Here is a 70,211-nt window from a genome sequence, read left to right as displayed (position 1 = left end):
AAACTGAAGAATTGTTAAGTATTCGACTTAATAACACATATAAATCAAAAGAAAAAAAAACAACTTGAAAATGAAAAAAATACATGGACAAAAGTATTAAGCGTATTGTCAATTTCATGACGTCTTAAGTGCCAGCCAAACACGCCATGCACCGATTCATACCCGGTGGGACAAAACGTCGACAAGTTCATTACATACAAATACTTATAAGTTTGTCGTGAACAACTACAGGTGCGTCATAATCCTTTTATATAGCATTTTTAGAGGTATTTCACCACGATTAATATAACAAAACTGTCTATCATTGGTTGCTCAGTATCCATCTAACTCAGGAAAACTTTTTTAAGCATAATTAATTAGTATAAGTCCGGCAAATTTCCCTCCAATTTAAAAAAAGTGCCTAAGAAACTACAGATATATTTTCTTTGCCTTTTAAAACAGTTTCATATTTGGTCGTGCATCACACGTAATCCATATTGTATCGAGAAAATCGTGATTTAACAATTTGTATAGACACTTCTAATAATAATATACAACGTATATATGTGAAATGGAGCAACGAAAAAGCGAACGCCGATTTGTTGGACTGAGCGCTGAACAAATGAGTGAAATCGTTCTTTATTGCACACATTAACCTCGTAAGATTGTCTTCTTGCATGCATTATAGTAAAAAACATTTACCTGTCTTCGTGTTTCTTATTTCAGTGACCAGTTCTTGCAGCCCAAACAAAGGCAGGGCTAATTGCAGCACACTTTGTCTCCCAAGCTCTATTGGATATACGTGCGCATGCGCAGATGGCGTGTCCTTATTACCAGATGGGAAGACGTGCTCGAATGGTAAGATGAACTGTATTCAGAATCATATTCAGTATAAACGAAATTGTATGCACTTCCTGTTTTGAAAATGAATTGCGGTGTAAGTAATCGTTTAACTACATCATTATAGTCGCCACTTCAACGACAACAACGACGTTAACTACACCGACAACAACTACGACACAAACAACATCAAAAACTACAACAACTGTCCTAACAACGACAACGACAGCTTCTACCTACACATCAAGAACAACAACTAGTTCTCTGCCACGGTCCGACTCCACATCAAGAACAACAACTAGTTCTCTGCCACGGTCCGACTCCACATCAAGAACAACAACTAGTTCTCTGCCACGGTCCGACTCCACATCGAGAACAACAACTAGATTTCCGCCACGGTCCGACTCCACATCAAGGACAACAACTAGTTTACCGCCAAGGTCCGACTCCACATCAAGAACAACAACTAGTTCATTGCCACGGTCCGACTCAACATCAAGAACAACAACTAGTTCATTGCCACGGTCCAACTCCACATCAAGAATAACAACTAGTTTACCACCACGGTCCAGTACGAGCTTGCAGGGATCGCCTACTGCCATTGTGAATGTTGCCTCCATGATTCCATATATTGGCGTTGGTGCTGGGGGTGCCCTTGTACTCATCGTTGCCGTCGTCATCGTCTGTGCTATCATTCCTGTGTACGGAAGCCTTATCATAAATCGATGATGTATTTGATGCAGTTTATTCTTTATCAATATATTGTATTCTTTTGAACTTGAATACATTGTTTGAAGTTATTATTTACGAGTTTGACATGAAGTAATATTTGAAAGCATATTATGATCTCGATGCCCTCTTTAAAGTCCGTCTCTTCAGGCGAAAAATGAGGCGAGCTGATGGCGGTCCCCGATACCTGCAAGACAATGAAAGAGTCGATCACAGCCCCGTCTGTCATGGTGATAGTATTGACATTCTCGGTCTTGAGATGCACGAGTACGAATCTGCATTATCTTTAGCGCAAATTCGGGCAATCGAAAACCAGGAATGCAGTGCGGTGGGTATTTCCTAATTATTTACAAGAATCATCAATGGATTATCTTTCGAAATGAAAACAATGCGTTCTCCGTTGTAAAAGTTGAACCAAATTGTGCGGTATTTAAGCATAAACATAAAAACTTGTCAAAACTATTATTCTTAATTGTCTGTTTCAACTTTACAGATACAAAATTACGATTACCTCAACTTCACCAAAGAAGACACCATGTACGATGTAATACCTGCCGATATTGCCCCACCCCCTCAGTATAAGGCTAACAGAATATATCCCCGGCCCAAGCTGCCCATACCCCACGTCAACAACATGCAGAGCACTGCGGATGTAAGAGTCCTGCCATGCATTTCCGAAGTCGGTGAAAGGGATATCGGCTCAGTTAGAAGCGAGGTAATGGGCGTCAGACAATACATACCGAGCCGGGAACCTCACAAAGCTACAGAACGACTACAAGTACGTCTTCCTAAGCCGTAAATAGCCACACAAACTGTTTCCTCGGATTCACTTCAAATTATATCGTGGTCGACACTTTATACTTAAAGAGACACTTAATACAGTAGCACAATGCAAAGCACAGCACTCGTTGACATGTTACACAAGAGATGCTTAAGATAAACCTGGCATTTGTTAAAAGATATCATACAGGTAAAATGTTCTATAGATTATGTACAATAAGAACTCAAGAAGTACAATAGATAATATACATTTAAAAGTAATGCAGAAATAGTTTCCCCGGAAAAAATATATAATTAACAAATTATCCGACTTTTTAAATTTTGATTGAAAACAAAAGATTTATTCTGATATGAAATTCACTAAGTATTTAAATATTTTTAGTTAAATGTTTATAAAACTTGCTTGCTTTTAAATTATGACGTCACACTGCTTTTAAATTGCGTCATTCTTCTATATTATTTCCATGACGTCATCAGTATAAACTTTGTCAGACACCAAATAGCTTTATTGTTTTTTTATAGAATAATGACTGAATATGAAATTTTCTTCTTATGTTTATGATAGCCTTCTTAAATATTCTACATTTGCAGACTATATGTCATAAATTTACTTTTTGATTTATTTAGGAAGAAAACCGTAAACAATTTAAATATATGATATCTAATCCTAATACTTAATATTAATGTCGTTTGCATTTTCCTTATATTACGCATATGTAATACAAAAACACTTGATTTTGATGATATTAAAATAGAAGCAAGGTGTAGTATGTAATAATATATGTTGTATTTTGACTGCATGCTAAATAAATTTTGATTTTGTTGAAGAAGCGTCTGTGTTGTATCAATTATGCACATTTGGTTAAATAATATCCACATAAACGATGGGTATCTATTTTATTTCCGTTATCATAACGCCAAACAACGTTGCATTAGATATTTTCGTTTGCAGTAAAGCACGATTATACAAAACTTTGCAATGTAGACAGACACTTGGTTTGTTGTATTTCTATTTTCTTTAATCCTGGTATGTTTGCTGATAGCAATCAACGTGTCTGGTAACTCAAACTTATCATTCATTTTAGTTTAAAATGTTAAATTTCCCTTAGGAAAACAATGCTTATCATTGGAACTTAATGATTGGCAAAATATGTGTAAAAGGTTTAAAATAGTCATTATCATACATATGTTTAATTTGTAACAGATTGACTATAGCCCTTAATGTCCAAAAGAAAGAAACAAAAACGGAAAGGACAAAAAAAAAATGCGCAATCTTGCAAAAAAGAACAAAACGCGTACAATTGACCCCCATAAAAAGTAACAATTACGTTTAAATTTTAACTTATGTTAACTAGTTTACAAATGGTGTACATTTCATACTTAATATTAATGTTTGGATTGACTTTATTTTTAAAATACAAATATTAAAACAAGTATATCATTACTATGTAGCAGTAAGTTAGATATGGTTAAAAACTTTTCGTAATGTTTTTAACGTGAAAAATGGAGCGATTGCTTTTGGATGTGATAGTAGTATCAACATGTTGGCAAAACATTGTGGGTGAGACTTGCTTTTTTCTGTAATAATAATTCTTCAAATTCGTTATGATCTTATCTTGCATAGTAACAGGAGTTAGTACCAAAAATGTTTGTTATAATTAAAGTACCTAAAGTTCAAGTCAAAATCAATACATGTACCAGCGGCTTCATGATCTTCTTGAACGATCTCTGAATAACTTGGGTAGTACTTAAAATGATGGTCGTCGGACAGGAAAATAGCCGCATTGTTGTGGCTCCGAGCCTCTTTCTGGAACGACTCATTGCAACCGCGCCACTGTGCTTCTCTTCTCTCTGTATTTTGTCTTTCGCCGTTGCTATGTAACTATCTTTCAATTACAATGTTAAATTCATATTATTTTTAAATGGATAACTTCTTGAATTAAAATATTGCTGTGTTTATTGTTACTTTTTAGACACTTTAGTGATATTAACGTTTCAATTATTGTGAATTTTGGTACTTAAAATACATAAATAAATGATGAGGTTAAATCTTTAAAACTTTTTACCTTTACAGATGTATAAAGTATACACCGGTGTGTTTTAAAAATCAATATCAAAAAGTGTTTGTGGTTGCAGGAAATATAAAGAGACGAAATAGTAGCATCTTAAAGTTAAATACCAAATATTCAATACGGTTTCAATAATTTCGTTTTCATCACATATATGTTTGATAAAGTATATGGAAGTGATGCATGTTTTAATTTCAAATACAGCTTGTTTTGAAACGTTATTTGTTTGGGTGTGACAAGGGAAGAGGTCCCTAAGTAAAATATTTGTTATGAAAGGAAATTCATAGGTGTCTAAAGAATATTTTATACTAAGCTACCTTGGTACCGCTGTATACATCATAGACGCGACTTCTTTCATAGAAGCGATTTTTTTCAACAAAAGTATAAGTCTGGTGAGAATTACCAATTGATGAAAGTATACCACTAAAATATCTTTTACGTTCATCAAACTATTTCGGAAGGTCAAAGTTTAGACCATCAAGCAATTAGCACCGTAATGGAAGGTTATCCGTTGCCATAACATTCTTCCAAACTTTCCATAGACAGAAAACATGTCTCAATAACTTACCAGGATTGTCGTCGACCTACATCCATTTAATCTTGGAATGGACTTCGACATCAACAGAAAAAGCTAGTTTTTATCTTTATCTTTATTTACATCTCATCATTGCACATACCATAAAACACATACAATGTAAAATAACATTAAAAATCAGTGCAATGCCATTCCATTCGGAATTATATGAGATGGTCCATGACCTTTTACAGTATTTTTTTACATATCTACACATATAACTTCAATATCAATAAATGAAGGAACAGTGCTGGGCATCAACTTGAACATACTGACGAATGAAACTCACACATAAACTGAAGAGGTTATCGCAGTTACTCAACGACCGACTATACAGACGTTATGTGCAAACAAAAGAAGCCGTAGCAATAGTTTTTGGCTACTAAAGGGTACAATGCAGTCATTAAAGGACAACAAATCCTGCCTTATTATCAGGGACTTCAAAACGCGTTACACGGTACGGATACATACAGAGTGCTCTTCATATTCCAGTATGTGTTGTATATATATATATATTGTAATGTAATTGGCTATGCATAATTGACAAACTCTTCTTACATTTTATAATATTCAACATGATTTATCCAGTTAGTATATTAAAACACTGCCTGCGTTTGTTGTCAACAGTAACATTCATTGGCCGCGAAAATACATTACTTTTCCCCCTACCTGCAATAATAGTTGTGTTGCATACACCGGTCAGTGGCTTTGCAATAGCTCATGGTTATAGTTTAATGTACTTACGTTAAACTCTCTTAATTATGTCATTCCATTTAGTAATTTCACGTTGTAATTGAAACACGGAAGTAAAAACAGTTTGTTTTGGGGCGGCCTCTTTTACTGGAATAATCTCTATTCGTAAAACATGCTTTATAGGTAAAATGCTATACCTCTGTAATACAAGGTTACGTTAAACCATTACTTTAAGTTGTTAACGTCACGGTGGATCACGCTTACGTGACCGGAGTACGTATCATAGGGATTTCGTCCGGATTCCGTACGTGGCACTAGATTTGATGTGGCGGAGGACTACAATCTACGGATTTTCCGCACGGCTGCTGATTGGATGAGATTGGCAATTTTGGATTTTCCGGGTTTCTGATTGGTTTTGGGGCAAATGATTGCCATGTCCTCCTCACCAAGTATCAAGGCGCGGGAAAGTATAAATACAAGACCGCGCAGCAGACGCCAGCTTTCACAACTTTTCGGCCATATTGGAAACTTTAAAAACTTAATTTCAAATCTTTTCATACAAGTTTATTTAACAAGAAAGAGAGCCACCCTGCAGCAATGAAATATTATATTATATCATTATAGATAATAGATAAAAGGAACGTTATCATTAAAAGAACATTTACTCTTTAATCAAAGTAATATTATTACAGTATCATATTTGTTTGCAAGGATTGATATTTATTTATGAGTAAATAAAAGTTAATACACATGTCACGCTCGTTGGTCCTGTATCTAGTAAATTTAATTGTCAACTGGAGCATCTGCTGTCCGTTTCGCATGAAATAAGGTAAACAACAAATCGAACGTATAAATTGAGTCGTCTACGTAAGGGTTCACGTTACAATATATATATATATATATATATATATATATATATATATATATATATATATATATATATATATATATATATATATACGCATATATGCAATTGCATATTATTTTTCCAAAATGGTATTCAAAAATTGTAACAACAAATAAATTATCATTTCTAAATACATTAAATATTGCAATTGTTCAATTTAGTTAACTTAATTTCACTCATTTTCCTTAGAACTCAATCTTATGTTATCAATGTGCAGCCATTGCAGGTGATCGCTTTAAATCTAAAGAAATCCTTGTTTACCAGTGCGTTTATATGCTTGAATGAATTTTTTTTGTCTCATTGCAGCACTATTTAAAGAAGAAACGATGCAAAATTAATATTATGGGCTTTAATTATCGTATTATTTATAATACCTGTCATATGTTTTCGTTCCGGATCGAAAAATCCGACCCGATGGAACCTGCGTTGCCAGGTAACGAGGCTTGCCGAGTTACCGGCTACGCAGCGTGCCCGAGGGTCGGATTTTTCGATCCGGAACGGACACACATGATAGATATTTTTTCTAGCATACCTTGAATTACATTTTTTTGTGAAAAATGCAAAGAAAAGCGCATTTTTGTAAATTTCACCAAAAATAACGTGCGTTGATGTTAGCTGACGTCATGACGCGCATTAATATTTATTCACTGCATACGTCAAGAAGTTCCTTCAGTATCACGTCTTTTAAGGGTTATTTTGATTTGTCTTGAAGGTGTGTTTTTCATCTATTGAAATCTCATATTGGACACTTGATAATGAGGACTCAGATGACTGGTCATCATGGACGTCTTTCTTTCCTTGATTGTGTTATTATGCACTAGTCATTTGTAACCAAGAAAATGTAGATGGAAACACTCCAAGGGGAGTAATAATTTATTTTCAACTTTATGGTTACATTAAATGTGAAATAAAAGAAATGAAAAGTATTACGTCACAGCGCGTGACTCATCTGGCATGGGGGGATGCCGGAAATGCCTATCCGATGTTCTAGAAATATTAATACAAAATGTGAACGTGTTTCTTTATGTTTTAATTTGTTCTCGGAGTGACATTTGGTGCATTTTCTATTTAAAGATGCACTATTACTCCAAAATAAAACTTAACACATTTAATACAAGTGTTTTAATATACCAAAAAGGATAAACAAATGTCGAAAACAATGATGCTTATGAAGGATGCCGAGTTTAATTTAAAAGAAATGTGCAGAAAACACGCTAATGCTAGCTTAAGAGACCATAGTAGATCGCAGTTAAGCTTTTAGAATTCACCGATCATTTAATATTTTTGCGTTTACAGCTAATAAATACACGGTTATAATATTGTTAATAGCAATAAATATTTTCCATAAATGCATTATTTAAGTAAGTGGTTGAGGTTGTATCACTCAAAATTTATATTTGTTGTACATGTGTATGTACTGATTTTGAATAAGAGTGTCACTTTAAGTTGACTGAACATGGTATCCAAATAACAAGAAAATTGTGTGTAACTATCGATCCATCTTGAAATATTCTTGCAACCTTTCCTTAATAGGTTTATCCGATGTAGCAAATGGTGATTTTGAACACCTTTGTATTCCAATCGGGAAAAATCGCGTATGTCAATGAGAATACAGTTATACAGCTTTACCTTGGAGGCAATCAAGGAAACCTGCTCCTCGCGTGGATTTTTTGGATAACACATCGAATTTACAGAACAATGTCATAAAATAGGATTGTTACTATTACATACAAACACATATTTACCAATTGCGAAAAGGTATACAAGATAAAAAAAAAATACGAAAAGTTTGAAAGTTTCGCAAACCTTGACAGTTATGAGTGAGGTTGCAAACCAGTTCTTGTACATGTAGTTGTTCCCTAGTACAAGTGAGTGTTGCAGTTATTTTAAGTTATATACTGATCTCTCCTTGTACGTGCAGTGGTATGAATGGCGCTAACAAACAGGTTAGTTTCCTTGTTTGTTGTGTGTATTACGTCATATAGTACATTGAGCCTCGCTAAACAGTATAGCTTACAGCAATCTTTGCAGAAGAACATACGATGCTCGATATTGGCTTGACGCATTACACTTGTACTTTGTACACACACCTGGATGACGTATCAATAACAAACAAATGACTAGAACACCTACACATGCAGACACGTTTCGAACCTCGTTATTTTCATTTTTTTTATTCCTTTCCTTCCGTAAAAGAGCCTCTACTAAACGACTATATACTCGTTGTTGGTTGGACAAACATCAATACATACCAAGTTTCCTTGGTGTGGTCCAAGGAATAAAATCGAAAATGATTCAGAAACCTACTAGACAAGAGTACAACTGTCTGACCAGGAAGGTAATCTGGGAAGAAATAGGAAACTTTCTGTTGCAACAAGCCAGCCTCGATGGTACCGGTAATGTGGTTTTGGTCCATGTCGGTATGAAGCTAGTATAAGGCATCGGTACGGTTTTATTTTGTAATTTGTTTTACTGTTTAACTGTCACAACCAACCAAGATATTAATGGTACTTCGACTTTTTTTACGAACTCTATGAATAGCTTGAAAAATTGTTTAGATTATAATGAAGCTTATACAATTCTGATATATTATTTTATAATATCAGTGACGTGTGAACGTAATACAAAGACACATACACATTTCATAATACATATCAAACGAATGAATACATGCAATTAACATTTTAACGACAACCTACGCCAAAACAGGACCATGGTAAAAGCCTAATCAATACAGGCGAATACAATAATTCAAAAATTAAGCTCATTTAGTCTCTGCAAATACCGGAAACTTGGCTTTGAGAGAATAACTGACTAAATAGTACCTCATACAAAAGCCTCATTAAAACGGCAAAACCGCTGAGTCCCAGTGCCTTACCCCAAAATATTGAACAGTGTAATATAATAACAAGCTTGTAAAATTACATCTTGAATGTATCTCGTATGTTTAGTAAAGAATTTAGTCTGTATAAAAAAGAATGTCGTCTTTGGCAGGGCCAACCCGGTGCCCCCCCCCCCACCATTACATCATTTATATAAAATATAAATATATTATTGCTTAAATTACACCATCTAAGATTAAAATTAGCCAAACCCTTTTTGGGCTACAAGACTTAGTTTAAACATATTTTTACAACGTGTTATATGTAACCACTTGACAGTACGTGATAATCAGGAGACCAATCCTTAACAATGTCATAATACATGCCATCGATAACATACTTGTAAATATGTAAAATTGTTTCATTTAAATCAATTTTGAACGCTTTTCATTCATCCCACTGTACGTTTCAAGTTGACTTTCACTCTACCGATATGGTCAAAGTAATGATAATGATAAAGGATACTTGAAATTTTCGCTCTTCGAAAGTTTGATTTGTCTTTTTGTGTTTTATTCTAAATATAGATATAGACTTCTAATGTGCACCTTTTTTAAATGTATTTGATTAGCTTTGACACTTTAGAAGATAAACCTATATCACTAAAAAAGTGCATTACTTTTTGAGTATTATATTACTTTATATGACCCCGAGTTTCGGATTCACCAGAGAAAGGTGCACTTTTGTACTGCTGATATGCCGATCACAAAAATCACAAATCGTTACTTGCGCTGCCCACATCAGTCCTTAAATGAACATATCACGTGCAGAGGATTTTCAATAGCAATACTGAAACATAAATATGACAAAATAGTTTTTAAAATTACTAGCTATGAACAAATAAAATTCAATACTTTGTTTTGCACACGATAAATGCGTTTGATTTTGTTTCATGTACTAAAATATTAACTTGGCTTCGTGTGTCTTATTTAAGTGACCAGTTCGTGCAACCCGAACAACGGCAGGGCTAACTGCAGCACACTTTGTCTCCCAAATGTCGGTGGATATACGTGCACATGCACAGATGGTGTGTCCTTATTACCTGATAGGAAGACGTGTTCGGATGGTAAGATCGTGAAATCTATACAAGTAGTATTTTCTAAACAAAGACTAGTATTTTCGAAATTGTATGCACTTTCTTCTTTGATTTGCTTGTGGCGTGAATTATAGTGTTACTACGTCATTAAAGTTACCATCACAACTGAAAAGAAAACGTTAACCACAACAACAACAACATCAAACACAACACAGAATACTGCAACAAGCACAACAACTGTCCCTACAACAACAACAACTGCTTCTACCTCTACATTAAGAACAACAACAAGTTCAACGCCACTTTCCAGTACGAGCGTACAGGGAACGACAACTGCTGCTACAAAGGGCGCTTTCATGATCCCGCAAATTGGCGGTGGTGTTGGAAGCGCTCTTGTAATCATCATTGCCATCTTGTGCGCTGTCAACTATACGTAAGAATATTATTTCATTCATTTTGGTGCATTTAGTTGAATGAATATTGTAAATTGTCTTCATTTGTAAATGGACTATTTTAAGGTTTCTTTTCGGTTTTTGAGCAAACAACACATGGCAACGAACAATAAGTTTCAACTCGTTCATTTATTCTATATTGTTCTTAACGATGTTCAGTTAATAAAGCATTTCTGTCGTCAATTACGTATCTAAACTTTTGATGATGATTTGAAATGTTTTGAAGGAAAAAAAGCAGGCAATTGACGGTCCCCGGGACCTGCAGGACAATGAAAGGTTGGATCACAGCGTAGCCTTTCAAGGTGGCGGTGTCAACATTCACGGGCAACCTGTAGCAGACGTTCGGGCAGACGAAAACCAAGAAGAAGGAGTGGTTCGTATTTCCTTAATATTTTTCTGTGTAGTAAGGATCGAACCAAATTACGCAGAAATAAGTTTCACATATGAACATCAAACCAAAAGAAAGCTTATATCCAATAATGCTTATTCTTTATTTCGTACAGTCACAGTGACTACTACCTTCACTTCTCCGAACAAGATATCACGTACGAATCAATACCTGACTACATTGCACCTTCTCCTCCGTATAAGGAAAACAGGACCAAACCACCGACCATGCTTCCCAAACCCCACTTCCGCACTTTGCAGAGCACCGCGGAGTTCAGCGCCATGCCGTACATTTCTGGCCCGCCGGCGGTGACGACCCTGCAAACCACATCTGTGACGCCGGAAATCAGATAAAACCTTCAGAAAACTTACAAATTTGTCTTTTGAGACCGAGGACAGTCAGATAAACAATATCCTGTGAATCACTGTTTAGTCTTATGCTGACGACCTTTGGGAATACAAGATGAACTGTCCAGAGTTAATAGAATCTATGCAAACCATAATTCTCTTTGACATTGTACAAAGGCATGCTTAGAACAAACATGACATTGATTAAAATAGAAACGTACTAGAAATCGATCTGTAACTTATGTTAGGAATTTCTGTCAAGCATTGAGTGTAGATATTTACTATTTGTTCAACATTTAGACAAAAGAAAATCGTGTACAAAGTTAGTAAGTACTAAATATGTGTGCACCTTTTAATTAACTGATTACGAACCCAAAGCTATGTAAAAAAGCGTTGCGATCTCCCGCGCTACATGCGTTTCTGAAATGTAGAACTAACAATAAAACCGACTTGATAAATTCCGATTAAAAATAATAAATATTTTCTTGTTTGAAATTGTGGGGTCACACTGTTGCTGAGAACGTCATTATATTAAATACGTCACATGACTTCATCAGTAAAACACTTCATCATGGACTCCAATTATTTCCTTTAGAAAATCAAGAGCAAATATAACAACAAATTCAGCGTTTTAAATACTTTTTTTTTAAATATTCTTTATGAATTGCAGCCTCATTGATCATGTGTCTGACTTTTTTTAGAAGAAACTGTAAACAATAAAAATATGTTGAAACTATGTTGTGTGCATTTGTTTTATGCGCTCGAAGTTGTTAAGTCTATATAGTGTTATGTGTGCCTAAGTATGTTTTTTGGTATCAGACAGACAGACATTTTTATTTAGACTTGTACAATGTACATCATCTACATAAACATATATATTTTCATAAAACATGTCAACGTGTATATACAACATGTAATGGTAACGTTTTTGTTTTATATAACACAACATACTATGTGTAACAAAGCAACATACTATCATTTACTATGTGTAACAAAAAATGGAGGCTGAACTTAATATTTATCTTTCAATATTCAACAAATTATTTCGAATAACAAGAGCATATTTAATATACAAAGCTAGTTTAATTAATTCATTTCTATCATTTGATTTCAATAATCGTAGAAATTTGTATACAGAAGGGTGCATATAGTAACAACGTTTTAAATATTTCTTCCATAACATGGACATATGCATATAAAATGAAATTCATCTTCAATATCGTTAGTATTGCAAGTTAAACAGTACCGTTCCTCTCGAGGTATTCGGTTTCTGGCATATCTACCAGTCTGAATTCTCAGAGGAAATACAGATAACCTTAGTCTGGAGAAGTACAAGCGTAAATTTGTTGGTAAAATATCGAGGTATTTTTCGTATTCTAATGAAGGTTTAATCTCTTTATATATAGTTAAAACTGTACTATTGTTAAGTGTTCCGAGCCAATTTTGCTGAAAAATATCCAGTAATTTACGTTTAAATTCATACAAAAAAACTTTACAGTCTATATTGGCAACATTGTCAAATATATAAGAAAAACCATGCGCGTCTAACAAATTCTTAACATTTGATACCCAATTTCTTTTACCATTATTACAATCTGACAAAGGTTGCTCATATACAGTTTTTAAAATAATATTATCAGTTTTAACTACTTTAAACAAATAGTTCATTATTCTCATATATCTATGTATATAAAGCGGATATCTTCCTAGTTCACCATAGATACAGGCTTTACATGTATTTGGCCTAACCTTCAGTATCATGGTTCTTCTGCTCTTCATGCATTTGAGGAAATTAAAAGCATTTCTATAAAATGCAGAAATGTTTAAATTAAGCCTCTATTATTTTCAAAAAATGTGTCTACAGATATGCGGAGCGATATAGTTTCTATATTATTCGAACAAATATAGAGTAATGCTATAGTACACATGAGTAATACAAAAATACGTGATGGACATATTTAACAAGAAACAATGTTTAGACTGTTATATTAAAGATGCGTTATTTAATTGACTGCTATATTAATTCAAACTTTGCTAAGTAAGCGTTTGTGTTATGTCCCTTATTTATAGTTGGTTGAATAAAACATATTTTCACCATGCTTTACCTTTTTCATTTGCGTTACAAAAGCTCTAAACAACCACTACCTGCGTACATTGCCAACTGAATCATGCTTAAAGATAGCAGCATACAACTCGATACTTTAAACTGATGCTGAAGCTTTCATAACCGCGCACAATTGACCAATCAAGTCCCGAAATAATATCAGGCTTCTACGCGATAAGTTTTGTAATGAATTTGGTTGGCATGCATACAATACATTTAAAATGTTATTTGAGACCAATACACGTTTCGCAATAGGTTTTCCCGTTGAGTAATAGCATGATTACGCATAGCAATGGAGACTGACAATGGGTATATTTTCTTTCTAGTTTTCCTGTGCCCTGGTATGTAAGCTGATTATACTCTGCGTGTCAGTCAACACAAACTGATCATTAATTAAGTTTGAATAACTGAAATTTCGTTTAGTACAACAATGTGTATTTTCTATTTTGTTACATATTAACAACAACCTTAAATGTCGAAAAGAATGAACACAAGAAGGCTTTCCGTTAGTCAGGTTATTGTGTCATGGCTTTTTCTAACATAAACAGACGTGACTCAGCCAGTGGACACCTGTTTCGCTGACATTTCCAAATAGTTAAACACAGCATGTATTAGTGAGCTTACTGTTTGTACAATGTTGTCAAGTAAAAATTCAATAAATTGCGATTGGTATAAGTAAATAGCTTGTAATTTATCATCGCGGTAGAAATAAAACGGTTACGCAAATTCTACATTTTACCTTTTTTCCCATTTTGAAGTTTATTTATAGATGAAATCAAATCAAACGCTCATAAATATGGTACAAAGAGGTCTCAAGGAATTCGTGAAATGTTCGGCTGCTGGGCTCATCCCCGTAGTTTCCGCCCCCTGAGATAAAATATTTAAACATCATTGAAAAAAAGAATGAATTTTATCATAGTTTACTTACTTGCTCTCTTACATAATCTTAAACACATTCAGATATACGCAATCCTGCAAACAAAAGTGAAACAAATTGCCAACAATCGACCCAAATGTTGTATTCTTTCTTAAAACAAAAACAACAACAACAACAACTACAAAAAGCAGCATTTGTTTTGTTTTTATTTTATTAGCATATTAACAAAATCATTAGCAAGCAAAATGAAAAACACTTTTATACCAACAAGGCCAAGCTGACCAGCATATATTCCACGTGTTCAAAAAAGTGAAACAAAAATAGAGCTTAAATAAATGACATTAATGTCTTAAAACAATTGGTCAATTTAAATACTCGTACAACGCCTAGTTTACCTAAAATTAGACGATGACAAGTGCCTCAGTCAATTAATTCAGGCAAATAACAATATCTATTTTAGATTTAAAATTAGCCAACTTTTTTCTGTAAGATGGATCCTCAAACACCCTAAAAAGTGTCCAGCCTATTGGGGGGGTTTCTGTGGAGACGGTTCATGCCCCCAAAGTGCGCCCCTTATATGCTCGTCCTATGACGTAAACTTTTATATCCGCCCTGAATACAACAATAATGATATTGACTTTGTATACATGGGTTTGATGAAATATACATGCTTGATTAATAAAGTGCAATCCTGTTTCGCTGACCGCGAAGGCGGTGACCCCAACATGTATTGATTTATGTATGCGTTTGCATGTGTGGTCTGTCTGAGTTGTAATAACAATGTGTGTTCAGTGTCTGTTCGGCTTAACTAGTACCTCTATATTTGGTTGCCCTTGACTGTTTGGCTACTGGGCTAATCGCCACAGTTTTCATTCTGTTTTTGCATATTCAGAAATTCGAATTGAAACATCCTTTGTTTGATAATCCACTTAATTATTATGTTCAATCGCATTCAATATTGCGCAATTCTGCCAAAACAATGATAAACAACCGCATTGTTGAGTTCTTTTTTCAACAAAAACGTCGCAATAATAATAACAACATCAACAACAACATCAGCGACACTATTTACAGCAACAAATAAAACTATTGTTGTGTTGTACTCAAGCTCTTATTATTGTTTTGGGTGACTAATCTTAATTCTTAATTGCAAATATGATGTCAAAACTATTATACAGTATTTTATTTTATAGTTACAGTTATGTAGTGATCGGATTCATGTTTATATAAAACATAAGATGCTTAAAACGGAAACTGAAAGTTGAAAAGTTTAAACATATGCGTTTACCATCTTTATTTATTGGTAAATTACACCGTCATCTTATTATTCAAAACGAATGCGGATATTCATATCTGGTCATATGACAAACTGAGAGGAGCTTGAAAACTTCCTGTTCAAAAACCATACACCAAAAGAGGTCCGTGCTGATGTTATACACCTGAAAACATGGAGCGGTTGCTTTTCAATATATTTGGTTTAATGATGCTATCAGAATACTGGCTAAACACTGTGGGTGAGTAAAATTAACCAATCATCATGTATTTTTTACCTTTCGAAATAAGCGTGTGTTTTTTTGCTACGATCATTGATTGATTGATATGTTAATTGATTGATTGATTGATTGATTGATTGATTGATTGATTGATTGATTGATTGATTGATTGATATATGTTAATTGATTGATTGTTCATCTGATCACGTGACTGAGTCAGACGAGCTGTTAACGGAGCGTACAGACCTCCTGTTCTGCCTTGCCAAATCCCCCAAAACACGTCAATCCCTTCCTAAACCAGCCGCCATGTTTGAAATTTCTAGGATAACTGTTTATACAAGGGAATAAAATGTTTTAAATACCACGTGTACGTCTGTTTTAACCCAAACAAAAACAGCTTTGACATTTGGTCTTTCTTTGAGACTCATTAGGTATCAAAATGAAGAGCAAAATTTCAAATTTATGTAAGCGCCACACACCTATTTAGCTGATACTTGACACAATATCAACTTTCACACTTTTTAAGTTTAAACATAAAACTGTACAGGTTTTCTGACGGTGTGATATTTTGATTTAAAAGACACCATACCATATTTAATTATTTCTGAATCTGAAAGAATGCAACATAATATCGCAAAGTGAATAAGAGTGATAACAAAGACAGATATTGATTTCAAACCTTAGTAATTTTAGCTTCATCGCTATGACTAATGTACCTTTCAACACATATTTTACGCATTTCATCAAAAATATCCAATGGCCATGTCAACGCGTCCATAGCAGACCATCGGGTCTGATTTTACAACATACGTATATTTGCCATTACGAGCACATTTGCCCTTAAGAAGTGGAAGCCGAAGGGCAGATAGTAATGGATCAGACCGAAAGATCTGTAAAGATACCGAGATTGTTTTAATTACATATATTACTAAAACTGTTTCAGAATGTCAAAGTTCGGGCCATTTAGCGATCAGTACAGTGATGCAAGGTCCTACCACAACCGGCAACAGACACATTGCCATAGCATCCTTTCAAACTGTCCATGACAGTACAAATGTCTCATTTACTCACCCAATCGGCTTCACCTCGTCCTACAGCCATTCAATCATGAGCCTTGACGTCGACGTCAACAGGAAGAAGCTGTATATTTATGACCGGTACACGGCTGCCATTTACATGATGAGTAATTTTACGGCTGATATGGCTATTGGTAATTTCTCATGGACCCTACTTCATGCCGGTGTTTCAAGGGGATTTGTGAAGTTGGCTGTTGACTGGATTTCCAACAACTTATACTGGACTGATCCCATGTATCGCTGGATTGCTGTACAATCTCTGGACAATTACGGAATGTTCAAAATATTATTCCATTCGGATGTTGAATATCCTATAGGAATCGCTGTAGACCCAATTCATAGGTGAGTTTTTTCTAATAATAAATAATACGATCAAAACTATGAGGGCATGTCAATGAGCTATAACAAGATTGTGTAAAGTCATAAAGATATCAAATGAAAGCCAAAAGAAGTGATACACAGTACACACACGTTTTACATATAGACTGTTTCATATGACGCTCACATAATTGTGTCAAATCGAGAGGTCGATAAAAGCTGACATATCTGTCCGTTGAAATGATATATTTTAATGAAGTCTTGAAGAATTCAGTCTTTAAAAAGTAGTTTTTCCTTTTCTTCTTAAATCTGTCGCACAATGAGAAAGGCGATTCAATACTATATATAACATCTCAATAAACTGTTCGTGCGTCAAATAAACATTTATGTTATATCCTTTCGAATACCGCTACCATACATCGACGCGCTACCGTAGCCGCCTAATGCAGACCAATTTTTCAAGGGTGCTGGTTACCGCTACTGTTTTACTGTAGGAATACTGTAGACGACTGAAACGTACCGAAAAAGTAGGTACGTCCAGTTCCACAGCCGCAAAATGCACATTTTCCACAAATTTGTGGTACGTTTTTCATTAAAATAAGAAGGATTGTGAATTTTAAAAACAGCATTAATACGCTATGGTACTTTTTCTTAAAAACAGTTACTACACTACGGAATTTCTTTCAAATATAATAACCATGCAAAAATAAGCAACGGTATTTCTTTAAAAATCGTCATTCAACATTATTCGCCTCTGGCTTTTGTAAATTTGCTTTAATAAAACAGCATGGTTATGCTTTTCCTCTTGTATCAGAAGTACGCTGTGGTATCACTGTTAAATTTAAGAAATGAGCACAACTGCGCAGTGGTATTACTGTGATATTTGTTTACGGACTGTGTGTTAACTTCGATAAGGTAGACATTTCATGTTTGAATTAAACTAAATCAGTCACTTAAGTGCATTTTGGTAGCGTTCTTGAATCTAGAAGTATGCAAAACTACGCAGCGGTATTTCCTGTATAAACATAATACGTAATCAACATAGCACAACCCATTTCAAAGGCGACGTTGCCTTTGAAGGTCATTAAACGCTAGTAAAGCTTCCTTTTAAAACTGTTGAAATATATGCTATAACTTTCATATAAATCCAACCGGACATCTATTACGTGATCGCTGTAAAGTTATCATGGAAACCATAGTGACTGCAAATATATCAACAGAACATCCATTACAAAATAGCTGTCACAGTTGCCATGAAAACCACTGCAATAGACAATAAACCAACCGGACAAATATCACAAGGTCGCATCAAGGTAACATTGGAACTACAGTAACCCCTGTTATGAAAGTTGTATAGGAAAGGAGCATGACTTAATACAACATGCATAAATACATATCTGTCGATGAAGCATTGATCAAATGTCACGGTCACCATTCAAGAATCGTTGGTGCTCCGTGTGTCATGGGGTATCTCAGGAAGTCGAAAGATAGAAGTAAGGTTGACTCGAACAGTTGTAGAGAACTGTAGAGAAAACATCACAGGATGATCATGTTGTATTTGCCGACAAGTTTAAAACATCAGTTCCTCTGGCGTTTGGAAAAAGATCTATACATTCGTGTCACGCATTAAACACCGGAAGGACATATTGGTCAATAGCAAAATCAGTCCACGAATAGAGATGGCAAAGTTAGGATGCTCAGCAGAGGGAAACACATGGCATGAAATATTTCCGACCGGAAGCTTATGTCCACTGCATGGGAATAATCAAAACATGTGTGCAACCCGATCACATGTTTCAATCCTATTATAAATAGCCGGCAGAACAAGATTTTGACGGAAGAAGTAAATACAAAAGGAAAGTGGGAAAAAAAACATGCATCAAAGTATTTTTTTATTAAAAAAGAGCATGGGTGTTGCAGACAGTCAACATTTACAGTGTACCAACACAAAGTGCTTATTTGTGGACCTAATTTGTGTGGTCTGCCGTGGACATCTAGCTTGTGATTCATCATGTATAAAGCGTCAACCTTCCGGCTACCGGCTTAGCTGTTTGAGAGAATGGTAATAGTTTTTTACAGTATATTACAAACATGCTGCAGAATGTTAAATAGTAACCATAATCAGGTTTAATAACACATTGATCGTTGCATGTACCACCAAAATGAAACATGAACAACATCTTAAAAAACAATCAGCTGTTTAATGTTTTATGTTTCTGTTTTTAGGTTGCAGAACAACTTATCGGCGGGAATAGCACACGTATAAGGAAATCCAAACAAACAAGCGACATTTTTTAACTTGACCTCTTTGGCAATGTGCAGTGCAGAGTCAGCTTGCACGAGTATAATTCTAATGTCTATAAACTAAAACTCAAATGAAATGTTATTTTATTTAAGGGAATCTTTTATTTAGTATCGTGGCATTACCTCTAGAAAAGGCCAAATGTGGAGGTCAAGTCCAACCAGACTATGGCTCCAGAAACACAGATGAACGGAAAACAACAACTCATGTATGTTAAACATTTTCAAAAATATATGTGTTTTTTTTATATAGTTGCATTTTGAAATGACCCTCCAATCGAAACAATGAACGGCCTCTGAAGTTCATGAAAATGCATACATTAAATTAGTTCTGCTGTTTAATGGCACATCTTGAATTTCATAGTCTAGTACAAGAAAGCGCCGTTTAGATCAATCATGTATTTAAATAAATTTTCAATATAGTATTGATGAAATAATCATAACAAAATGTTGTTCAGGTGTCAACCTTTTCTTCCTGAAGGGACAAATAATGTTTGTTTTAATGTTTTTTTTATAGAATTAAACATTTCATGCTTAAAATGAGAACATATTTTTCGAAATTACACATATACGATGCAATTGTCGCTAACAACATGTCTTTATAACAAATATTCATCAATATGTGATTTCTTTTTACAGACCGATGCTATTGCATTGCACCAGAAACTCCACTAGACTGTTGCCGTTTCATTAATCGCATGCTGTGATTATACTGGTGTTGTTTCCCGTGACAAATCTTGCGATATTTTTAGCAATATAATAGTTACAGTCAAAACTGATTTTATATTTTGGTCTATATTTTTCTATTATATAATTATGTACATGTGTTCTTTGTTGATATGAGAAAAGATATTATCATTAATGATTTTGGTCATGTTTGATTTTATCCCTATGTATTCCTCAAGTTCCTATGATGTAAATAAATGATCTATACATTTTATAACCGTGATATATGAATGAATTATGAATCCGTATTTGGATTTTATTCCTATAAGTATACATTTATATGGGAAATGAATGAACATGTGTGTAAAATATCATGATAGAGAATCGTTATTGTAATTCCTTTCTGATTTATTTGATAAAAAAACATATTGTTTTGTAATCGCTCTATGCATGTGTAAATACTAGAATAAACAAAATATGTATAATATAATGAAAACAACAGGGACAAGACCATTTGTTGAACAGTAAAAAATAGGCCCTGTTAAGGGTTACACGTCAAGGACCCAAATAACGATGAACTAGAGACACAAACATTGTTACACCACTTCTTAAATCATAAGTTTCACTTTTTGTTTTATTACTGAATTTTACATAGAATGAGACGTGCCTGAAAAACGGTGATAGTGTGATGTCTGCATTAAAATTAAGCAGGCTAAATTAGCGTATTCAAGCACACACATGCATAATATGATTGAAATAATAAAAAAAACCATTTTGCAACGTTGCCTTACAAACATTTTTTTAAGCATTGTACTTTTGAAATACACAATGTATTTTGGAAAACCTTTTTCTACTACTGTAGTACAAAATTGCTGTTTTAGAAATATCATATACTAGCCGTAGCGTATTTATGAGGAAAACGACAGACATAAATATCGAGTTACTACAAAAGTTAAAACTGCCATAGTGTATCTATGCATGCACATGTGGTATAATTCCAAGATTGATCATTACATTAAACGTCTCCAGCAATTTTGAAATACATTTACCTGAAAGGTTTGTACTAGAACTACCAGAGTGTATTAATGCATAATATTATCCTTTATGTTATTAACAAATTGTTCAAATAAGTAATTCCTATCTACAAAACTCGCCTATAGTAGTTTTATAAACATTAAAAAATAGCTTATACCGAAGATGAAAAATACCACAACCTACATATCACAGGATTACCATTGCGCTGTTTTGCATGTGCGTTTACCTACTGATGATTGTCTTCAGTCAAATTACTACAACACACGTCTACGGTTATTTCTACATTTGTTCAAAATTCATCATATCCGTAGTGTATTAATGAGAGTTTTGTATTTTTCCGAAGTCAACCAGAGCGTAGTTATGCCGATATGTCATATTTATTAATAAGTGAATATTTTAGTTGCCATTACATAATAAAACCAATAAAATGCATTTTATTGTATTATTGTGTCTATTAAAGGGTTTAAGTATAAGGAAAAATGTACATTTTCACTAGAACATTACCTAATTAGGGATAATGTATATGTCACTAATTCGTGAAATGCAAACTTGATTTATAAGGGTGTTATGTTATATAATTTTATGTACTATATAATGTTTGTAATTAATTTCTTTAATTGTGTTATAAACTTGTACTGTTTCAAAATTGATGAACATTTTACCTTATTGCTAACGCATTTTAATCAGGAGATTTAAGTCTCTGCTTTTAGCAAAACATGTACAAGATTATAAAAATAAGCGGTATTCCCACGCTGTACGATAGCGGTAATCAGAAGCCGAAAATTTGAGTACGGTTTACACTGCTGTGGTAGTTCGCCGGTGTATGATAGAGGTAATGGGGACACCCAAATTTAGGGTCTGCATTAGGCGGCTATGGTAGCGGAAAGGATATTAGAGGTGCTGTTAATTTATTCATGATTTGGCAATTTGAAGCGATACTGCATTGTGAAAATCAAAAGTTATGAAACATTTTTATAATAATTTTCACAACCCTACCAACATTGCCTTAAATCAATAGTTGTAGTATGCATATCACCGTGCTTTATTACGTTTTTCAGCTATTTGTTTCGTGAATATGGTTTCGAAACCGAAACAAGCTGAAACATTTCTTTACAGCTCTATGTTCTGGGGCGATGCAGGATCAACTCCAAAAATTGAGCGATCAACACTGACCGAAACTGAACGTAAAGTAATCGTTTCTACCGGAATCCTGTATCCAACAGCAATCGACGTCGTAATCGCTAACTCTAAAATGTATTGGATGGACGAAAGCCGGGATACAGTTAAGATGACAAGCTTCACCGGCTCGGCTTAACAGAAGTATAATAAAGTGTTTACCTTTTCCAGCTATTTGTTCTGGAGCGATGCAGGATCAACTCCTAAAATTGAGCGATCAACACTGACCGGAACTGATCGTAAAGTTATCGTATCTACCGGAATCCTGTACCCAACAGCAATTGACGTCGACATCGCTAATTCTAAACTTTATTGGACGGACGAGAGCCGGGATACAGTTGAAATGGCAAACTACGACGGGTCTGAAAGAAAAACCATCAGGAGACTATCACATTTCAATTTTTACGATATTGCCCTATTTCAGGTAATACAAACCTTTCTCATTTCATTTTAATGTGGGAGAAAATCTTTCAGCAATTTACTTTGCACGATAACAATAGAAAGTGTTTTCCGCTTTGAAAGTAAATTCCAAAATCGAGTTCAATTTTTTGACATTGATTATATCCATAATAAAACATAACAAACATCTGAGACATTTCTTCATCTAGTTTAATGCCACAAAACCAAACACCGAAAGCTAATAGACATTCAGACAAAAATCATGAGAAAACACGCACAGTATATTCAAAAACATTTCGTTCCATGTCGCATGTGAATGGTAAAGAAACAAGATAAGTCAACGAGTGGTAGGCAGGTGTGCGTGCGCTTAATATCAAGATGTGTTATAAGTTTTCCTTGTAGCACTGTGTCACTTCACGGTCTTAGTTGTGTAATTAGTGTGGTATCTTGCAGCGCCGTGTCACACTTCATGGTCTAAGATGTGCAATGTTTGTTATCATGTAGCGCCGTGTCACTCTTCACGGTCTAAGTTGTGTTATGATTGTTATCTTGTAGCGCTGTGGAATACTTCGTGGTCTTACTTGTGTAATGATTTTTATCTTGTAGCGCCGTATCATACTTCTAGATATTGTCGTTAAATGGTTGCTGTCTTGTAGCGCCTGCCTCTTGTATAAGTTCCATTTTAACTTTTCACACCATTCGTCAACGATACCTTATGTTTATCAATTTAACATTATTCCTTAATGAAGTTCAATAGTGTTTCCAGTCAAAATTGCGTGCTTTTGTTCGATTCTCATGTTCTGTCATTTGACGCAATGATACTAACTAATGGACGGATCTACTTTTTTGAATGCTATTGCAGTAAAATGATTGACAAACTGTCAAACACAGCAGACGACGAAAACTGCTTTAATTCAAACAAAAACAAAATGAGCAACGATGTTTTGATTTCATGATGGATGAAACATTTGAGGAACAAGTTAATTACAATAACAAGGCGACTTATTTCGAAATTGAAACTTGATGTAGGTAAAGCATCTGGCAACTGAACGAAACATAAAATCAAGCAAATTGGGCAGTCTGTCACATTAAAATGGTGATAAAATATTAGTTAATGTTTATCAAGCTAAATCATATCATTGATTTCAGGACACGATATTTGTTACGGCATTCCTAACGGATAATAAGAACCAGATAATAATTATGAACAAAACCACGGGTGAATTAGACAACAATCTTCCCTATTTTCACCTGACAAATCCCGACGTTAGCCTTGAAGTTATAGCGGTGACTGTGGTGTCGCAGACAACACAGCCTTTGATCACAGGTAGGTCAAATACGTATTGATGTTATAGATTTTGCTTGAACAGTTCGGACTGACTTCGTGAAATGCAAATAATAGTCGTTTGTAAGAACTGTTTCCGTTACGTCGCTCGATCACGTTTAAGTCGACTCCATATTGTAAAAATGTTTGAACAATCTTACTTTGGTGGAAAGACATCTGTAGGTTGTAACGCTGACTGTTGTACAATGAAAAAGCGTTTTTGTTGTCACTGGTCTGTCAAATTAATATAGTTTCTTAGAATAATGTTTTGACTCAATTTCTTAAATTAAAGATGGCGGTTGATACGGAGTCCGTTATGCCACGGTCAATGTAAAAATACACTATTTTGAGTGAAATATATCATGATGTCATTATATTCGTTAAATGCGCATACTTTGCTTGTCGTGGTGGTGTTCGTCGTGTCGCTTGCAAATTACCCTCAATCAATGTCGGATAATATACGTATTGCTGTTATAAACAGTAGCGTGAACGTCGTGAAATTCAAATTAATATGTTGGTTGTGTCGAGAGTCTCTATGTCGTTTTTATGAACTAGACATCAGCTGATAGAAACCCTATCTTTAATATTCGTACGCAAGCAAGCAAGATCGAGTAATTTAGTCAGATTAAAACTTTACCGTGTTTGGTTTTAGGTCTGCATGAGAGATCTGCCGTTTCAATTTCCTTATATGAAAACAAATATTTCAGGAAGTAGATATATCATCAATGTACCACTGTTGAATAATACATTCTATATACGTATATGCATTACATGACTAAGATACTAATTTGAATGGATACATACAGAGCAGGATGTTCACGTATTGCGCAAACAGACAAATGGTTTCATATTTACAGCCAATGCGTTTACAAGTGCCTTAATTTCCATATCATCTCCTTCGCTGAATGATAATAATCCTTAAAGATCTTTAAACGATAGCACATGATGTGGTTCGTGTTGCAAGGTTTAGGTATTCGACCCACAAAAAGTTGAATGTTGGATGCCTAGTGATACCGTACTAGTTTGGCTTTATTTGAAAGGGCTTTGTGTGTAGAAACAAAAGGAGGTACCAACCACAAATAATATAAGAAAAAATTTTTGCTTTGGGGTTCAACGACTGCAAAATATGTTATTAAGTCTGATTTTAGATAATAAAGCAAAAAAAACAATCTTTAATAATGTTGTGTATGATGTACTTTCGGTCGTTTATTGTACTTGGTAATCAGAAACCAAATAATAAAAACTCGTATGAGTTCACCGAGCGTACATGTGTAACATTAAGGTTATACAAATGATCAGATAACTGGCTAATGTGTGTCTGTGTTTGATTCCTCAACTGAACGTAAGAAAACGCCGCAACATATTTCATCAAAGAAAGACTGGCTACAGCGTCAAAGGTGCAAGGACGTCTTTTTGAATATATAAAATAGGAACACTATTGGATTAAAAGAGAAACCTTATTTTCACCATTTATAATTGAAAGCCAATTGATAAGAACATGCATAGTTTGCAAATTATATATGTATGAATTACAACATTATACACTCTATCACATCGACTGCATGGACAAGCGTAGTGTTGAACATTTCTAGAGATCAATTCAATATGCCCTTTAGAAAATATTATTGAGGAAAATACGTTGGAATCAAAGTATAAACATAAAATGTAGATGTAAATAATTGTTCAGTGTTTATTGTTCGTGATTTTTGTGTGTGTTGTATGTCTCTGGCGTTTACCCTGTGCCATTAAACGGGGTTTATGTTTGAACTTTTGGCTACTGAGCTTCTTCCTGTTTTTTCATATAAATATCCATAGACACCATTGGATTCTTTCATACGTATAATACCAATTAGACCACGGTTGTTGACCATGATCATTAGTGGGATATGGAACAAACCAGTTCAAGTGCGTGTAAAAACGATCAAGGATTTGCTCACGTAGAAATGATTCACTACCTTGTAAAAATGACTTCTGAATAGTACATGTAATTCAATACAAAACCCCCAATATTTTCAACATTGTCGAACGGTTTGGAGACCATTCGCAGTGTACACCTGAGTGTGTGTGCCGAAAATATTCTCGGGAAGGTGTTATTAAGTATAAATTTGTTTGTTTTGTAAATAGTGCTAGAAACCTCTTGTCTACTTTGCTTCATGTTTAATTATAAATCTTTGTGTTTTATTACTTACAAAACTGGGCCACCGAATAATTGCGCTCAGGTTTACAAATGCATAAATACGTCATGTTTATTTTTGTAAGAAGTAAATTCAAGATGTAAGTGAAGTTAGCGGCCTAGCGGCGTGAAGTTAGCGGCCTAGCGGCCTAGCGGCTTGAAGTTAGCGGCCTGGCGGCCTAGCGGCCTAGCGGCGTGAAGTTGGCGGCCTAGCGGCCTGGCGGCCTAATTTTTTTTTCTTTTTCCAAGCAATTGTTAATGCGTTGTTTTTTTTAAAAACAATGATAAATCAAGGTTTTTTATTCATATAGTTACGTAGCGGCCTTAAATTGTTATATATTCAGAATATTTTTCTTTACCTTTTATTCTAAAACAATTTTAAATTAACTGTTTTATGCACAAATTATCACTCTAAACCGTTTTTCAACTTTTTAAAAAAAAAGTCGATCAAGCACTTCCGCGGCCTTGCGGCCTGGCGGCGTGAAGTTAGCGGCCTAGCGGCCTAGCGGCCTGGCGGCCTAAAATGCTATCCTATTTCAAAGCATGTATACATGCATTTTCTTCTAAAAAAATGATATGTTTACTGTTTTTATGCACAGACTATCACTCTGAGGCGATTATCAACATATTTTTGAGAAGGATAGGCATGTTCACATGCTTTGAAAAGCTGACTGCTTGTTCGACTTTTTGAAAAAAAGGTTGATAATCGCCTCAGAGTGATAGTGTGTGCTTAAAACAGTTTATATATCATTGTTTTAGAAAACAATGCATGTATACATGCTTTGAAATAGGATACCATTTTAGGCCGCCAGGCCGCTAGGCCGCTAACTTCACGCCACTAGGCCGCTAGGCCGCTAGGCCGCTAGGCCGCTGAAGTGCTCGATCGACTTTTTTGAGAAAAAAAATGAAAAACGCTTCAGAGTGATAATTTGTGCATATAACCTGTAAATATTTCATTGATTCAGAAGATCAGGCATGTTTAATGCTTTGAAATAGCTGACTGCTCAATCGACTTTTTTGGAAAAAAATATGTTGATTATCGCTAATTGCTTCAAAGTGTTAATTTGTGCATTCAAACAGTTAATATATCATTGTTTTAGAAGAAAATGCATGTATACATGCTTTGAAATAGGAAACCATTTTAGGCCGCCAAGCCGCTAGGCCGCTAGACCGCTAGGCCGCCAGGCCGCTAACTTCACGCCGCTAGGCCGCTGAAGTGCTCGATCAACTTTTTTGAAAAAAAAATAAAAACGCTTTAGAGTGATAATTTGTGCATAAAACAGTAAATATATCATTGTTTTAGAAGATCAGGCATGTTTAATGCTTTGAAATAGCTGACTGCTTTATCGACGCTCTTAAAAAAAGACTGTTGATAATCGCTAATAGCTTCAAAGTGTTAATTTGTGCATAAAAACAGTTAATATGTCATTGTTTTAGAAGAAAATGCATGTATACATGCTTTGAAATAGGATACCATTTTAGGCCGCTAGGCCGCTAGGCCGCCAGGCCGCTAACTTCACGCCGCTAGGCCGTCAGGCCGCTGAAGTGCTCGATCGACTTTTTTGAAAAAAAGTTGAAAAACGCTTCAGAGTGATAATTTGTGCATATAAACAGTAAATATATCATTGATTCAGAAGATCAGGCATGTTTAATGCTTTGAAATAGCTGACTGCTCAATCGACTTTTTTGGAAAAAAAATATGTTGATTATCGCTAATTGCTTCAAAGTGTTAATTTGTGCATTCAAACAGTTGATATGTCATTGTTTTAGAAGAAAATGCATGTATACATGCTTTGAAACAGGAAACCATTTTAGGCCGCTAGGCCGCTAGGTCGCTTACTTCACGCCGCTAGGCCGCTGAAGTGCTCGATCGACTTTTTTAGAAAAAAAAATGAAAAACGCTTCAGAGTGATAGTTTGTGCATAAAAACAGTAAATACATCATTGTTTAAGAAGAACAGGCATGTTTAATGCTTTGAAATAGCTGACTGCTTTATCGACGTTTTTGTAAAAAAACTGTTGATAATCGCTTCAATGTGTTAATTTGTGCATGAACACAGTTAAAATATCATTGTTTTAGAAGTAAATGCATGTATACATGCTTTGAAATAGTATTCAATTTAGGCCGCTAGGCCGCTAATTTCACGCCGCTATGCCGCTAGGTCGCTGAAGTGCTTGATCGACTATTTTGAAAAAAAGTTGAAAAACGCTTCAGAGTGATAATTTGTGCATAAAACAGTTAATTTAAAATTGTTTTAGAATAAAAGGTAAAGAAAAATATTCTGAATATATAACAATTTAAGGCCGCTATGTAACTATATGAATAAAAAACCTTGATTTATCATTGTTTTTTAAAAAAAAAAACGCATTAACAATTGCTTGAAAATAGAAAAAATAATTAGGCCGCCAGGCCGCTAGGCCGCTAGGCCGCCAACTTCACGCCGCTAGGCCGCCAGGCCGCTAACTTCACGCCGCTAGGCCGATAGGCCGCCAGGCCGCTAACTTCGCGCCGCTAGGCCGCTAGGCCGCTAACTTCACGCCGCTAGGCCGCTAAGCCGCTAACTTCACGTACATAAATTCAAGTGGGTACGAGTTAGCATCTTTAGTCGGCTGATCTATCACTTAATACAAAAGGCAGAAATAATGTTTTCGGTTATGTGCCTTTATTGATTTTGTTATTTTACAAAAAATGTATACAAGTGCATGCTTTTTTTATTATTTTCCTCAACTACACCAGAAAAACACTTAAAAAAAACAGCGCTTCTACTATATTTTAGGTATTTGCGAAAGAAAAGATCTAAATTTCTAAACTGTAATGACTTCTATCTGCAGCAATATGGCCTTTGACTAAGCAAAAACCTTTTATTATTAGCAGGTGACATAGGTTTCACTTAAACAATATCAGTTACAACACAAAGAATACGAAAGATTAACCGTGTTGTATTGATAACCTTGCATGCGACTAATAAAGTTAGATTTCAACGTTGAAAATGACCCGACCTGGCGTGATATTTAATATAGGTCTTAGTTGACATTAAGATTAATGTGCCAAATCGAATTGCGTGTTAATCATAATAAATTGATAAAGTCTATGAAGCATAACCGAAGGATTTTGAATATAAACCTTGATAAACCCTTCAACAGACTGTCAACTTTTCACGCAACGAAGGATCATGATTTCAACGGCCAGGATCAGATTTCAATGATATAATTTGATCCGTTAAACATGTCACACGGGATAAAGATACAACGGGGTTAATAGTAAATAAAATGGTATTATGTTTTAAAAAGATCCTAGGCCGTACTGAATAATTATACTGATCCCAAATGAATACAACATCTACACTGTGACGATATGTCTCATTCGGAACATCTACACTGTGGGAACATGTTACATTTAGAGCATCTACTATGTGGAGATATGTTTCATTAAGCTAAACCATCCATAAAATGTTCGTCCATAAATAATAAAAACAATCACGAGTCGATGTATTTGATTCTGTATGCAGAGGGACAGAGACCGTACAAATCAGCTATTCACAATTTGTTATTCACAATTTGACAACAACAGCAATCGTTGATCATCTTTACACGCACAGGCCAAACGAATTTGATAATACGCCATGAAAGGAAAGCAACACAAAAAGAAGCAAATATTTTCTTAGCCAAATACGATTCCTTTTTATTTATACTAGGTGGTATAAACACAAACAAACAAACTTAATTTTATATAAGCATATGTCAGTTTGAACCTTTGCAATAATGCCTTGTCTTGGTCATTTCTTAACAGACCATTGCGCGAGTAATCCGTGCAGCGATATTTGTGTGAGCGGACCGGCCGGGTACAACTGTTTGTGTCGAGAGGGTTTCCTGCTTCAAGTCGGAGTCTGTGTCGGTATGGACTTTTCTTTAAACATTTATGTTTACCGTAACATAAACGATTATATACCATAACCAATCTAATGGTTCTTTTTTGGGAGCACTGTCTGCTGCAAGGCGGCATACGAGAGGACACATTCTCTTCTTGAAACCAAAGAGTTTCTTTGATTTTTGATCAACGTTTTTGCTGTTGTGGTCGTGAACATTTTCTTCTTCAAGTCAGCAGTTGTGTCATGTAGCTGTATTATTATTAGTTCCAAAAAAGCGATACAATTGAATGAGGGCATGCAATATTGTACCAAGTGACATTGGGATATGAAATTGTGTTGATATAAATTTGTGATTTCAGTCAAGGGAACCTAGCCAAAATGTTTTACAAAACATGAAAACTTACTAAATGGTTGCGTATTTAAACTAAGTTTTAATAAGAACATAATTTCTGTTCTCATTGAATAAAAAGGAAGTAGATTCATATATCATCAGGGTGGATGAGGATCGACTGGTGTACCAAATTGTTCAGCTTAACTTTCTAGTTTTGGGTATATGCGTTTACCTGACACAAACTCGTTCAGGTGGACTATTCATATGTTAGATTGCATTTATCATGTACAGTTTAGTTCCTGCTCTAGTTGTTAAATATACATGGGGATCACATGCCGCAACTTCTTTACAATCTTAGTATGATTTTGGAAACGGACCTGGCAAGGTGAATAACCAGGTTATAGGGATACTCGGATTTACCCATCATCTATATAATGCCTCCAAAATTAGATATACTGCATAATATTGTTATTATTATCATTTGTTATTAAACGAAGCAATTGCAATGTCTACTTTTAACATTGCGTTCGTGGTTTATCCGACTGGGGTTCATAGAACAAAATGTGTCAATCTCCAAAGCACTGCTATCCCTGCCGAAAATGACTGGAATTCACCTGAGTTCACAAGTTTGGTTTTGTTTTAAAAAACAGTGCTTAACACGCATTAATGCTATATTTTATTACAATTCCATAAACAACGTTGGAGGTCTGAGTTATGCCGTAGCAGACTGTATTGCAAAGGGAAGTTAGATTAAAAATGTGCAGTCACCGTATAGTAAGGTTGGTTTATGATCCGTTTTATGTATACAATTATTTTGAATTACAGAAGACGCGGGCCCATTCCATCGAGGTCTGGTATGGTCAACACTGACGGACATATGTGTGGCGGATATAAGAAGTATCAATGACCACGATCGGTACATTGGGGCCAACAAGACGTGTAAATACGGCGTGGGAACCGCCATTTCTTATGTCGTTGTTGGTAGGTATACAGTCTGTTTTCAGAAACGTGTGGCGTCATACAAACTGTAGAATAATTGGTTGAAACCTATAAGAGTGTCCCTTTAAGCTAGTTAATTCAACGTTTTTCCTTAAATATATCGGAAATAACAGCATATCTAAATATACAAATGAGAAACAAGTTCGCTGAGCATAAGGTATACTTAATTAGTTTTCATTAAACTATACGTATATAGATTGTACAATGTTTTTTGCAGATTCGCATGGTCGTAAAATCATTTACATAGATGCATATACCGTTAAGGCAATTAGCATTGACGACATGAGTATTGTAGCGACACTTGTTACTGCCACAGAGATAATCACAGGTATGAAGGGTGGTTCCTTTATTCAATTATGTAATTATCTGTGTGAAACTATTATAAACTCAGCATAAACTAATGGTGACAAAATATCGTTACCAATTTAATATAACTTTACCTCTTCTAACGCCTTAAGATGTTGGTATTGACAAAACATAGAAATATTTAAATAGTCAGTTTCTATCATGAAATAGACAATTATATTTATCGGAAATCAACCCGCCTTATAAGACGATAGACTCGGGCAAGTTTGAATTGCAGAATAAACTTAAACTTAAGTACGTTCAGAACAGCACACGGAAAACACGTTATGAATTTTAGCCTATTCCATATGTTCTACATTGTGTCGTATTGCCTACACTTAAATGTGAGTATATATCAGGTCTTGCTGTAGACTGGAGAGACGGGAACATCTACTGGTGCCAAGGAAATTTACATGGCGATGGGCAAATCTGGGTTTTCTCACAAACAGATATCACTTCATATAAACTGGTTGACAATCTTGACAAAGTGACCTCAATTAATATCGTTCCATTGCAAAGGTTTATTTCTTATTTCATAAATATCAAAGACTTTTTTCTCTTTTTGTTTTAAAAACAGCTCTCAGAAAGATAAGGCATTGTTAAAGTGCAAAGAAAACGAGATCGATCAACAGCACATACTGTCAATGTTAGCACCGACTAAAGCAGTATTATATTTCAAGAAACGTCCAAACTACTTCTACTTGTCAATTTTTTCTCAAATGCCTTATTATCGATCCAGCTAAAACAATTAATTTTTACCATTATAAGTTCCGCGTTGCTGTTATATAGATTTATGGTAACATATAATCCCCCCTTTCCCTCACTAGCGCTATAATATGGATAGCTGGGGCAGACCATGAAAGGCAAATCTTCAGGTCTCAGCTTGACGGCACGGAGATAACAGTTTTAGTCACCAAAGACGATCTTACGTCACCGGTGGATCTGACCGTCGATCTTGATAAAAACTTGTAAGGTTTTGGGGTTTTTGCCGTTACATTTTAGAATTGCATCAAATATGTATAAGCCTGTATTATAGTAAAACGCCGGTATTACATGCGCACGCTGCCAGCGTCCGTTGTCCGAATCCATTATTCGCTTACATGATAATTAAATAAGTTAAATACTACTGGGTCTATTCAATGTGTTCGCATGCTAATGTGATCCGTATCCGCTCGGAATCGCATTGTGGGCGATTTTCGCGAATGTTGACCTTAGGTGCACATGCTTTTGCTTGAGAAAACAGCAGCAAAACCTCTATGTTATGAACGCTTCATGCAATCAAATACAGCACGATACTACAATAAGCAGCACATGCAGACAATGAGACTTTTAAAGCTGCATTTGTTCAATTTTAACGTGTTCTTCATTGCAATGATACATTTTAATAATGTCAATTTTATGATTGCATATCAAACATTTATATCTGCGACCCTGATAACAACTTGCAACTATAGCAGTTAAATGGTATTTCAACAATCAGATGATATTTGAATTTAGAAATACTATATTCGAGAGAATTCCTCGACACTATGCAAAAAAACAGTGGTCGACAATTTGTAAGGATGTCTATGTCCTTTTTAACAATATGTACAACTCATCGGAAATGAACAATACATTGTTATTTCTTAACAGGGTTTACTTTATCGATGACGAGTTCATAGAAACCGTTCGGCTCGACGGGACCGACCATAAAGTCCTGTCAACACCCAGTATCTGGTCCTCTACCGCTTCGCCGTCCAGAATACAAACGTATAAGGTAAGCAAACATTTGTTTCGTGTTTCTGTTGTATCTATCATTTTTTAAGTGAAAACAGCTTGGTTGAAGTAAACGCACGTAATTATATTAATGTTTCACTGACCGTTCCAAGGCGGTATCCCCGTGTATATTGATAAAGTTATTTAGGTACATGTGTGGTATGTTTGTTCTTTAACTCTCGGTCAGTTTTGTTTTTGGCTCTCGATTTGCGCGACTTAACAGCGTATTTGCCTAATATGATGACCATTAAGATTGCCCATGTGGGTTTATTTTTGTTGTTTAGCGTTTTATTTAGCGTGCTGTTACGACCACCAAAGGCATCAGAGAAAGCTAAAAACAGCAGTAAAAGTTAAAAACAAAAAATATTTATTAACAACCCGTTCCGAACAAAATTTTAAATCAGTAATGAGAAAAAGCAAATACCTTGAATAAAAAGTAATGCCTAAAAGTTTACAAAATATCTGTACTGATCCTTGAACCACATAAAATATTGGACACACCATATAAGCATTAATAAAAAGCAAGCAGCATTTTCAGAACACTTTCCACAAAATGTTGAAATGTAATTCTCACAGAACACTTCAAACACATCCAAGAAATGATCCTGTGAAACTTTGTTTAAGACTTGTCAATGTTGACACTACGACGAAATTTTACACTTTATGCATAACAAATTCAAGCGGAAGCAAGTCATTCTACAATCGGGAACTGTGAACAGAGGCTACTTCGAGTGCAATGTAAACGCAGTTTTATTTCACAACAGGTTCTTAGTTTATTCTTAAACTTTAGCAACTTTATGTTAACCAAAACAACCCAAGATCAGAGAAATTTGCACTTGTACACAAACTAAATATGTAACATTACTTTCTGCAAAATACTCAGGAACCTTTTCTCAAAGTATTTAATAATCTTATAAAATTTTCTATTTATTCAACATGGAATTAAAAGAACATTCTAAAGAAATCTAACAAGTCATAACAAATATATGCTAAATATATAATAGGAGAAAATAAAGTTCATTTAAATGCATTTAGTAAACCATGCAGATGAAACGATATTTTTTTACAAATAACAATACAAATGGAGTGCACACAGATAGGTATATAGGTAGATATGGATGTGTTGGTGGCTGGCTGGATAAAACACTGTAACGAATGGACTGACGGACGGATGAATATATAGATACAAGATGCGGCCTCGCATTTCAGCATTACATGTTCATGGTTGATATGAATTACAACACATATGAGCGGGAAGTGGACCTTATAGACTTGCTGGACGTGTCGATTGAAGGAACACTGTCGACTCTAATCAATGTTACTGACATTGATATACTAGATATCACTACTCAAGCGAAACAATACGGTAAATACTGTTTCCTCTTGTTTCTCAAGATACTGTGTCTATATTTTATCTCATAAATTCCATACGTAAATATTTATCTCGAGTCAAACCCATTCGTGAAATATAACTGTTAGTGTTCTTTCGACTATATCTTTAATATTCGTAAATATTCGTAAAGCTTTTCTGTTATTGTGTCCGTTCTTAACAGGTCCATGCGATGTATCAAACGGTGATTGTGAACACATCTGTATTCCCATTGGTAGGAATCGCGTTTGTAAGTGTGAATACGGCTTTACACTGGAGGCGAACAAGGAAACATGCTCCTCGCGTAAGTTTTACTTTCAGGTGACATGTTATCTTTTAGGAAAGAATCCAACATTATAATTGAGTTGACATTTCAAGCTATTGACAAGTCGAAATATGTTTTAAACATCGAAGATGTTTGCATTTGCTTTTGATTGATAAATCTGAACTTAGTATTTGAGTGGTTAGTTTCTGTTTAATACTTGGAACAAGTAAAACTTTGCGAATCTCTTTCCGTACGTATAGTCTTATGTTTTCCTCGTGAGTATCTATATTTTTCTCAATTCTAAAGTGCTATTACCGTCATTCCATTAAAGAGCCTCTACTGAACGACTTCATACTCGTTGTTGATTGGACACACAGCAATATATACCAAGTATCCTTAGTGAGTGGTGAGGCCCGAGGATATGACTCTGATATGATACAGAAACCGGCTGGAATAGAGTACAACCATCTGACCAGGAAGGTGATCTGGGGAGATACAGGCGACTATCTCTTACAACAAGCCAACCTCGATGGTACCGGTTATAAGGTTTTGGTCGATGTTGGTAAGCAAATATGATACGGCAACATACCGGTTTAAGATTATAAATATGAAGTAATAGAAGCATGATATTGAAATTACATCTAAATCAAAATAACTCGAGCTCAATTGGTTGCAGTTAACAGTTATGTATAGAAACAACTTAGTAAAGCGTTAGCCGGATAACTAGGTGGCTATGTTTAAACTTTTGACTACTGATCTTGTTTCTGTAGTTTTTCACATAAATATTGGAATATTATGTATTAAAATTTCATTATTACATCCAGCGTGAACTGAGTCAAAGTCCTTTTGTTAACATATGCGCGTATGCCATTTCTATTCAACACACATATTTTGCAACAGGTTGTAGTAATTAAAGCCTAAAAAACATATGTTTGTGAGCAGCAAGGTTTGATTATCAATCAGTTAAGCAAAATATATTCCAATGTCATTTTCCAACAAAGATTCAGTTAACTTGTACCGGTTCAACGACGTTTTCGGAAAATAACTTTCAACACTTCTAAGACTTTCGTTTGTTACTGCTCAATCCAAATATTAGACAAAACAGTGGTGGTATGAGTGTTATTATCAAAAGTAAAATTACAGTAGCTTAATATTTCTTTCCGTATCAAGAGTTGTTATAATGATTCAAAACAAATGGCCATGTATTACACAAAATTCCCTTGATGGAGAACATGTTTATTACCTACGGGAATATAAAAAGCATACATCTTATATGTTGTTTTAATATTAAAATGCTTCAATTAAAATATATTCAAATGTACTTACATTTTTTGGAACTTCACTTAGTGATTTCCAGCGGAGCTAAAGCCACGAACATTTGTAATAAACGATAAAAACATAATCAAAAATCCAAGACCTTGATATATTAAAAAATCACATGTTTCAGGAATGTATAAGGCACATCCTGGCCAAGTGGCGATTGACTACAGCACGGGGAATTTATTTTACACGGCTGTAAGGACAGACGTAACCGGGTTTTCAGGGGTAGCCGTTGTAACGCCAAATGGCATACACAAGAAAATTGTCGAGTATGGTAAAAATCCCCGGGCCATAGCGCTGGATCCGGAACTTGGGTATAGTGTTATTTCTGATTTTATTATTCCGTTTTGAAATAGATTGTTAAATAGCCTGTTTTTAATAAAACACTAAGGTCATAAGTAAACAAAGGTCAGTACGATAAGTCATCATTGGAAAGAAAATAACAATACATGTGTTTATTCATTTGTGAAAGCAGCAGATGTGTATATCTTTGTTAAGAAGTATGCAGCCATTTATAGGATTGAACAAAGATGAACAGCTTTATACATAGTCGTTTCGGACGAATTATTTCATGTGGTTTATGGCAGTGCTTTGAATGCGTATATTTTGTGGCAGTATAATGTTCTGGACTGATTTCGGGACGACACCCGCTGTCCTAATGCGAGCTAACATGGACGGGTCGGATATGGTCCCTGTGTACGACAAGATGGTGTGGCCAAACGGCATTGCAATCAATACAAAAGGTATATAAGATCATTTTCACTTACGAACCTATGTTAACCTGGTATTTTGTCAAACTTAGTTTATTTACAGCGACGGATCTTATGAGTATCTTAGACATTGGCATCTCTTGACGGATATACGTCGATTGAAAACGTCATAGACAGCCTCTTGCATTATAATTTTTGAATTTTGAATTTTGAATATGTCCTTTGACTTGTTTTATCTTCAAAAGTCGTCCGGAAAAGGATATGAAAACGATATGGTTGATGTTTACGAGAACAATACGTTCCCGGAAGCCTTTAAATTGAAACTATGGACACCAAATTCCTAAAAATGCGTTTTGCTGCACAACCAGTGCTGGGGCAGTCATGCTACCACTCCTCTCTGGGTCGCCAGACATACCACCTAATAATGTCCTTATATTCATGAACATTATCACTTTAAATCCAGTATCTGTTGTCAGTCAAATGTATTTGCCCTTTAACAACGCAAGACGATTATGATGTTGAGCCCTAGTGTGTTCTTACATATGACATTTCTATGATACTTGTTTCTGTTTATACACCATTTAACAGCAACCAGCTGAATAGAGGTGAAAGTGATGTCAGTTACATGCAATACACTATTATGTTTTACCAACCTTAGAAGTTATTTTTCGTCTTGTTCTTTAAACATTCTCTTCCGCCCTGTTGATGTTTACCGTTCCTCTGTCTTTAATTGGTTTTAGAAGGTTATCATTTTCAGTATTATTTTTCTCTGTTTGTAAATATTATTTACCATTAATGTTGTAACAATGCTTGTTAAACTTTTATATTTCCAATACCATCACGTCTACGGACTTCATAATGCAAACACACAAACAATCGATTAATTCCACCAGTTTACTAGTTAGCATTTAATGTAAGTCTAATGACATAATAAAATGGTCATCAAAAGTGCATATTTACTATCAATCAGTAATTTTGTAAATTAAATTTGAAAAATGAAATTAAAGCTAAACTACTCATGACGTGCACCACGTATTACAATAAAGTCTTTACAATTGTTTGAGGATACATATAATCATCAACTTGAATATTCAAAGCAGAAAAACACTTGTTCAATGTTTAATGTTTGTGATATTTTGTTTATGTGTTCTTTGTTTAAGGTGTTTAACCTGTGCCATTTAACGGGGTTTAAGTTTTGGCTACTTGGCTTGTTTCTGCAGTTTTTCACATAAATATTCATTTTGGTTTGTGAACATAAAAAAATCAACGCGTGTAGTCGATACTAAATACATGTACTGTTATTTGTTTCATTAATATGCTCTATCGCTGTATTGACCAATTTTGAACGTGAGCAGCGACCTTTTAGAGAAGTCCACTGTTACATTTCTACGAATTAACTGCTTTATCTGCTGTAGTAGTGAGCCAAATACACAAAACAATGCCATTTCCCGCACTTCTTGCATTGCCGAAAGGAAGTATCCGGAATAACTGAAAACCATATATACAACCGATAATTTTAAATCCGTTTATAAAAAGCATGCATACTAAAATCTGTTCAGTAAGAGTAAAAAAACACATTGCTTATAACCATATTTGCTTTATTAGTTTACATCATATCCGATAAGATGACGTCATATTTTGTTCAGTGTGCATGAGGTAATTTCCTGTTGTACTCAACCAGTACTGTATGTCTTGAAAATTGTTTTTCATGATATCAAGACGAAATAACTCTTAACCGTTAGATGGAAAATATACTGCTATATTCGAATAAATCTTTGTCATAAATACAAAATGAAAAATAAACGTACGACTTGCTAGAATATTGCCAATTAAGCAATTCTTTATGTCAATTAATTTGCTTATACATATGCAGAGTTATGTATTTTCTAAACAATTGAAATAAAGCAATATTATATTAAACATGTGTTATGCAGACATATACGCGATGGCTATATTAAACCGGAAACAATGTATAGCATGTGATAAAGCTATGTATAACACTGTTCAATGCAGTAGTTACTATAAATTAAAAACAATTTCGTTTAATAAGTTATTTAATAAAATTATGTTTTAATTAACTTCGGTCAGGACATCTTTGCGATAATGATTTGACTTACAATTTGTCTTAATACGCTTGATGAAAACTAACTGGAAATTTCAAGACTTTTGCAGGCATTTTGTGAGATGTCTACATATATTTATTGAAATTAGGACAGTATAAGATGGAGAGAAAACATGATTTATTTGGAACTCACAACCCGTAAAACCAATGAATATAATTTCTCATTGCTATGAAACCTTGTGCATTATAGGTTTAACTTTACCAATATGAGGTATGATTGAGAATAACAAATGACCCATTATGAAGATTAGCCCAAATATATATTTACAAAAGTACTTTCACGGTTAAATGGGTGAAATCGGACTATACGTGTTTGCAAATATATAGACCGTTCATTCAGTGATAATTCAAGAATACGGACGGAATAAAGACTCGTCCAACTGAACGGGGAAATTGTTAAAATTGCAGAAATTTGTCTTTCATTGTTAAGCTTGAAATTGTTCTGTGTCAAGAATATTTCAAAACTCTCCAGAAGTTATCTTAACTTACACTTACAACATTAACATTGATCTGCAATCATCATTAAGATACAGTTTATTCATCCATTATCTTTTACAGTTAAGACCGTGTTTGTAACGGACGGGCATGAGAGTTCTAATCGGATATACGCCTGCACGTTCAATGGTTTGTGCTCCGTGTTTCACGAGGATCCCGGGGCGCATCTCATGGATATCAAGCTGTTGGACGACTACCTGTTTTACTCCGCATGGAACAAAGCGTATGTATTATTTCTCCATGTTGACTTAAAGTTCTTCATAACTTTAAATTCACCTGTAAGGATGCTTTTGTAAGTGTTTTTTTTTCATAAAATTCGAAAAGTTGTAATGATTTTAGAAAGATTTAACCTGATGTTAATTAACCATTACAGGTACATTACACGAATAGATATCCACACTAAGGAGGTTGTAAAGTTTGCTGAGAACGCCGAACTTGGCAGACTGGATGCCATCGCTGTGTTCAATTCTTCTTTGTCTGAACCAGGTCATAAAAAGATAAGATTTGAATGGTTTGAACGGTTAGGCCAGAAAATTAAAATAAATTAAACAGGAATAAGTATTTTCCTTTGTCCCTTACTCCTGGAAAATGAAATAGTAAAACATATTGAAGTATTTTCCTTTGTCCCTTACTCCTGGAAATGAATTGAATTATTTTCCTTTGTGCCTTACAACTCGGAAATGAAATAGTGAAACATATTGAATTATTTTCCTTTGTGCCTTACACCTCGGAAATGAAATAGTGAAACATATTGAAGTATTTTCCTTTGTCCCTTACTCCTGGAAAGGAAATGGTGCAACATATTGAAGTATTTTCCTTTGTGCCTTACACCTCGGAAATGAAAGAGTGAAACATATTGAAGTATTTTCCTTTGTCCCTTACTCCTGGTAATGAAATAGCGAAACATATTGAAGTATTTTCCTTTGTCCCTTACTCCTGGTAATGAAATAGCGAAACATATTGAAGTATTTTCCTTTGTGCCTTACACCTCGGAAATGAAATAGTGAAACATATTGAAGTATTTTCCTTCGTCCCTTACTCCTGGAAATGAAATGGTGCAACATATTGAAGTATTTTCCTTTGTCCCTTACTCCTGGTAATGAAATAGCGAAACAGATTGAAGTATTTTCCTTTGTGCCTTACACCTCGGAAATGAAATAGTGAAACATATTGAAGTATTTTCCTTCGTCCCTTACTCCTGGAAATGAAATGGTGCAACATATTGAAGTATTTTCCTTTGTGCCTTACACCTCGGAAATGAAAGAGTGAAACATATTGAAGTATTTTCCTTTGTCCCTTACTCCTGGTAATGAAATAGCGAAACATATTGAATTATTTTCCTTTGTCCCTTACTCCTGGAAATGAAATAGTGAAACATATTGAAGTATTTTCCTTTGTCCCTTACTCCTGGAAATGAAATGGTGAAACATATTGAAGTATTTTCTTTTGTCCCTTACTCCTGGAAATGAAATAGTGAAACATATTGAAGTATTTTCCTTCGTCCCTTACTCCTGGAAATGAAATGGTGCAACATATTGAAGTATTTTCCTTTGTGCCTTACACCTCGGAAATGAAAGAGTGAAACATATTGAAGTATTTTCCTTTGTCCCTTACTCCTGGTAATGAAATAGCGAAACATATTGAATTATTTTCCTTTGTCCCTTACTCCTGGAAATGAAATAGTGAAACATATTGAAGTATTTTCCTTTGTCCCTTACTCCTGGAAATGAAATAGTGAAACATATTGAAGTATTTTCTTTTGTCCCTTACTCCTGGAACTGAAATAATGAAACATATTGAAGTATTTTACTTTGTCCCTAACTCCTGGAAATGAAATAGTGAAACATATTGAAGTATTTTCTTTTGTCCCTTACTCCTGGTAATGAAATAGTGAAACATATTGAAGTATTTTCCTTTGTCCCTTACTCCTGGAAATGAAATAGTGAAACATATTGAAGTATTTTCTTTTGTCCCTTACTCCTGGAAATGAAATAGTGAAACATATTGAAGTATTTTCCTTTGTCCCTTACTCCTGGAAATGAAATAGTGAAACATATTGAAGTATTTTCCTTTGTCCCTTACTCCTGGAAATGAAATAGTGAAACATATTGAAGTATTTTCCTTTGTCCCTTACTCCTGGAAATGAAATAGTGAAACATATTGAAGTATTTTCTTTTGTCCCTTACTCCTGGAAATGAAATAGTGAAACATATTGAAGTATTTTCTTTTGTCCCTTACTCCTGGAAATGAAATAGTGAAACATATTGAAGTATTTTCTTTTGTCCCTTACTCCTGGTAATGAAATAGTGAAACATATTGAAGTATTTTCCTTTGTCCCTTACTCCTGGAAATGAAATAGTGAAACATATTGAAGTATTTTCTTTTGTCCCTTACTCCTGGAAATGAAATAGTGAAACATATTGAAGTATTTTCTTTTGTCCCTTACTCCTGGAACTGAAATAATGAAACATATTGAAGTATTTTCCTTTGTCCTTTGGTACTGGTAATGAAATAGTGAAACATATTGCATTATTTTCCTTTGTCCCTTACTCCTTGAAATGAAATGGTGAAACATATTCAAGTATTTTCCTTTGTCCCTTACACTTCGGAACTGAAATAATGAAACATATTCAAGTATTTTCCTTTGTCCCTTACTCCTGGAAATGAAATGGTGAAACATATTGAAGTATTTTTCTTTGTACGTTACACCTCGGAAATGAAATAGTGAAACATATTGAAGTATTTTCCTTTGTCCCTTACACCTCGGAACTGAAATAGTGAAACATATTCAAGTATTTTCCTTCGTCCCTTACTCCTGGTAATGAAATAGTGAAACATATTCAAGTATTTTCCTTTGTCCCTTACACTTCGGAACTGAAATAGTGAAACATAATCAAGTATTTTCCCTTGTCCCTTACTCCTGGAACTGAAATAGTGAAACATATTCAAATATTTTCCTTCGTCCCTTACTCCTGGTAATGAAATAGTGAAACTTATTGAAGTATTTTCCTTTGTCCCTTACTCCTGGTAATGAAATAGTGAAACTTATTGAAGTATTTTCCTTTGTCCCTTACTCCTGGTAATGAAATAGTGAAATATATTTAAGTATTTTCTTTTGTCCCTTACACCTTACACCTTACTTTGACGTAAATAATATAAATGATATCAAGATTTTAATCTATATATCCAGCCAATAACATCTGCCTAACCAAATTGTTAAATTTACAGTGCTACAACATTACATACAATACGTCATCACTTGGTAATTATTTTGTCTTATTTTAGTGTCCAGTTCGTGCAGCCCGAATAATGGCAGGGCTGACTGCAGCACACTTTGTCTTCCAAACGACAGCGGATATACCTGCGCATGCGCAGATGGCGTGTCCTTATTACCAGATGGGAAGACGTGCTCGGATGGTAAGATCGTAAGACCTTTACCTGTGGAACATTCTGATGTTTTATGAATAATAATGGATAAATACACAGTTCGAGTTCTGAATATGAATTGCGGTGTGAATGGTTGTTATATTACGTCATTATAGTTACCACCACAACTACGAAGACAACGTCTACGACAAAAACATCAAGCATAACAACCGTTCCAACAACAACAACAACTACTACCAATACATCCAGGATAACAACTAGTTCAGCGCAACGGTCTAGTACGATCGTGCAGGGATCACCAAATGACGCAACGAAGGGCGCTTCCCTGGTCCCGTATATCGGTGGTGGTGGTGCTGGAGTCGTTCTGGTGCTGATTGTTGCCATCATCATCGTCTGCTATGTGTACGAAATAAAAAAATCTAAATCAATGGTTTTTTTTTAGATGCAGCTTATTTTTTTATTAATCTAAAGCCATAGTCTAAAGTCACTATATACAAGTTTGACATGTAACTTTTTTTTTGAATATATACTGTGAAGCTCTATAATAATGAAAATACGTCTGTCGGTCTCTTCAGACGGAAAAGGAGGCAAGCTGGTGAAGGTCCACGGTATCTGTCCGACAATGAAAGGGTCGCCGTCTATCAAGGTAACAACGTCGACATTCGCCGACCTGAGAGTGAGGGGTACGAAACACTATCTATACCTCAAATCCGGGAACGGGAAAACCAGGCATATCAGTCGGTGGGTATCTTAGGAGTATTTTCAAAAATAATATGTGTATTTCTCGAATTACATTGTTTTCTGTAAAAAGCCAATATTGAACCACATTTATACGCAGAAACACAATTCAAGTATCAATATTAAAAGCATGGGAAGACCTTCATCCATGATTGAATATTTCCATTTCCAGAGGCAAAGTCACGACTACCTTCACTTTCCCCAACTAGATTCAATGTATGATGCAATACCTGCCGACTTCGCCCCACCCCCTCCGTATGAGGCTAACAGGACCGACCCACCACTGACGCTGCCCAAACCTCACTTCCTCAACTTGCAGAGCACCAAGGAGATAGGCGCCGTACCGGACATTTTGCGACTACCAGCGGTAAGGAGCGTGCATACCACCTCTGTGCCGCCGTCGGAAGCCAGAGATATCCTTGTCGGCTCGGTCAGAAGAGAGGTACCGGGCCGGAGACCATACATATCGGGCCGGGAACCAGACGAAACAATCCGAATGACTACCAGTACGTCCGCTTAGGCCGTCAATAGCCGCAAAGACCATTTACCGGCATTCACTTCTCAGTCGATCGTTGCTGACACTTTATAGAAAATACTACGTAGGGTTAATGGCATATAATGTGGCAAAGAAAGGCATGCTTAGGTATTGTACGTAATGAGACTCTATTAGGATAACATTAGCAGGTGTTGAAAAGAGCATTATACAATAATTTGGATGGATTAAAAAGAAAAGAAAAATAATACCTTTAAGTGTGGATGTAAATAAATACCGTCTTTTGAACAATTAACATGTTTCAATGTGCACAGAGATAGTATATTCTGAATATTTGTGAACATTCGTGTATGCTAGCCTTTATTTCATTTTACTGGAGAGTTTCAGAGATATTCTATGTTGGTTTATATATTTGTGCTTTGTATTTTGCCGCCTACTTGTATACAAATATACTAACTATGTACAAATATATGTAAATAAGCGAGCCGTTGTGTACGGACGACAAGTGTTAAACTATTTTCATGAAAATAACGTAACATCCCACTTGTTTCACTTAAGTCTTTGATAAGCCAAATACCATAAGAATGCCATTTCCGCGCTCTGTGCATTTTAGAAGTTTAGAAACCGGCATAATTTAAAATTAAGTATCTCACTGTTTACATGAAAATATTTATAGAACGAATTTGCTTTTTAGTTAATCGTTTAAATGTCACACTCGTTTTGATGTCGTCATTATGTTATATTTTTTCCATGACGTTATTAGTGAAACAACTTCATTTTTTTAGAGAATCAAGATAAAATGAATAGAGGATATTTATTGATTTCAGTGTAAGATCTCATAGAAAAACATATTTTCACGAGATGCGAAGCCAGAGATTAGATCAGATTTCACACTGAAATCAACACATTATCTTTTTCTTCTATGCTTATTTATGGAGCTTTATTAGTATTTTTTTTTTATAAATGCCCCCTTTTTGAAAACAAATGCTTTCTACGCCGCTACTCGGGGGACGCCCCTCAAGCAAAATTATCGCTGATGACGTAGCTGTTGTTGTTTTTTACTTCGTGTTGTTCAAATAAATAGTACTCCGATATTTTTTGATAGTTATTATTTACTCGTGATTTTGTTCAAAAATATTATGACCATTAATCAATAAACTTTTATGAATGCATCTGTGTTCCAAATGATAACAGTTCAGGCAAAAAAAACAGGGCATGAATACATGACCGACTTACTACGCCGCCATTATTGAATGAAAATTTGAAAGGTCAAACGTGTTAGCAGAACAATTGTGGATAATCATTGGTAAAACACATTCTTAGTTGTAGAGTTTGTTTCTTGATTCATGAGTATTCAGTCACCCTCCGCTATCAGAAACCAGTCTTATTCGCTTGAAGACAGGTCGGTCTCAACGTAAAGAAAAAAACTACACTAGGTTGTAGATAATTTTTAAGGCGTGGGTCGTGTACAAAATCATCAGTTTTCACCATCGTACTGTCGTGTTTTCACCATCGTACTGTCGTGTTTTCACCATCGTACTGTCGTGTTTTCACCATTGTACTGTCGCGTTTTCACCATCGTACTGTCACGTTTTCACCACCGTACTGTCGTGTTTTCACCATCGTACTGTCGTGTTTTCACCATCGTACTGTCATGTTTTTACCATCGTAGTTTCGTACTGTCGTGTATTCACCATCGTACTGTCATGTTTTTACCATCGTAGTTTCGTACTGTGGTGTTTTTATCATCGTACTGTCGCGTTTTCACCATCGTAGTTTCGTACTGTCGTGTTTTCATCATCGTTATGTCGCGTTTTCATCATCGTACTGTCGTGTTTTCATCTGAGTACTATCGACTTCCGGCGCGCATGCGCAGAGAAGAATTTGCCCTCCATGTGTCAAAATGTCGAATGCAGGGGTGCAAATTCTTCTCTGCGCATGCGCACCGGAAGGCGATAGTACGATGATAAAAACAGATGTACGAAGTGTCTGGTCCGTATTGGTCGTTGTTTGAAATGTCTTGATACATTTTACTGTACCGGAAATGAAATCAAAGCCACTTCACGGCGGTCTTTTTGAGATAGTTTAGATATTTTCAAGCTTGAAACGAGTTTCTTATAAGAAGGAATTAATTAATCGTTTTTCTTTCTAGAAATAAAAAGCAGAGATACGGTTAAATTCATTTTTAAAAAGTAAAAAGATGCAACAAACTAATACAATCTACCGTGGTCATAGTGAAACCATCAGACACAAACAACTGTTGCCTGAAACATGTTTAATGATGGACATTACACGTTTCATTTGTAAAGGTTTGATGAAACACTACCTTATACCGGAACGTTAGCCTGTGGCTGCTACTTTCAGAGCTTTTTTTATCAACTTTTGTGAAGAGTCTTAGAGGTCAAGCTGATTCTTTTTGGAAATTTCTAGCCTGTGCAAAACTATAAATTTATGCGCGGAAATGCCATATGCAATATTTCATTACCGTCTTCAAAGTGTTTCCTTTTGGTAACGATTGCAACCACAATTATCAACATGTTAATAGAAACAATTGATGCGCAGTAAAATCTCCATATAAGTCCATAGTTTCATTTCGAGCCACATTTACATTTGGAAAAGTGTGTGTAGCTTTTAACCAATGCATGAGACCTGTATACATTACATTACCAGAAAGGAAATATGCAGGTTACATGGAAGATGTGACCTGTCCCCAAGACCTACAGTTAAATGATACCACTAAGTCAGTTTCAAACCAGTATCCCTATTAGTTCCAACTAAAGAACTTCAGTAAATAGATTAAATATTGTACCATTTGGGACCTGTACTTTTTTCTCTTTGCTGAAAAGAACGCCGTATCCAAACACCAATAAGTACTTTGCAGTTCAATGGTACTTATTCACTTTTACCAAGACGGTGTATAACCCATTGTATATTTAGCTTTATTGGCTTTCTCAGTACTACCTGCTATGAGCCGGGATATTATCCGGGTTGTACATACATTCTACTACCTCTTCGTCTCATGTATTGATGGCAAGTATTTATGAAATTTCTTTTAAATCAAGAACTTTCCTGAATCTGCGAATGACAGGTTTGATTTATTTTCAAATTGTGTCTCAGAATCAGCTGACTTTGGCAGCTATGCCTTCAATTCAGTTATATAAGTTATTTCACAATATGATAGATCTCAAAAGAATAATGCCGAAATATATAAATAAGCCATACAATATTACTTCCATTTGTGAATGTAAATATGAATGCCCTGTGATTTAATCTGTAGTCAGCAAGTTATTTACTATGTCGTTCAATCTTTGAACCTAGTATGTGGAACAATAACGAGAGATGTAAGGTTACGTCCCTTGGATAGCATGGCAGATGAAATTATAACAAGGATTATGGGGGTGGATGTTTTATGCCTAATCCTAAAAGTGTGAAGCATGTGAATGTGCAAATTGTGACTAGGAATGCTAAAAGGAAAGTTTTACTCATTCTTCGAGTATGCACGTGCATAGCCATTTTGATTTCCACGTGTGGATATGTCGAGAGTAATCCCGGGCCAGCTAAACAAGATACATCTCGCACCAAAAGTCATCAAAAGCAGTACCCAGAGGCCCAAAGAGCATTTGGAGGACCCTCGGACGTCCCGACTCCCGTTGCTCAACCCAGTACGATGTTGTGACTAGGCAGCAAACAATGTCCTCATATACTTTTCCTCAATCGTCACAATCATCACCTTATACCGGGGCATCCATGAATAACGGAAACAGTAGGTCTAATAATGAAACAGATATGTTTGCTTTCCTAAGAAATATGAAAACTGTTCTAGATAAACAATATCATCGTTTAGTCACAGTCATCGGAGACGTAAATAATAAAATTGATTCAGTGGTTTCGTCTATAAATGAACTTAAGCAAAACAACAATGACAGAAATATCAAGTCTTAAAAATAAACTTGATCAACTTGAAAAACAATCACGCAGAAACAATCTACGTTTTAACGAAATAAGTGGGTTCCTAAATGAGAAATGGGCTGATTCTGAGGACAAAGTACGCGCATTCCTGCGAGATACACTGCATTTGGGAGAACAAGCGGACACTATTGAAATTGACCGTGCGCATCGAATTAAATCCCGCGACTTAAGTAATTGTTCTAGCATGGTTCGTTTCACACGATACAAGGACTGTGAACTTATTTTAGGTCGTGCGAATACATTGCTCCAGCAAAACAGCTCATTTTCTGTACAGCAGGATTACAGTGACAAAGTTCGTCAACACATGAAACATCATGGGGAACGTATGATGTCCTAAATACGGACGGCCACTTTACTTGTGTCTCTAATGAAGGTGCTAGTGTTGTGGATTATATGATCGCGTCATCGGAGCTATTTGAGAAATCAGTTGACTTTAAAGTACCTGATCGACACGAATCTGATCACTTTCCGATTAAATGTCAATTTAATATTGAATATTTATCAGCAAATACTAATGGTGAATGTATTAATTCAAGTATAGATTTATCTAACGCGAAGAAATATAAATGGTACGATAGGTATAGTTACTCTTTCCGTAACAGTACTAACACGCTGTTTAATGAAAATAGACGTTTGATAATAAACCTTCTAAATTCTCGATATTTACGCGGCGATTGATACAATAACCGCCTTTTACTATGATGCAGGAAAAGGATTCTATAAGCACCAAAATACTTTCAATCATTGCAGTCTCGTTGGTGGGATAAGCGTTGCGATTTTCTTAAGAGACGAAAATATGTGTTTTTAATCAAATTTCGCTCTTTAAAAAAAGCGTCTGATTTAAGACTTTACAAGGACTGTAGAAATGCTTTTAATAATTAATTTGATGTAAAAATTCTTGAATTACAAACACTTATAGACATGAACTTATTGATAGTCGAAATAATCCATGTTTTATGTGGAAGAAAATTAAACAGGAAGCCGCCTATAGATACCAGTATAGAAGCCAGTGGTATGATCACATTCGTAGTCTGTTATATGATGGTGGAGTCATGCCTATTTCTGTAAATAACGACATGCATAATACTGATATTGATGATAATGATTCCAATACTCTAAATGAGCCTATTACACACTCTGAAATTGAACACGCGATCCTAAAGTAAGTTAAGGGGAAAAGCTGCGGAATAGACGGAATTCCATCTGAATTTTTAAAGGCACTATTGATAGTATTGCGCCTTACTTACCGAATATGTTTAATAGAATTTTTAAAACAGAGGATTTCCCAATTTCATAGGGTCAAAGTAAAATATGTCCCATACACGTTCCGGGAATATATCGTGGTATCTCACTTACCAATACTATGTATAAGATATGTTCAGGTATCATAAATAAACGTTTATATGAATGGCCTGTAAAATAATAATAATATAGATGAATCACAATCGGGATTCCGCTCTGGTTATTCAGTCATTAAAAATATACTCTGTCTCCAAGCATTGGTTCAAAAATATATATCAAAAAAGAGGGGTAGGTTTTATTGTTTATTTGTCGACTTTCGTCAGGCGTTTGATAAAATAAATCACCAGATTATGTTCAAATCGTTGCAAAAAGGGTATCAATGGAAAGTTCTTACATGTTTTAAAGTAAATGTATAACTCATTGTACTCTTGTGTTAAAGTACCAAATTGGGTCTCTGACCCGCAATCTAATATTAAAGCCCGAACAACGATTACCGAATTCTTTAAATGTAATATAGGGACGAGACCAGGAGATAAGTCAAGTCCGAGCATTTTTGCATTGTTCATTGACGATCTATCGACGATGAGATGTGGTTCCGGAATATGTATTACAAACGAAATTAGTGATATAATAAGTATGATGTTCGCCGATGATGTAGCTAGCTGTGCGGAAACAGCAAACACATTACAACAACAGTTAAATGTTATTTAGCAATTTTGTGGAAATACTGGCATGGAAGTTAATTTAGACAATACCGAAAAAATCGTTTTCAGAAATGGCGGACCGCTATGAAACTACGAAAAATGGTTTTTAAATGGCACACAAATAGATACTGTATCTCTCTATAAATACATGGCGTTACTACTTACTCCCCAATTATCATGGAGTGCAGCACATGATAAATTATCTGCACAAGCACAAAAGGCAATATTTCATATATAAAGCTATAAGAAACATTTTGGAGCACGCCCAATAAAATAATTATTTTTACTCTTTGATAGCATGGTTAAGCCAATATTGTGTTATGGATCGCAGATATGGGGATATAAATAAATTGATACCATAGAGACAGTTTAAAATAGTTTTTGCAAGAGACATTTATATGTTAAAAGAACTACTTATTTTGTTAACTGCATTAAAAACTGGTGTAAGCTATTAACTATGTTTAATCATAGATACCCTAAACACTGCTACAAAATGTTAAAATCGTTAAATGACGCCGGGCGAAATTGTTGGGCTTCCAATATTAATATTTCTTATTCACATACGGTTTTGGATACATTTGGATTGATCAAGATTTGGGAAATATTGATCTATTTATATATACTTTTAGACAACGGTTAATCGACTGTTTTGTCCAAAACTGGCATAACGATGTTAGTGATTCCTCAAAGTGTCATCAATATAAACATTACAAACTATTATTAAATACAAAAAGGTACCTACATCTGGAAATTCCATTAAAGAATAAAATTGCTTTTGCTAGATTTCGCTGTTCAAACTCTTGTATAGACGGCGTGAAATAACTCTATGTAGGGGTTGTGTGCAATCACTCTATGTATGGACGGTGTGTAATAACTCTATGTATGGACGGTGTGTAATAACTCTATGTATGGACGGCGTGTAATAACTCTGTGAAGGGGTTGTGTGCAATAACTCTATGTATGGACGGTGTGTAATAACTCTATGTATGGGTTGTGTGCAATAACTCTATGTATGGACGGTGTGTAATAACTCTATGTATGGGTTGTGTGTAATAACTCTATGTATGGACGGTGTGTAATAAGTCTATGAAGGGGTTGTGTGCAATACCTCTATGTATGGGTTGTGTGTAATAACTCTATGTATGGACGGTGTGTAATAACTCTATGTAGGGGTTGTGTGTAATACCTCTATGTATGGGTTGTGTGTAATAACTCTATGTAGGGGTTGTGTGTAATAACTCTATGTAGGGGTTGTGTGTAATAACTTTATGTAGGGGTTGTGTGTAATAACTTTATGTAGGGGTTGTGTGTAATAACTCTATATATGGACGGCGTGTAATAACTCTTGTATGGACGGCGTGTAATAACTCTATGTATGGCTTGTGTGTAATAACTCTTGTGTGGAAGGTGTGACAATACTGTATTGATGGAGTGTGTAATTAATCTATGTATGAGTTGTGTGTTACAGTAATGACTCAATATAGGAATGATGTGTAAAAATTCTTGTATTCTCATGCTCATACAAGAGAAAAAATGAATATCCTCTGTCTCTTGTTCAAAACAAATGTTGTCTTTTTTAAACATCAGCTAATGATTATTAATTGCGTGAATTTTTTTATGATTTCTGAACTACACATGATAATTTTATTATATTGCTTTGAGAGATTATTAAAATGTTTATCTGATTGAAGAAATGTGTGTGTGTATGATATATATTTCTATTACAGAATGAATAAATGTGTGTATTAATATACATTTCTATGAAATGATGAATAAATGTCAGTAGATGATATGCTTTGTTAATTATCATTTCTTATAAAGCATGACTAAATGGGCATTTGACCTTAGGCAGTTCTTTCTAGATTGCATTTGGTCTTCACCAATATTATATAGAAATTAAGAAAATAATTGCAAGATCTACATAGGTGATTTTAAGTAATTGATGTTGTGTGATGAACGTCAAGGTTAGTCAACTGGATTACCTTATGACATATGCTACCTTTTGTTTGAGCTTGATACAATTGTAACGACCAAAAGACTGCTTGGTATATTACCATGCATGGAGTTAGTATACCAAGAGCACAACTTTCTTTTAAAATTGACCAAGCTCGCGCTGCTCCATCATCCATCGTTTATTTGCACCCAGATACTCTGCCAATGAAGTGTCCTGATTCGTAGAGAATGAATGCCATGTTCTCTAATAAAGACCAGAGAAATATGAACATTGTAACAATAATTACTTAATCTTGTTTCAATCAACGACAAATTCCATGCAACTTGAACTTGGAACTGACTGTTTTGATATGTTTCCGTTCCAAGCGATATCCGACCGATATTTGACCAATTAACCTCAATAAATATTAATAAGCATTCGTGAAAACAGTTCAATGGCACTTACCCTTACATATAAGGATGTAACACTCATTCTACATCGGTATAACAGAATATGTATGTATGATAAGAAACATTATATTAAATAGAGACCTTTATTGATTTCAATTTGTATGTTTTAAAGTTATTTAAGACATGAATTCAGAACGGAACTTATCGTATGTGGACGTTTGGAAACGTCTGTGAGATACGGGCAAATAATGCATATGGCGTTCTATGGGACTCAACCTTTGTGGCGAAAGTTAATAGCGAATGCCCTTTCCCGAAAACCGAAATTGTTTGGTAAGGGGGGGGGGGATTACTATAGGGTACCCGCAATATCAAGCACGGCTCTAGAATTCTTTATAATGCAAATGTTTGATTTGCCGTGTCACGTAAAAATATACTCATGACTACAAGTAGGCGGTTTGTTCTCCGACACCTGCCTTAAGAAGACAAGAAGTTCTTGGACACGTGACTACCATTAGGCAAGTAGTTATCGGACACGCGCCTCATCAGTAGGTAAGAACCTACTGGTAATCAAGTAGTTCTTAGACTACAAGTAGTCGGGAAATTCTTGAACACGTGCCTACAAGTAGCCGAGTATTTCTTAGACACGTGCCTACAAGAAGCCGAGTAGTTCTTTGACACAAGCATTACAGTAGGCGAGTAGTTCTCGGACACTTGTCGATTAGTAGGCGGGTAGTTCACGGACACTTGCCTACCAGTATATTAGTAGTTCTAGGGGACATGCTTACAAGTAGGCGATCAGTTCTCGGACACGTGCCTACCAGAAGGCAAATAGTTCTCGGACATGGGCCTACCAGAAGGCGAGTAGTTCTCGTACACTTGCCTACAAGAATGTGAGTAGTTCTTGGACAAGTAACAACCAGAAGATGAGTAGTTCTCAGACACGTGATTTTAAGTAGGCAAGTAGTTCTCTGACACGTACCAACCAATAGGCGAGTAGTTCTCGGACACGTGACTTCAAGTAGGCATGTAGTTCTCGGACACGTGACTTCAAGTAGGCATGTAGTTCTCGGACACGTGACTTCAAGTAGGCATGTAGTTCTCGGACACGCGCCAACCAGTAGGCAGCTAGTTCTCAGACACGTGACTTCAAGTAGGCATGTAGTTCTCGGACACGTGACTTCAAGTAGGCATGTAGTTCTCGGACACGTGACTTCAAGTAGGCATGTAGTTCTCGGACACGTGACTTCAAATAGGCATGTAGTTCTCGGACACGTGACTTCAAGTAGGCATGTAGTTCTCGGACACGTGACTTCAAGTAGGCATGTAGTTCTCGGACACGTGACTTCAAGTAGGCATGTAGTTCTCGGACACGCGCCAACCAGTAGGCAGCTAGTTCTCAGACACGTGACTTCAAGTAGGCGAGAAGTTTTCAAACAACGATACTTCCAGGAGGCGAGTAGTTCTCGGACACGTTACTTCACATAGGCGAGTAGTTCTCAGACATGAAAATTCAAGTAGGCGTGTAGTTCTCGGACACGTGCCAATCAGTAGGAGGGATATATGCTATCATAAAACGGTGTATAATTACGTTGCTATCATACAACAATGTATAATTACGATGCTATCATACAAAAGTGTACTGATTGGCACGTGTCCGAGAACTACACGCCTACTTGAAGTTTCATTATTAATATGCTATCATCGTAAGTATACACAGTTGTATGATAGCATCGTAAGTATACACTGTTGTATGATAGCATCGTAATTATACACTGTTGTATGATAGCATCGTAATTAAACACAGTTGTATGATAGCATCGTAAGTATACACTGTTGTATGATAGCATCGTAATTATATGCTGTTGTATGATATCATCGTAAGTATACACTGTTGTATGATCGCATCGTAATTATACACCGTTGTATGATAGCATCGTAATTATACACTGTTGTATGATAGCATCGTGATTATACACTGTTGTATGATAGCATCGTAATTATACACTGTTGTATGATAGCATCGTAAGTATACACTGTTGTATGATAGCATCGTAATTATACACTGTTGTATGATAGCATCGTAATTATATACTGTTGTATGATAGCATCGTAATTATACACTGTTGTATGATAGCATCGTTAGTATACACTGTTGTATGATAGCATCGTAATTATACAACGTTGTATGATAGCATCGTAATTATACACTGTTGTATGATAGCATCGTAAGTATACACTGTTGTATGATAGCATCGTAATTATACACTGTTGTATGATAGCATCGTAATTATACACTGTTGTATGATAGCATCGTAAGTATACACTGTTGTATGATAGCATCGTAATTATACAACGTTGTATGATAGCATCGTAATTAAACACTGTTGTATGATAGCATCGTAATTATACACTGTTGTATGATAGCATCGTAATTATACACCGTTGTATGATCGCATCGTAATTATACACTGTTGTATGATAGCATCGTAAGTATACACTGTTGTATGATAGCATCGTAATTATACACTGTTGTATGATAGCATCGTAATTATACACTGTTGTATGATAGCATCGTAAGTATACACTGTTGTATGATAGCATCGTAATTATACAACGTTGTATGATCGCATCGTAATTAAACACTGTTGTATGATAGCATCGTAATTATACACTGTTGTATGATAGCATCGTAATTATACACCGTTGTATGATAGCATCGTAATTATACACTGTTGTATGATAGCATCGTAATTATATACTGTTGTATGATAGCATCGTAATTATACACTGTTGTATGATAGCATCGTAAGTATACAGTGTTGTATGATAGCATCATCATTTTACATTGTTGCATGATAGCATATTAATTATACACCGTTGTATGATAGCATCGTAATTATACATTGTTGTATAATAGCATCGTAAGTATACACTGTTGTATGATAGCATCATAATTTTACATTGTTGTATGATAGCATCGTAAGTATACAGTGTTGTATGATAGCATCATAATTTTACATTGTTGCATGATAGCATATTAATTATACACCGTTGTATGATAGCATCGTAATTATACACTGTTGTATGATAGCATTGTAAGTATACACTGTTGTATGATAGCATCATAATTTTACATTGTTGCATGATAGCATATTAATTATACACCGTTGTATGATAGCATCGTAATTATACATTGTTGTATAATAGCATCGTAATTATACATTGTTGTATGATAGCATCGTAATTATACACCGTTGTATGATAGCATCGTAATTATACATTGTTGTATAATAGCATCGTAATTATACACTGTTGTATGATAGCATCGTAATTATACACCGTTGTATGATAGCATCGTAATTATACACTGTTGTATGATAGCATCGTAATTATACACTGTTGTATGATAGCATCGTAATTATACACTGTTGTATGATAGCATCGTAATTATACATTGTTGTATGATAGCATCGTAATTTTACATTGTTGCATGATAGCATATTAATTATACACCGTTGTATGATAGCATCGTAATTATACATTGTTGTATAATAGCATCGTAATTATACATTGTTGTATGATAGCATCGTAATTATACATTGTTGTATAATAGCATCGTAATTATACACTGTTGTATGATAGCATCGTAATTATACACAGTTGTATGATAGCATCGTAATTATACACAGTTGTATGATAGCATCGTAATAATACACGGTTATATGATAGCATATTAATTATACACTGTTGTATGATAGCATCGTATTTATACACCGTTGTATGATGGCATCGTAATTATACACCATTGTATGATAGCATCGTAATTATACACTGTTGTATGATAGCATCGTAATTATACACCGTTGTATGATAGCATCGTAATTATACACCGTTTTATGATAGCATCGTAATTATACACTGTTGTATGATAGCATCGTAATTATACACTGTTGTATGATAGCATCGTAATTATACACTGTTGTATGATAGCATCGTAATTATACACTGTTGTATGATAGCATCGTAAGTATACACCGTTGTATGATAGCATCGTAATTATACACTGTTGTATGATAGCATCGTAATTATACATTGTTGTATGATAGCATCGTAATTATACACTGTTGTATGATAGCATATTAATTATACACTGTTGTATGATAGCATCGTAATTATTCACTGTTGTATGATAGCATCGTAATTATTCACTGTTGTATGATAGCATATTAATTATACACTGTTGTATGATAGCAAATTAATTATACACTGTTGTATGATAGCATCGTAAATATACAATGTTGTATGATAGCATCGTAATTATACACTGTTGTATGATAGCATCGTAATTATACACTGTTGTATGATAGCATCGTGATTATACACTGTTGTATGATAGCATCGTAATTATACACTGTTGTATGATAGCATCGTAAGTATACACTGTTGTATGATAGCATATTAATTATACACTATTGTATGATAGCGTCGTAATTATTCACTGTTGTATGATAGCATCGTAATTATACACTGTTATATGATAGCATATTAATTTTACACCGTTATATGATAGCATATTAATTATACATTGTTGTATGATAGCATCGTAATTATACACTGTTGTATGATAGCATCTTAATTATACACTGTTGTATGATAGCATCGTAATTAAACACTGTTGTATGATAGCATCGTTATTATACACTGTTGTATGATAGCATCGTAATTATACACCGTTGTATGATAGCATCGTAATTATACACTGTTGTATGATAGCATCGTGATTATACACTGTTGTATGATAGCATCGTAATTATACACTGTTGTATGATAGCATCGTAAGTATACACTGTTGTATGATAGCATATTAATTATACACTATTGTATGATAGCGTCGTAATTATTCACTGTTGTATGATAGCATCGTAATTATACACTGTTATATGATAGCATATTAATTTTACACCGTTATATGATAGCATATTAATTATACATTGTTGTATGATAGCATCGTAATTATACACTGTTGTATGATAGCATCTTAATTATACACTGTTGTATGATAGCATCGTAATTAAACACTGTTGTATGATAGCATCGTTATTATACACTGTTGTATGATAGCATCGTAATTATACACTGTTGTATAATAGCATCGTAATTATACACTGTTGTATGATAGCATCGTAATTATACATTGTTGTATGATAGCATCGTAATTATACACTGTTGTATGATAGCATCTTAATTATACACTGTTGTATGATAGCATCGTAATTATACACAGTTGTATGATAGCATCGTAATTATACACTGTTGTATGATAGCATCTTAATTATACACTGTTGTATGATAGCATCGTAATTATACACTGTTGTATGATAGCATCGTTATTATACACTGTTGTATGATAGCATCGTAATTATACACCGTTGTATGATAGCATCGTAATTATACACCGTTGTATGATAGCATCGTAATTATACACCGTTGTATGATAGCATCGTAATTATACACTGTTGTATAATAGCATCGTAAGTATACACCGTTGTATGATAACATCGTGATTATACACTGTTGTATGACAGAATCGTGATTATACACTGTTGTATGATAGCATCGTGATTATACACTGTTGTATGACAGCATCGTGATTATACACTGTTGTATGATAACATCGTGATTATACACTGTTGTATGACAGCATGGTGATTATACACTGTTGTATGACAGCATCGTGATTATACACTGTTTTATGATCGCATCGTAATTATACATTGTTGAATTATTACATTCTTATTATCTAATGCATCGGTATAACAAATTGTATAATAATTCCATTGTAATAACACAATGTAAAATGATCTTATTGTAATAACAAGTTGTGTAATGAGTCAATTGTATAAACTCATTGTTTGTTGTTGGTTTTTTTTTTTTTTTTTAACTTTTAATGCATTCAAGCAATAATGCCTATAGCATACAAACAGTTTATGAGCAAACAGGTAGAACTTAGCGAGAAGCATAAAAATAAAATGTGAACATAAAGATAAATGATTGTTAGTCAGTAGTAGTAAATTATTTTGCAATTAAAGTTAAATCTAGAATGCTTAAATAAAACATTTTGTTATTAACAATTTGATAGAACAAAAATTAATTCACCAAAGTCAGAGTGTTTGTTTAACAGAAGTTAGATGTAGTAGTATTTATCCAGTCGTGAATATCTTGAGCTAACTCGTGTTTTTGTATGTACTCAATGACTTGACACCCACGTGCTATGTGGTACTACAACCAACTTTCTATGAATGAAAAGCATTATACATTTGTGAATGACATTCCAACCGTGAATATATAGTGAATTAGTTGCAGCAATGTATGGTAAGTTACAATATTTTGTATGGTATTATTCATATGTAGACTGTCCAACTGGTGAGATTGAATAATGGTGTTATTTATTTTAAGTTCTTAGGTTATTTGCATGGTATATATATATTGCCATATTGATGGTTGTGTTAATGGTTTCTTCGCATAATAATTTTGTAAACTTGTGTATATTAGGCCAGTGGCAATAGTATGGTTTAAAGAATTGTTTACGTACATCCCTAAATTTTGGACATACTAAAAGAAAATTGTATTCTGATTCTACTTGGTTTTGACTGCAGTTTGTACAAATTCTCTGTGTTCTTGGTATATTGTTATATCTCCCCGTTTCTATTTGTAGTGTGTGAGAACTGGTTCTAAATTTGGTTAATGCTATTCGGTACTTTTTACATTTAATTCGGTCTAGATAATTTTCAAGTACAAATTCGTGTTTAAATAGACAGTATGTTTCAAGTTTACAGTAGTTGTTTATTCTTGAGTACCATGACTGTTTATAGATATCTGTTATTCTTTGAATAATTAATGTGGTGTTAATTTGACTTCTTGCTTGGTTCACCCATATGTCATTCATTCCGCATTCGTGTCCACTGTATTTTTAAGCATGCTATACGATTTGAATAATAAAGAGTTTGGGTTACTGTTTAGTAATTACGACCAGTATTTAATTAGAATGATTTTCCATTGTATTTCCATTGGGAGAATCCCAAGTTCTCCATTTAGTGCGTCCATATGTGTTGATTTTGAATAATGTGATTCGACTGTAACTGCACATTTTTTAATAATTATATTGTGGTACCATATTGTATAATGAATTCATAGTTAAAACATGTTTTGAATGATCACATTGTAATTACACATCATTGTAATATCACGATGCATAATGATTCAATTGTTATAAAACATTGTATGGTGATGACATCGTAAAACCATATTGTTTAAAGATTCCATTGTTATTACACATTGTTTAAGGATTTCACTTTGAGCATATTATGAATAATGATTCCATAGTTGTTACCCATTGTATAATGGTTCTATTGTAATAACATATTGATAAATGAGTTCATTGTTATAACATACTTTTGAATGATTCTATCTACCCCAGTGTTCACTAGGAAAAGAAATAGTACAGCATTTTTGTCGTCCCCAAATTATTTTAAGCTATGCAATTATTTTAAAACGTGAAATTCATAGAAAATTGACATACTCACTCCCTCCTTGTTGTCGTTCAGACAGGATCATTTAATGGTCAATGGCAATCTAGTAAAGAACCTTTATAGTTCTGCTTATATTGTTCTCGATTAATAAAAACTATCGTTTTACCAGGCTTTAAGGGACGTAATCGAAATCAAAACATATTGTTTTCGCCTTTAAAGAAGTATAAAATTATGTTTATATAATATTTTACATAAGTGTATACACATAGCACATAATGATGCAAAATAAGCACATATTTACATCAGTCTATAAAGGAAGCGGCAAACATGAAAAAAAATATTACATTGAAAAACATTTCAACTTGAGCTTACGATTCAACTGAAAATTGTATACAACTGGTTAATTCTTTGGTTTGGGTAAAATATAAAAAAAAATCGTTTGTTGACTCGAACTATTCTGACCGTTGTGGTATATTACCTATTATAGCTTGCACACAAATAGTTAGTTAAATTAATGGTGCACTCTTACTCACAAATAAGATTTACCACAATTAATTATATTGTTTTAATATTCGAAAAAGGATGAATAAATGTCGAAATCAATGGTTCTTATGCAGGATACCGAGTTTAATAGTGGCAAGAAAATGCGTCAACTACGAGTTTCTTGCTAGGATGGTAAAATATAACCTCGGGCACGCTTCGTAGTCTTATAACCAGCTTTGCACGTGAACTCAGATAGCGTTCTTTTATTTGTAGCGGAAACAAATGCAAGCTATGTAATGGAACCATCATATTTTCATGTTTGGCGTCCCGGTTGTTCAGACTATACATTGTTCTCCCTGAAAACTGGAGCTCCCGGGTTCGAACCCGTATCCGCCAATAGGCTAGTGCGTTCCTCTACATGTTGAAGCTGTTGTTCCGTTTCTGCATTATTCGCACGTATGCTTTGATTTTCAACATTTATGTTCATATTTTGGTTTTCATCTCTAAATTTATTTTTGTTGACTGATGAGCTTAACAGTTGTTCAATTTCATCATTTATGATTCCCATTTTGGTTTTTGGACTAGGGCACTTGTGGCCTAGTTCATAGCCATAACCGCGATGTCTGCATTTTCAAGCCGCATCTGAGGGTTCACTGACGTAATGTATTCATACGCTGTATTTTGATTGGATTGCCGTTAGCGAATTTGAATAATCAAAGTAGTACCAGAACTGATTACAATCACAACATCCAATAAAAATAGTTCTCCTAACAATTCAAGCTAACTGTATGTTCTTTTAATGAAGCACAATAAATGCATACGTAGCGAGTGAGTTAATCGGGTTAACCACATGAATGTTCTTGCATACGGTCAGATTATATGCAATAAGAATATGAACATATTGGAAAAGTACGCATCGAGGTTTTTCCGTTCAATGCTCTGTATTGATATACTGGTACCCTCTTTCGCTTTTATCCGAAAAAAAATTAGTATCAGCTAACCGTGGTGCCCGTCGCGCATTCGAAATGTCTTGTGAATTCATACGTATTAAAAGCGAATAAAGCGTGCGGTCTAAGTAGAAAACAACCAGGAAAGTTGGTTTAAAAAAAGTAGTGTTATCCTTTGTATACAATGTTGGTATTCCGAAGTCGGTCCCTGATCTTTTTTTCGACATAATTTGCATGTTTCCATGATTTTTTCTTTTCGATTCAAAGTTTTTTTAACTATTCATCGCATGGCACTTAGCAATTTTTTAAATACAACATGATTTTTGGTATTTATTGTTCAAATACTAATAATGTTAACTAAAAACCATATGCCGCGTACCTGTATAACTTTATATTTTTGAGGAAAAGTAAATCAGGGTACCAATCTACTTATTAACCTCAAAATTTACTCTGATCATAGCGGCCGAATGCTTCAGACATGTATGTTATCACTACTTCCGGATGCTGATGATGTGAATTTCATAGTGTTTTATTGAGGACATTTATCAATAAAGCCGCCATTGAATGCTTACCACCATCAAACGGATTTATTTTCATCTTACCGAGGGTAGCATTTTTAATTTGACACGTTAATTTTCAAGCAATACAAGTTCGTTTGAAAAACTCATGTGATTTCAATTTTGCAAAATGAAGATAAAAAATATCAAATATGCGCATACTTATTTATGAAGTTCTAAATGAAGCCAAATATATGGATATGTGCACAGCATCTGTGAATAAGATGATTGTTTACCTATGTGCATAGAAAAATCTTGGAGCCACTCTCAGTGTAAGTACATGACATTGTGATAAACCATCGCCATGGCCTTGATAAAACAATCTTGCATGCTCAATTTTGATTTCCTCTCTTACATAATGCACCAGTCAATTGTTACCACGGCCCCTCGAGGATATACCAGGGAAAAGGGCTGTGTTTTTACCTTTCATGTGCCCTCGTAGCTAAAGAACTTCAGCTAACACATTATATATTACCTTTTTGGACGTGTTGTAAACATCAAAAAAATAAATATCAACATTACAGTTATGGAAGCCAGAACTAGTGTCCTCGCAATGCTGGGTTATTGCGGTGGTTTTGTCTTCCCTCAAAATATATCAGGAAATTGCTCTTACCTTAGATCCCTGGGGTGTAGGGTTATTCACGGGATTTTACCACTAGTTCGTTCTCGCAGGGCAGGGATTTTACCGAGGATTGGCTGGATGAAAATCCGGGGGGGGGGGAGGGGGGCGTGTTTACAATTGTCTGGTGCATACTTTACAAGTTCTTTTTCTGAAGACGCTTTGTGCTCACTTTTTGTTTTCTAGCCAAGAATGAAAATCAAAAATCAGTCAGAGATACAGTATGGTGATACATTGTTGTTGGTAGATCAACATTATTTTGTGAAGTATTTGAGGGAAAGGTATTTGGTTAAATAATTTACAAGTGTAACTTTTGAGTTTTATTTAAGAATGCAGTGCCGAAAATTGTGTAGATATAATTGAATTTGTATTAATTGATCAGTTGACTTGTGGCGTTTAGGGAACAAAATCAAAATATTCAATAAAGATCCCTTATGTTGTGAATAGTAAAGTAATGAAGATTTAATCTCTCAACAGTCTTTCTCAAATGCTGTCAAGGCTTTTTTATGCTTAGGAATATCTAACCTCGCGATGTCAGACCAGAAATCATCTTGGCATGAGCTTCGATCACTATGTATCATTATCCACCAGTCAATTGTAACCACGGCTCTCACATCCGGGGGTATACCGGGGATAGCCGGCGAAATAGGCCATGTTTTTACCTTTCAGGTGGCCCCGCAGTGCCAGGTCTTCCCGGAAAATTCAGTGTGGATGGGGCTTAATCTAATGTCCCTTGGGTGCGGGGCATTTGGTGGGGACTTTACCATCAGATTATCTGCCCAGGTCGGGGACATTAGCTGGGTTTGGCTGGACCGAAAGTAAAAGTCCCTGCTATACCGGGACCGGGGGCGGGGGCATGGTTACAATTGACTGATGCATTAGCTTGTGTATTCAGATGAAGTTAAGAATACATATTTATTTATATAACTTATATTTTGTAATCTAATTCAAAGATTTGAAAAAGGTATCCTTTATCAATAAATGCAAATATACATAAATGACTCAAATCTTTTTGTATCATCCAAATATGAGTACATTGCAGGGTGAATGTTATTTGTAAAAAATATACTAGGTGAGCTTTCAAGATTACCTTTCCAATCGCATACACAATGCAGTTTGAAACCTGAATAATTAAAACAAATCTTGGTTGTAGACCATTACTATTAAATATTTGATAAGTCACAGACATTATAAGGTACAGTTTAAAGGGGCTGTACTAAGTTAATGATGAAAAAGCAAATATTTAAAGAAAATTGTAGAAAATTGACATAAACTTGGTATCGATGCGTACAATTAATGCATTGAAACTTACTACTGATGATCCCCATAGTTTACAAATGATTTATTAATAGTAGTTATTTCGTGTTTTTCCATTAAAAAAGATTACTAGGTATTGTCGTTCCAAGACAAAAATTTAAAAAATTGTCAAAATGAGAGTGCAGCTTTAAACTCATAATAAAATGTCAATGCACTTCAGTTAACATAATTTTAAACAGATGAAAAATGTTATTTTTAAAAAACACAATATATCTATATTACCTTACATTATAATGAATTTATTCAGATCAGTGACTTTTCTTGCACTTAAATGTGAACAAGAAAGCTTGGGATTGAACACTAAATGAAACAGGAATGAAATTAAATGAATCATAAAATATCATCAAATTTATACACACAAATGTTCTTTGATATACCAAAAAATGAAACCTTTTAGACATACAAAAATTTAACATTTACTAAATACGGTTATAAAAAATGATGAATACATTTGTAGGATTTGATATCCTACCAGATGTAACTCGGCTTCGTTCATTTTTCTAAACTTTCTCTCGGTGATGAGTAATAAATTTTATTCACTGCAGTTGTGTTTTCTAAGTTTATGAAAATAAGAACAAATGAAACAATTCATTAACTACTGTTGATCAGTGCAGATTGTGGGAAGTCATGGTTGATTTCAATGAACCACCAATAAGCCCTGCCAAAATTGGATACTGATTGGTCAGTCAGGTGCTTTTGGTAGGAATGATTAGCATGAATGTTAATTTTAACCATCATTTATGAATGTTTACACAATCATTGAATATTGAAATAACAAGCGAAATGTTAGTTTGAATGATGAAAGCCATGAAATATGTGAAGTAATCAAAAAGAGACCATTTTTTCATCTTGTGAAAAAAATGAGAAAATTGTTAAGTAAAATTATTTATTGTTTATCAGGAAAATGTTGAAATCTCATGTTTAGGCCTATAGTGATCATACTTGATTGCTATGTTATTGGCACTTATTGCAATATGTTTTATTCATTGCAATATTTATGTAAAACATCAATTATTATGTTGACTTTAGTTTATAGATAAAAACTAATGGTATAGGTGATGTGAGAATGATCTCATAAGACTTTAAAACCCCTTTTGGTATTGTGAGTTTTTTGCTCAAGTCTTGTTCAGTTTAGTTTTTAAAGATTTTCAAAGTAACTGCAAAACAAGTCCAGCTGTCTAGAAAGAGTCTTAGTCTTAGACTATGGCAAACCCTGACCAGATATAATTTCTTTTTTTTCAAATTACCAACTTGGCAATGGTTTTATCATAACATAGGATATTGGTTTAAACATGTTAGTGTTTTTGTATGTGGAATGAAATATCATAAGTGGCACTAAATTGAACATAATTTATAGTTCTCATTGATATTACACATAGCCCCAAGTACATGTTGATCTAAGATTTCAGGCTTGGATGGAGTCAGGGCAAGAAAAATGCATGTTAATACATTGTACTTTCCAACACAAGAACTGTTTGTTTATTCAAGTAAATAAAGCAATCCCAACACCAAGGAACTGCAATATTGCATAGCCAGCTTAATTGGCATTATGAGTTAGAGTTCAAATTGCTGCAATTAAAGGCACATCTAGTTTTCAGAATTAATCAAACTCTGATTTAGCAACCTTAATTTAGTTATATGAACTTCTTTTGCGAAATGAAAGCTTTTTTAGATTTACAAGGACGGGTGAAAAGTATTTTCCGAATATACTGCAACACCTGATACCTGTTGCCTAGGAATCCAACAAATTCTTGGCACTCCAAATGTTACAGTACTATTCAATTTGGAGTGCCTGAAAAGAAAGCTTCTTGATCCTACATTCAACATCTTCTTTCTGTATGATATATTGGACCAGGGAATCATGAACCTACAACCTTTTGCATCTATTGAGATAGGGAGCTATCAGGACAGTGACAGAGGACAATATAAGAATGGCCAACTGCTGCATTTATTGAGTTATCTAATGCATATAAATTAAGACGGAGAAAATAATTCTAAATTTTTCCAAACTACTTCCTTAAGCATCTTGAACATGTATGTAGTTGTCTTTTACAATGATTGTTCAAAGTTACAATGGCCCTGTGGGTTAAAGATGCTCTGTCCACGGGGTAACAGGTTTTGTACATAATAGGGTTATAAGTACTGCGTTTTGATCCAGTACGTTGTATTCGACTCAAGTAGATTTTTGCAGATTCAGGCACCACAAGGCACAAGCCGAGTAAAATCAAAATCTACAAAAAACTACCAGAATCAAATATGACATTCCGCCATATCCGGATCAAAACGCATTTACCACATTTTAGCCTAAAATGTTATAATTATAGGAACTACTTTTATGCGCAGTCACCCATAGTCGCTTAGGTGTTAATCCGTTCTGGTCATTGTTCAGTTTAATTTAGTCCCGTCCAGACGTCCAGTATTTGACTTAAAAAAATGGCGGCATCAGAAAATGGCGCTCGACCGAAGACAAAGGCTTCGCGAAAAGTTCAAGAGGCTATTGAGTCTCTAGTGGAGGAGAAAAAGGAAATACAAGAGGAGCTTGTGAAGTTGACTCCGAAGAAGGAGACCTCTTACGACTCTCTGGATGCTTTACGTCGTGAACGCTCGGTTCTACAACAGCAGATAGAAGAGCGGCGTACCGACGTCACAAGAGTGGTATATGGCCGTATTGCACTGGAGCGGAATATGGGTTAAAGTATTTTGTTATATGTATTGCATGTGGATGATGATGGGTATAAAATAAAGAATAAAATTATGTTTGGTATTCCATTCTCACTAGCAGTGTGATGAACTGCTGATACCATGTTATGAAATTTGATGGTCAAAGTATTTAAAAGACATTTCAATATTTCATACTTTAAAAACGATATTCATCTCATCTTAGTCTACTCAACTTGCTTTGCTATGAACAAAAGTCTGCAGCAGTTATATGAATAGCATTAGACAGAAGGCAGTGCCTAATATTTATCAACAGCACTAAGTTATCATGGTAACATGTTATATGAATTGAATACCAAGCACAAATTAAGAGGGAGAAAATAATTATAATGATTCACTTTTTAAATGAAAACTACTTCCTAATAGCATTGTGTATGCAGTATGACATAGGTGTACAATGTATATGTCTTTTACAAAGATTGTTTAAAGTATGGCTCTGTGGTTTAAAGTTTCCCTGAAAAAGAGGCGACAGGTTTTCTATATAGCATATAATTACATCATTGAAAATCTTCTCTAAAACTGCAAATAACAGTCCTTTGATTAAAAGGAATAATGTTTCTCAGGAACATTTCTGATTTTGGTTTCTGGCTTGATGGTTCTAATTAATTTAATAAAATTTCATTGGAAGGGAAAACATCAAATTAAAGGTATTTGCTTTTTTATGTTTTTATTCTACTTGTATTGCAATTGAGATTCAAATAGTTATTTGAGATTTATTATTGCTGGAATTTAACATGGTGTTTTAACAAATAACTTAATATTTATTAACATGCATGTTTCAGCTTTACCATAAAACATGTCAGAGGATGAGCGTGACTCCTGTCTACTTCCATATCAGTAATTGAAGTATATATGATTATAGTCTACTAGAGATTATGCTCTAGGTGGGTGTGTTTTATGTATATCAAGAATTGTAAATTCTTATTGTGTTCCATATAATTAATTATATTAACGGTTTTAATAACCTACATGAATTAATGGAACTCGTTGTATTTGTGTATTTTGTCTTGTGTCTATTGCTTGTATTTGTGTACATTGTTATATTTACAATTTAATTATAGTTATGTCCTATGTTTGTTTCAGGGCTTATTAAAAATAGCTCAGTTCATTATTTGGAAACGTATTATAATATAAACATATTGGAGAAAACTGAAAATAAAGAACCCAAAATATTAATCACGCTTTGTCTTTTTGGATCTCTTTGATTCAATATAAAGATACAATACAAGCACTTGTCTGTATTTGATATTGTCTAATAAAGAGATATAATTAGAAACTTGGTAATTACATTTTAATTCTTTATATATATTTAATGAATTACAGCTACCCATACCCACTCTCCATTCTGAAATATAAATATCTCGTAATCTATTTCTAAGCAGAGGTACAAATGCAGACATATTCACTGATTCGGGGAATAACCAAACATCATTAAAACCTGAGCTTTGTAATAGATCTCGAACATTCGAGGCCCAATTTATGACAACAGGATTTAGTTCAACTTCACTCTCTTCCTTTAAAATGATAGTTCTTAAAATACAATTCTTAGATTTGCATGTAAACAATTTAACAAAGTATTTAATGCATCGCATGTATCTTTCAATATACAATGGGAACCGGCCCAGCTCGCTATATATCGAAAGAGTATTTGTCGACCTTTTCACTTTGAGGATCCATTTACAAAACCTTTTTTGCACTCTTTCCAAACATTCATACTTACCAAATCCACATACCTCAGATCCATAATTAAAAATAGACATAACATATGCATCAAAGAGATTAAAAAGAATATGGACAGGGGCGAGTGTATCTTTTATAACCGCAAATAAATTATTCATAGACCTTATAGCTTTGCCAGCTAAAGTTTTAGCTGCTTGAGCAAATGAGCCACCAGATGAGAAAACAACACCAAGATAATTGAAAGAATTAACGATTTCTACAACAACACCTTTATATTTCCATTCAACATTTTGTGACAATCTACCGCCTTTTCTAAATACAACAATTTTAGTTTTTTCAACGTTTACAGTGAGATTCCAGCGATCACAGTATGTTTGTAAGTTATATAATGACGTCTGAAGGCCTTCTGTCGACTCTGACATGAACACAGCATCGTCTGCAAACAACAACAAAAAGATATTTATTTCATCCAGAGAAATCCCGGCATAAGTTCCTTGTTGCATATGTAACTCTATATTATTTAAAAACAGAGAGTAACAAATCGGGGAAGTTTTTCCCCTTGAAATAATCCGTCATTACTATCAAGGAAATCAGACAATGTCCCAACAGCTTTAACACAAAGCTTCACTTCCTCGTACATTGAGCGTAAGAGGGCCAGTAATTTACCATCGACGCCGGATTTAATTAGTTTATACCATAGCCTGCTCCTACTTATACTGTTATACGCCTTTTTAAAGTCCACAAAACAACAATACAACTTCTTTTTAGAGTTTAACTGTATTTTGATCAATGATTGTAATATAAATATGGGATCTGCTGTACTACAATTATTCTTAAAACCAAATTGTGAATCATATGTATCAATATTGCAGGTCCAATTGATTTCTACGTTTAAATCCCGCTCGAGGCAATGTATATCAGTTGACAAATCATCAACAAAAACAATCTGGAAATTTGGATCCCATTTATAATAGGTATTTCTATATTCCGACTTTGTATGTATTAAAGTATTAATTTTCACTGCGAACTTCACGGGTGCATGATTTGAGAATACATTAAAATCGCCAACCTCAAAACTCGACAATGAATCAAAATTGTCCAATGATGTAAGTAAATAATCCACTAAGTTCTGACCGTTATGTGTCATGCACGTGAACTTGCCGGGGTCATTGAACAGACGACCATTCACAATACGTATATTTGTAGCCTTACACAAATCAAGCATACAATCCCCAAAACGATTGGAGGTAAAATCACGTGATTGCCGAGTCGTGGGAAAATCTATCTCATC

General features: G+C 34.6%; 2 protein-coding genes across 2 annotated transcripts in view; both read left to right on the top strand.

The window, feature by feature from the left end:
• The window catches only part of LOC128210826 (uncharacterized), a 4,711-nt gene extending 3,163 nt beyond the window's left edge, over window positions 1-1,548 (top strand). The window contains exons 4-5 of the mRNA XM_052915180.1: window positions 706-837; window positions 947-1,548. Coding sequence (XP_052771140.1) covers window positions 706-837; window positions 947-1,548 — 734 coding nt within the window. The remainder of the gene's footprint in view (window positions 1-705; window positions 838-946) is intronic.
• A 14,480-nt stretch (window positions 1,549-16,028) lies between these two features.
• LOC128210956 (low-density lipoprotein receptor-related protein 4-like) lies at window positions 16,029-45,984 on the top strand. The gene is made up of 21 exons (XM_052915306.1): window positions 16,029-16,168; window positions 17,091-17,565; window positions 22,891-23,143; window positions 24,268-24,445; window positions 30,405-30,509; window positions 31,640-31,795; window positions 32,031-32,141; window positions 32,518-32,677; window positions 32,986-33,126; window positions 33,791-33,914; window positions 35,123-35,279; window positions 35,467-35,586; window positions 35,879-36,109; window positions 36,995-37,181; window positions 37,483-37,610; window positions 40,258-40,417; window positions 40,568-40,680; window positions 43,480-43,611; window positions 43,737-43,983; window positions 44,157-44,322; window positions 44,492-45,984. Exons 1-21 carry the CDS (start codon window positions 16,102-16,104, stop codon window positions 44,837-44,839), a joined length of 3,759 nt encoding a protein of 1,252 aa, XP_052771266.1. The 5' UTR covers window positions 16,029-16,101; the 3' UTR covers window positions 44,840-45,984.
• The last annotated feature ends 24,227 nt before the right edge of the window (window positions 45,985-70,211 follow it).

This window comes from Mya arenaria, chromosome 12, assembly GCF_026914265.1.
Source record: "Mya arenaria isolate MELC-2E11 chromosome 12, ASM2691426v1".
Taxonomy (NCBI): domain Eukaryota; kingdom Metazoa; phylum Mollusca; class Bivalvia; order Myida; family Myidae; genus Mya; species Mya arenaria.
Note: the sequence above shows the minus strand (reverse complement) of the source record. Positions and strands in the feature narration are given on the sequence as shown.

Coding starts and splice junctions, on each gene's coding strand:
- LOC128210956 (XM_052915306.1), top strand. CDS start 16,102: ATGGAGCGGTTGCTTTTCAATATATTTGGTTTAATGATGCTATCAGAA. Junction 17,566..22,890: donor GCTGTAGACCCAATTCATAG/GTGAGTTTTTTC, acceptor TACCTTTTCCAG/CTATTTGTTCTGGAGCGATG. Junction 32,142..32,517: donor TGCCACAGAGATAATCACAG/GTATGAAGGGTG, acceptor AGTATATATCAG/GTCTTGCTGTAGACTGGAGA.